General features: G+C 45.9%; 1 protein-coding gene across 2 annotated transcripts; it reads left to right on the top strand.

Annotated features, from left to right (window-relative positions):
- Positions 1–31,921: 31,921 nt before the first annotated feature.
- On the top strand, positions 31,922–59,469 carry SLC1A4 (solute carrier family 1 member 4). Of its 2 annotated transcripts, XM_075707082.1 has the most exons (8): positions 31,922–32,457; positions 42,571–42,613; positions 44,048–44,110; positions 50,517–50,683; positions 53,618–53,851; positions 54,967–55,161; positions 56,628–56,762; positions 59,235–59,469. In XM_075707082.1, the coding sequence occupies exons 1-8, from the start codon at positions 31,922–31,924 to the stop codon at positions 59,467–59,469; spliced, it is 1,608 nt and encodes a 535-aa protein (XP_075563197.1). The 2 variants fall into 2 exon arrangements, with proteins under 2 accessions (XP_075563197.1, XP_009477005.1); XM_009478730.2 differs by lacking the exons at positions 31,922–32,457; positions 42,571–42,613; positions 44,048–44,110; positions 53,618–53,851 and having other exon boundaries at positions 50,544–50,683.
- The last annotated feature ends 11,786 nt before the right edge of the window (positions 59,470–71,255 follow it).

Here is a 71,255-nt window from a genome sequence, read left to right as displayed (position 1 = left end):
TGATTACCATGAAAGCAATGGCAGTATTTGAATTTTACTCAGGTTTTTTTTTTGCCTGTCTTTGTTGCCATGCTTAGCTGAAGAGCTCAATGTGGCAGCCTCTCTAAGGCAGCGTTTTGTACTCGGATCTGCATGGCTGGCCCAATGTCGCTTGTAAATTGCTCTTTTGCTGCTCAACAAAAAGGTTCAGCAGGTACCTTAGGGCAGGTGGATGATCCTACCGCACATCATCCTTGCGGAAAGCCTTTGTGGGCTCCTCCTGTGGTCCCCTTCAGCAGCAGCACCGTACGGCAGTCCTGTGATAGGGGAAGTGATTTTCACCTTCCTTTCAAGCCTGAAGAAGGGAAGCACAAAAGCCTGAAGTCACTTGCCTGCGTTCACACCTGTATGTCTGGAGTCACAAGGAATGACATACCCAGCCGCTCACCCAGGCATCCTTCAAGTGCCTTTAGCAGCATCAATGCCATAAAGCTGCCGTAAAACAGAGTTCAGCTAAGATTTTTGCCGCCACCACCACCTTGAGTATTTACCCTGAGTATTTCTCTGTAGTCATGGGTATGCTTCCCGCAAAACCTGAGCTAGGTTGTTTAAGATGAGCTTGGGTTAAACCATGACATCAGTTTCATGGTGTTTTTGCAGTAGGAAGGTCCTGGAAATCTTGACCAGGGGGATAATTAATGAGGGATGCTTGGGAAGGTACTATATTGTGATGAGCAATTATCCAAAGGGAATCTTCTGCTGAGAGAGGAGAATGTTTTGTAGCCATGGCAAAAGCTGGCACTTAATTCTACTTGATGTGAAGAAAAAAAAGATCATCATCAACATTTCTCTGTGCTACAGGATGAGAGTCCTCGAGTCAGGGATGTTGCTGTAGGGAGTCAACTGGATTAAAAACGTAATTAAAGGAGATGTAGGAATGAAGTATGACAAGGGGGATAACTATGAAACAAGGAGCAGAAGAAGGGCTGATGTTTTCACCTTAACAATCAGGAAACCCAGTCAGGACAGCTATTCAATCACAAACAAAATGTATTTCAATACCTCTCCTTGCCTGGACAGCTGGGGCTTCTGCAATCGTCCCCCCTGCAAAGCACACCCATAGAATCATAGAATCGTTTAGGTTGGAAAAGACCTTTAAGATCATCCAGTCCAACCAGGAACCCAACACTACTAAGTCCACCACTAAACCAATTAAGGGTAGAGTAGCAATTTCATGTTTCCTGGCTTGGTGGCTGGATTATTTTTTAATTAAAGTAAAAACTAGGAATCATTAAGGTTGGAAAGGACCTCTAAGATCATCAGTCCAACCATCAACCCACCACCACCATGCCCACTAAACCATGTCCCCACGTCTACCCGTTTTTTGAACACTTGCAGGGATGGTGACTCCACCACCTCTCTAGGCAGCCTGTTCCAATGCTTGACTACTCTTTCCGGGAATAAATTTTTCCTAATATCCAATCTAAACCTCCCCTGATGCAGCTTGAGGCCATTTCCTCTCGTCCTATCGCTAACTACTTGAAAGAAGAGACCAACACCCACCTCACTACAACCTCCTTTCAGGTAGCTGAAGAGAGTGATAAGGTCTCCCCTCAGCCTCCTCTTCTCCAGACTAAACAATCCCAGTTCCCTCAGCCGCTCCTCATAAGGCCTGTGCTCCAGACCCTTCACCAGCTTCGTTGCCCTTCTCTGAATGCGCTCCAGCACCTCAGTGTCTTTCTTGTATTGAGGGGCCCAAAACTGGACACAGTATTCCAGGTGCGGTCTCACCAGTGCCGAGTACAGGGGGGCAAAAAGCAAGGGAGCAGCACATCTGGGGCATCAGGGTAATGTTTGGACAGCCAGATGTGTCTGTTGGCTTCACGCTGTGCCCTGCCTTGGTCAGAAGGGCTTTGCCAAAACATTGCGGAGCTGGAGGTGCCGTGCTTGCCCGGTTTCATGCAGCTGGAATCTAACCCAAATTAATTATATATGTGCTCCACTTAATAAACATATAGGTGTCTCCTACCTTCTGTCCTGTAGCAATTTACTTGGTAAAACTGCAATTCATGTGGCCTGTCCTTGAGTATCTGGCTCTGCTGCACCCAGTGCTGTTGATGAGGGGCTGCGTCTGAAGGGGGAGCGTATAGATCGGGTTTAGGTGCTTTCCTGATCCCCACTCCCACTGCTTCTTCTCAAAGGAGCCTGAGGGGTTTTTGTGAAGAGCCTGAGGATGGGATTTTTGGACCATGGGAGGGGTTATGGTCACAAAATCATCTGGAAAACATGCCAGGCCCTCTAAAGCATGGGGTCCTGCCAAAAAAAAGCCGGCGTAATGCCCTCAAAGGAGCTGACATGTCCCCTTCCCATGCTGGAGCCTGCTCTGTTTACAGCTGAATCAACCTTTAGTTCACAGTCAGGTTTTCCAAAGCCCAAGAATTCACTGTAAATGAGGCTTTCTGCCTTTTAACCCACCCCTGGAAATGCTGTTTCCCCTCTTCCTGGCATCGCAAAGTTGCCAGCAGCACTATTTCAGAGAGCAGAGAAGAGCCGTTCATCTTCTTCTTTAACACCCTCAGTTTTTGCTTAGGTCAAGACATGCTCATCTACCATTTTCTGGTGATTCACAAGCCAGAAAAAGATCCTGGCTGCTTCAGAGGAGGGGTGCATGAAGCCCTCAGTCACCGTGAGTCACTTCTCTGCCAAATGCTAATTTTGCATCAGAAGCATGTTTTACATGTATTTTGAGAGGACTTTTTTTTTCTTTTTTTTTTTCCTCTCAGTTCTGTCATTTGAGGACACACCCTGCCTGGGAGGTGGGGAGCACCCAAAAATCCTGTGAAACTTGTGGGTGCCAGAGCCTCTTATGTGGGATTTGAGACTAGAGCTTCCTGGGGTGTTAATTGGTGTAGACCTCCTGATTTTGGAGAAGAAACTTAATCAAGTTTGTAACCAGTACAGTGGTCTAAGCAGGATGTTAAAAAATAATCAGAAAGGTGAATCTTCACATAGGCTCCTGCAAGGAGTAAGATTTCTTAGGGGTCATTGAAAGCACATCTTTGGTCTATTTGCTGCCATTGTACTTAAAAACCCTTCTTCCCCAGTGGCAGCAATAACAAGTCTGGTAAGTTTTATGGCATTTTCAGGACTTTTCCTCTCTGGCAATCTGTATACTTGATCTTGATCTTTTGTTATGTCCTTCTCCCTTTCTCTTCCTTAATTTTATCATGCTAAACCATGTGATTATTAGCTGCCATAGTAAATTAATGTCGATGATCCAGAGTTAAGAGGAAAACGAGCAGTTGGTACCATTGCAAGCTTCTCTTCTCCTTGTAGATAAAACTTGGTAGATCTTGTTGGACCCACACATGCTGTCATGTTTAAATGATTAAACATTGGTCCTTGGTGGCTGAAGCCTCAGTATTACATAGTAAAAATGAAGCTTGCAGAGGACATCCCTTCTTAGTAATGAAGTCAGTGCGGATGCCAGAGATTTAAGTCCCTGTTCCCCAGCACACGCAGTACAGGCTGCGCCACAAGCAACCACATGGAAGTTTCTCTTCTTTCTTCCTTTTCCATCTAATTGAAGGTTAGTGGTTTCCACCTAATCGAATGTTAGAGTGGCTACAGATGGATGACAACCCACAGAGCTGTACTGTGAGATGTCCTTGTTTGGCAGGGTAACATAGAGTAGCTCCACTGGGAGACAGAAACTGGGGCCAAGGTGGGAAGAAAAAGAAGAAAGAGAGGAAGCAGAAGCTGGAAAATTCCTCTTTGACCCCTCTCCCACCACGTGCGTGACCACTGAACACTCACATGAACTCTAAGTGCTGGTGAAACAGCCTGAAACACCAAATGAAACACAGGCTGTGCCCAGGGGCAGTAGAAAGAATGAAGAGAGCCAAACGTTATCCCTCCTCTAGGAGATGTGGGACATATCCTGGCACAGGGAAACCTGCTTTGCTTCTTGCGTGAAATATGCCCAAGAAACATCTTCAGCGCTTGATCCCCAAATGAGGGCTTCTAATTATTTATTTACATCTGCAATTGTCTCTGCTTGATGCTCACGTACCTGTGTGTACTGTTGAAGCTCACTAGTGAGGGATGGGAAAGCCCTATTAAATCATTAAGCCTCTCCCCTGAAGTGCAGGCCGCGTGCTCTCAATCTGATAGAAACTGATACTGCAGTTTATCTCTGTCAGAAGTGTTGTGAACACTTAGTGTCTGTCTCTTAATCTCATTGTTTTCTTAAAATATCATGCCCTTGGGCTCTGCTGTTATTTCAGCAGAAATAGGGTAGTACGAAGGGAAGATTGTGCTTAACCAACCTGATCACCTTCTGCAATGAGGTAACTGGGTGGATGCAAGGGGAGCGGTGGATGTTGTTTACCTTGACTTTAGTAAGGCTTTTGACACTCTTCCATAACATCCTCATAAGCAAGCCGACAAAGTATGGGTTAGATGAGTAGACGGTGAGGTGGATTGAAAACCAGCTGAATGGCTGGGTCCAGAGGGTTGCAGTCAGTGGTGGAGGTAAGTGGTGCACCCCAGGGGTTGATACTGGGGCCAATGCTGTTCAACATCTTCATTAATGACCTCAATGATGGGACAGGGTGCATCCGCAGTGAATTTGCAGACAATACAAAACTGGGAGGAATGGCTGATACACCAGATAGTTGTGCTGTCATCCAGAGGGACCTCAACAGCCTGGAGAACTGAGCTATCATGAAGTTCAACAAGGGAAATTGCAAAGTCCTTCCCCTGGGGAGGAGTAACCCCAGGCACCAGTACACACTGGGAGCTCACTGGCTGGAAGGCACCTCTGCAGAGAAGAACCTGGGGGTCCTGGTGGACACCAAGTTGCACGTGAGCCAGCAATGTATCTTTGTGACAGAGGCGGCCAACAGATTGGGCTGGAGGAGGTGATCCTGCCATCAGGAAAGTTGTTGCCAGCAGGTGGAGGGAGGTCATCCTTCCCTTCTGCTCAGCACTGGTGAGGCCACACTTGGAATGCTGGGTCTGGTTCTGGGCTTCTCAGTACAAGGACATATTAGAGAGAGTCCAGCAAAGGGCCAATAAGGTGATGAAGGGACTGGAGCATCTTTCACGTGAGGAAGGGCTGAGAGAGCTGGGACTGTGCAGCCTGGAGAAGAGAACACTCGGGTGGGGTCTCACCAATGTGGATAAATACCTGAAGGGAGGGTGTAAAGAAGGCAGAGCCAGGCTCTTCTCAGTGGTGCCCTGTGACAGGACCACAGGCAATGAGCCTAAACTGAAACACAGGAGGTTGAGGTTCCTCCTGAGCAACAGGAAACGCTTTTTCACTGTGAGGGTGACTGAGCACTGGCACAGGTTGCCCAGGGAGGTTGTGGAGTCTCCATCCTTGGCGATATTCAAAAACTGTCTGGACATGGTCCTGGGCAGCTGGCTCTAGATGGCCCTGCTTGAGCAGGGGGGGCTGGACCAGATGACCTCCAAAGGTCCCGTCCCACCTTAACCATTCTGTGACTCTCCAATTCTCTTTCTGACTTTTTTTTTCCAGCTGAGGAAGCCTTCTCTGCCTCACGTTGCCTATATTTTTGTAGGTATCATCAGCCAAGGTTTCCAGTATGGGGAAACGGAATCCTATTCCTGGGTCTTCAAAGACAGATATTCAGCAACAAGCACTACCTTTCATCAGGTATTTCACTGCTCTTCTCCAAAGGGACAGTATCATAATCATAATCTTCAGTGGGTATCAGCAACTATGGGATTTTTTAATCCAGTAAACCAGGGCTGTGTTGTAACACCGTGATATTAGCAGAGTCTTCCTCTATTACATCCTGCCTGTAAGTTATATTTCAAAGGGGAAACCATTCATACCCTGCCATCTCCTGAGCTGGCCAAACATCCACAAGCCTATTGCTAATCGGCTTTCTCTAATGAAAGCATCAATTCCTAGCAGCAATAGTTGTCATTAAATCAATAAGACACGTAACCCATTCTTCTGGTGCCTCACATGAACACTTGACCAGCTTGTTAACAAGATTTGCTAACACTGAGGTCCCACAGTCCAGAAATTTCCCATTGATGCTGCAAAATATAATGTTATTTGACTTACAGAAGAACTTTCCTGTTTTGCTTTGTTCTCCTAAATATTTTAGCCCTGTTTTCCCTCTGATTTTTCAGTGTTTGAAACCTGTGGAACAACGTTGCTCAGGTGGAGGCAGTTCAGGCTTGAACGAAGCGCTGACAGCAAACGTCAGGCATTGTTTTATGCAGGTGGTCAAACACTGCCACAGAAACAGTCAGTTCTTGGTTTGCCCAGCAATTTATTTTTCCCCCAGGGAATCACTAAACTAACTCCTAGTCATGCCTAAGGAGTTTCCTTCTTTCCCTGGGACCTATTACTGATTTTTTTTTTTAATCACTTGAAAGTAAAACTGTGGCCTCTTATAGTCTCCCAACACTCTTCTGGCTGGTAAAAACCCATTCCTGGAAATCTGGAGGCTGGCTAATGTTTTAAGAATTAGGAGATGACCCTAAGGTTGGCAGCTTTGCCTCCAGAATATTTCCTGACATTGAAGTGCAGCTGACGTGGCTTTTCTCTCGAGCACCAAGAGCAGCCTTGCTGACAAGGGAGTGCTTCTATGGTGTGAACCAGCCTTTTTTACTGTTTTTACAGGTTTTTGGTTGCTGGGTCTGACTGTCTCCCTGAAAGACCTTCATCCTTTCTCCATGCATGTCTGTGTGTGCATTGACATAGTGGGATCGAGGGCTGCAAAAATAAGGATCATACTGCTGACCTACTGGCTTGTAGACTGTAATTAGTTTATGTCTGAAAAGCACAGCAACAGTGAAATGTTTCATGTGTGTCTGTTCAGAGAGACAAGCAGGGAGGCAAGGAGGGTGATGATGCTAGAGGAAGAAGAGGAGAAATATAAAAAAAGCGAACAAGCTGGCAAAGAAAAGGCGTCCAGAGGTGCTCAAGGACGGAGACACAAGAATTCACACTGATTATGGAGAAAAAGAGGCTGTGCTTCAAAACATAAAGGGGAGCAGCATAGAGAGATGCGAAAGAGCAGTAATGACAGGGAGACGGATCAGATGGGCAAGCCGTGGATTGAAGGTGAAGGCACAAAAGGGCAAGGACAGATACATACGGCTTTGCAATTAGCGGCTGTGATTTATGTTTGCTTCTTTGTCTTATCATCCTTCCCTGGCAGATGTCCTGCAAGCAGTAGCAGTCAGGGAGGCATCTGGGGAGGGGAGAGAGGGGATTTTACATAGTTGGACTAACCGTGAGGTATGAAAGGGACTTTCTAGTAGTCTGTACAACCTACCCAGGCAATTCTCATTAGAAATATATTCTAAATTAAGTAGTAGCTGAGCTTTTATTAATAATTTTAAGAGATCCCATTACCCCAATATTTGTGCTTCTCACAGTAGGTTTCTGTTCCCTCAGACAGAGCCTGAGCACTCAAAGCTGGTTTGGCTTTCAGCTGGTGGCTGGCAAGGGGCTGGGAGGAGGGAAGCAGGAACAAATGTGGCACAGAGGAAAAACTTTCTTTGTTGAGACAAATCTGCTTCACTGCTCCCTGATCCTTTCTCCTCATCCTGACCATCCCCTTTCCTCTGTACACACAGAAAAAAGTTTCTATCCCATCCGTTGTGCCAAAGCTCAAAGCAACATGATTGCGTGGCCATCACTTGATTAGCTAGCAAGGCTATGAGGCTAATGGAGAAAGTTGAAACTGGGGAAGTGGCTTAGATATTTGATTTGTTTTCAGTAAGTTTTTTCCACCTCTGTTCACATGGCAAGATTAACACCATAAGTAGGGAGCAATGGGCTAATCTTAATCCAGGGCTGGCCCAGAGGGAGCTCCACCACTACCGGTCCCCTCCACGGAAGAGGGGGCACCCAAAGCAGGAACCGGGGCTGCGCGGGAGGAGAAGCAGAGACAAATGGGGTGAATCTGGGAAAGGAGGGGTGAACTCCCTTGGGAGCAGAGGTTGGAGAGGCCTGGCTGTCCAGAAAGGGCCAGCTGTAGCCACGGCAAAGGCGAGTGGTGGGGTGGGAAGGATGTGTGGGTGACCACGAGCTCCTCTGCTGGGTGTCCCTTGGAGAGTGAGTCAGGACTTGTGGGCTCAGCCTTTCCTATAATAGTTTGGGCCAAGGGTGTTTACCCTGTCTGCTCAGGCAACCCAAGCACAGGCACCCTTTGTAGTCCTCCTGCCCCTGCGGGAACACACCTGCAGCTCCAGGCTGATGGGCTTCATGCCTGGGGCACCTCGGGACTCATGTCCCTCTCAGGAGAATCAAGAAATAAAGCTCCTGGAATTGACTGTATTAGCAACGACACTATAGACCCATGTATAAATGCAACTACATGAATATATTAACTTTGCTTCACTGTTCAATAGCTCCAGGAAAGCTTATGTTTGGAGTGAGCACACCTCAGTAAATCGCTCCTAAACACCTAATCTGTTGGCCTGGCAGGGCTCACACTCTGACAGCCTGGAAATGAGACTGTAAGTGCATTTTTTTTCCCTCCCTTATTCTTCTTTTGGAATTTATTTTGCTGTTTTTCTCTTATCCGCAGGTCCTTTGTGTGAGCGTCTGGTACCTGCTTGCCCAGCTTGGCTGCTTTTTCTTGATATCCCGGCCTCTTCCCTGTCTTCCTTGGAGGCTGTAGCAGCTCCTCTGCCCTTAGAGGAGCTCAGGAGGGGCCTTGCCTGGGAAATGGAGATTTGCTGCCTCTTAGGCTGAACAAGAGCACACACTCACGGTAGTAAAGCATTAAATCTCCTCTGGTATCATGTGTAAGAGATACAAACTCCTGGTTTTCTATCTGGTCTGGGGAACGGGCATCCCTGGCTTTCCTCTAAGAGAGTCTGTGAACAGCAACTGAGAAACACAAGTCAGGTAAAATACAGGGATCCCCATTTCCACTGGCAGCTTTTCAGGGAGTCTGTATACCCTAAAAAGTCTAGAAACAGCTGCAGGGGACAGTGTCCCCAGCTTGCTCCTGGCCAGAGCTCCTCCCTGTGCTTGGAGGTGACTTCTCCTTCCAGCTGTCTCCTGCTTCCCCCTGGAGCCAAGAGCCTGCACCAGGCTCTTGCAAAAGAAGCCTTGTTAAAGGTGGCTCAGCTGAGCATCTGTGAATCCCAAATTAAGAAATAAAAGGAAAAAGTGGAATCCTTTAGGAATTGAATCCATTTTTGTCCTGGGAAGCAAAGGTTACTGGCCCAGCCTAGCTCAGTGGGGTGCTTCAGGTTCTCTGGAGGAGAACTGGGGTTTGCCCCTTCCTTGGTTGGAACAGCTTTGACAAGTTTGGGAGGGAGGGAAGCAGTGGGAAAGGATGGGAATTAATAAAATAAAGCTAGGGGAGAGAGAACTTCCTTATATTAATATTCACTGCCCAGTTGCAGAAAGGGAAAAAAAAATGTTTGGATGTTTGTTGCACTTCCAAAAACACATAGAAGTGAAAGTGCATAAATTGTTTAAAAAACCAACGTGTTAAATATTACTTACCCGCCAAAACTGGAGGCAGGGGCAGAGAAAAGAAGACAACATCAATTGGAGGGAAAGTGGAAAGTATTTTGATTGAAAAATGTCAACAAGCTCTCCTAGAAGCAACAAGCAGCAGTGATTGTGTTTGTACAAAACAAGCCCTTCTTCCCTACATAGAAGATTGGTTTTATTTTTCCGGTTTCAGATCACCTACCTTTCCCACAAGAAAGCCAAATAAACCCCACCCCGACATCCTGACTCCCCCCGTTGAACTCTGCAGAAAACCTTGGGTAACAGAGAGGAGAAAAGAAGAAAAAAGCCTTGGAAACAAAATACAACAGCAAGATCCAGATCCTCAAAGACCTAAAAATAGCTCTGAGGGCTGGGATCTGTGTTGGTGATGACGTTTTGGTGGAGAAGCTCTTCCTGTGCATCCTGGCTCCTAGCTCAAATCCAGGCATGGAAAGGGATTTTCTAGGTGTTTGGGTTGTTGCAGGTTTAGTGGCTCGCCAATGACTTCTAGGGTTTTTATTGCCTAATCCTACATGAGTGCTGTAGGCTGAGAGAGGCATAATCCAGGCTCCTTGAATGAATCTCGCAGAGTTTTGTTCTTAGACAGAAAATGAATTAGGTTAAGCAGGGATTAGAGGAGACACACCACATGCCCACTTGGCCCCATGCTATCGCAATTGTTTATGTGTGATCTGAGGAAAAAAATGGTTTGGGAAAAAACAGTTGTAAAAATTAATGGGTTTTCCAAAGCGAAAAAAGCGATAATAAAAAGGAAGCTCAGAGGACTGGGGAGACTTTCTCAAAATGGCAGTCCCATGGCACTGAACAGCTCTGGAGGTCTGGGGGAAAATATATCTAGGATGGAGCCAGCATCCGTGGAAAGATGGAGGTTCAATGGCTGTGGATGGGTCTGAGAATATCAAGACAAAGCTTTGCTGAGCAAAGAAGGGCTGATAGGGAGAGGATGCCTTTAGACCGCAAAGATCATGAAGATAACAGGTGGTGTCTTAAAAACTGCAGTCGCAGTGGGTGGGTGGTGATGGCCCACGGGTGGTCTTCCCGAGCCCCGGTGTTTCTCTGGCCCCAAGAAGCCAGATCCTGCCCTGCCTGCTGTGCTGGAGCCGAGCTTGCTGAGCATGGAGCGCGAAGCCCACTTTCTAGATTTTCTATTTTAAGCAGCTTCCGTCAGAGGTGAGGAGTTGAAAGTTGCCATGCCGACGGAAATTTCAGACCCTAAAATAGTCAAAACTTGCTCCTGCATCATGCAAGCGTGCGTATGCTTCCTGCGAGGGAGGCAAGGACCAAGCTGGAGGGTGTAAGGATCCTTCTTATGCAGGGGGGAAACGACCCCCTCAAGAAAACATGTATAGGATGCTTTCAGACTCCTTCCCTATAGGTGTCTGGGTAAATTAAGCAGCAGCAGGCAACAGACAGCAGCAGCAATGAGAAGATCCCAATGCTCACGGCATTAAAAAAACCTGATTATTCCTGGTTTTACTATTAAAGTCACTGCTAGAGATCTTAGCCTCTGGACCTGATGAGGAATCCAGTCCTCAGTGTGAGACATGGAGAGCGGAGGAACAGAAACCGTGTGGTTTAGGAGGGAATATACATTTCTCAGGGAGGTTGTGCACGATGCTTGTGGGGCAATAGCGGTCCATCACAATGTAAAAGATTTGCAGCTACCTGCTGGAGATACCTGAGGGCTGTACCAAGCCCCCAGCTGTGTCCTTGTCGATCATGGACCTGAAGCCTTCTGTCATACAGGACTAAATGGGCTTGTTTTGCATTTTCTCCCACTGTTCAATCCAATTTGACCAAAAATCCCAAAATGTGGATTTGGTTTTTTTGTTTTTTTTTTTTTAAACTGGGGTAGCCCCTGCAGAGATGCTCAAACTACTCAAGCCAGTGACACAAATCTGCCGGTGGTTAGGGGATGGTTTTGCCTCTTGTGTGTGCTCAGGCAAGGCTATTCTCCAGCCTCACAGAAGCACAAATGCAAACGCTGTTTAGCCATCCCTGAGCAAGGATAAAATAAACTCACTTCACATGCTCAGGGCCAGCCACACTCCCGACCCTAATGGGTGCTGGAGCATCTCTGCGGCCACCAGAAATGAACCCCAACAGAGCCCAGGAGGCTCCTTGCCACGGTGAGTCTCAACGTGCATTTCGGCAGGGGCAAATCACAGCTCACCTTTCATTTCCCACGTTCTGCCTTTTTTTTCTCTCTCCCTCACTGCTATTGTTTTTCCCTGCTTGCCCCTCCAGCCAGTTGTCGCTCTGCAGTCCACACTTACAAATGTAATTTCTTTTGATTCATGAATATTTCACAAGTGCTCTCTCCCCAGGGATGGTGCCTGCCAAGGAGGAGGCAGCCTCTGGGGGGATGAAAGTGGTAGCAAATGACAATCTTAATGAAAGATCTCTTCTCCAAGGGCATCTCTGCAGAAGAGTACACCATCCTGCAAGAGCTCCCAGCTCATCAGAGTACGCCCTGCTCTCCGGCTGCTTGAGTTGCCTTTGGTGGTGGATGTACAGAGAAATACAACTTGGTCTTTTCCCAGGATACACCATATGTGTTGGGATGCTCTGGTCTGAGCTCCTCATAAGACTGGTGGAAACATCTTCCCTTCTGTAGATGTACAATGGCATAACCCAGAGAGTAGCATGATGCTTTGGGTGGATTTTTTTCTACCTGATGTTGGGACAGAGGAAATTCATCACATAAGTCCCTCCATCCTGATACACATAAGTAGCTGATAATCAAAGTGCATATCAAATCCAATCAACAAACTAAGCACCTTCACCAAGGAAATGTGCACGTGGGCCTGTGTTTCCCCATACCTCCGTATCTCCATCCCTTCCCAATCTCCTTGCCCATCTCTTCTACACCTGCAGGCCACCAAGAGGGGCTGGCCCGCAACTGTTTTCCCAGGCACTTGTGACCCCCAGACCCACCCAAAATTTTTCCAGCAAGGCCTCCTCCCTGCTGGACCTCCCTCGCTGTGCAGGACCTCTCGCTTCACACCGGCTTTCTGCCCCATCCAGACTCAAGATGGTTGTGTGTGCAAATATTTGCCTGACCCCAGCAGTATGTATATAGCTGCGTGTATATATCCCAGTGTATGCATGGAGCTGCCTTATAGATATCCCAGCTGTCTTAGCTATCTGAACGACACATCTTGGATACATCTTAGTTATTTACCCGAGTAGCAAGCGCAGCCAGTGCCTGAGCAGCGGCCACGGTGCTGTCTGTCTCTCCGACAGTGGGTGGCACTATGCAATCAAAATAGCTTTGCTTTTCCCCTTTATTCCACTACCTTCATTTTTCAGCCTGGTGGGGTTTGATCCGTGCAGTTTTGGAGGGGCAGGGAGCATGGGTTTCACACTGGCAGCAACGCAAAGCTGAGGTTGATTGGAGGGGCACTCGTACAGCAAACTGCAGGCTAACTGGAGGATGCTTCCCTAGGAAAATCAGAAATGCAAAGTTACTCTGAAGGCTGAGCCTGGTTTGAGTTGTGGTCTTCATCACTCTTTTTTTTATTTAAGGAGCAAGAAGTGTCTATTAGGAAAAATTGAGTGCGGTTGCTACTTTGTTGCCCTTTTTTCTTGTAAAACACAGAGAATAATTGCTGGTCCACTTTTTCATGGTGGTGTTAATTTGTGACACTCTCCTACAAATAACTTTCCAATATTGGGAGTCGGTGTTGGGGTGCGATTTTGATAACAAGAGATGTAGAACTTGATTTGCATCTGTTGCAATAATTTTTCTTTGTGTTTCTCTTCTGTTAGGGATGCAAGGGAGATACTTGGGTCTGGCTTTTACCTGCCCTAGGACTTTATCATCAGCAGGGTCTCACTAATTAGCACCCATTGCAAAACTTCTGCCAAATTGAACTGACCACAAGTGAACAACAGTGAGATGCTGTGGTCCATGAGTCCATGAGTGATGGTACAGTCAGGTTCATCACTAGGGGAAGGGACACAGAAATGTTTGCCCAGATTGCTAGGCTTGGCAGGAGCGCAGAGCACTCAAGCCTGTATAAAAATGATGTTCTCAAAGAAATTAATAAAGTTTCTATGATATTAGCAAACACTGAGCTGTATGGCAAACTGTATTTAAAAGCTGAATGGTATTTTTTACCTAAACCACATCCTTGACAGGGAAACAATGGGATGCTAAAGAAATAGTGAGAAAACAACCACATGTTCATGATAAAAATGCAGAATCTCCTTCTCAAAGGAAGACCTGATTTCAAGGTGGCCCACACACCAGAGCAAAATCCAGTGTGTTATGTTGGGTGTATCCCAAACCAGAGTTTCTCAGGTGAAGGCTGGTGAATCATTTCCAGGTGATACATTATACCAGGAGGTGTCAGTGTCTCCTGCCTCTGCTCTGCGTGCTTGCAAGGGGTTTAAGGTAGGGGCTGCTCAGAGTTTGCAGCTGAGACTTGTGCTGGAGCTAGGTTCTATTCGATGGAAAGTTGCCCCTGCTTTAAGCAGAGAAATGGGACCAGCTTTCAACAGCAGCATGGTCCATGGACAAAAGCAGCCGTGTTTAAAGAGGTTAGTAGGGGAATTATGACTTCTGTTTGGCTGTTCAAATAGGACAGGCGTATATCCACATTCGTACAAGTCCTGGTTTCACCCTAAATGAAACCAACCCCTAAATAGGATACTAGGAGGAAAACACTGTGCTCACACTTTACTTAGGCAGCCCAAGTAACGTGGTACCCTGCTGAAGTCAGGGTGTTGGAGGGTTTGTAAAACAACAATACATCATCTCCCTGGAGGGCATTTTATCCGAGGGTCCTCCATTCTCTGTCACATCTTGTCCAGTTCAACTTCCCTGAGGCGGATGAAGACCCAAGTGAAGAAACTGGAACACAAACATCTTCAGAGCAAAAAACATTGTGTGACCCTGGTAGCCACTGGTTGTGCCTGCAGCACCTCAGGCTCAGTTTAGAGGACAGGCTGCACCCAGCCTGGCACGCTGACTGCGTGGGCATATCCATCAGCAAGTCATGCCGGGGAAATAAAATGCAAACAAAGCGAGTCTGTGAACTGGAAATGCTCAATGTCACGCAATGGATTCTGCGCTGGTGCTGGCAACCAGGAGGGCTTGGGGCGGCCCTGGGGCGGCCCTGCCTATGGTGATGATATGGGACTAAGCTTCCCTCCACAGAACACCATCCCCAGGACCTCAAAAAGCTACAGTTCACCTTGGAGTTATGCAGAAGCTAATTCTTCATTCTTCTAGAAGATGTTTGGAGGAAGTTTCTGGGAGAATAACCGTGCTTCTTTTGTGGGCCAGGACTAGAGAAAAGGAGACTTTCACAGCACTTGGAGACCTGGGCTCTACACGCAGGGGGAGCAGCAATGGACACCAAATCTCCCTGAAGTGCAGCAAGAGGCTGGGCAAACATAGACAGGGTTCATGCAACCTGGTGGACACTCATTGCAGACCCCAAAAGAGCACTACACCAGCAAAGGACATGACTGTGCCAGGGGGAGTACTGCTTTTTCCGCTTCCAGAGGAGATGTCTTTGGCAATTACAAAGCGCACTCCACTTTTGCAGACCAGTGCAGGTGATTGGTGTCTCCAGGTACCACTACATCAAGCTTAAGGGACGACGGCTCCTACAACACCAGTCCATGACCGATCCCAACCCCCTTGTGCTAACAGTGTGTTTCTGTGTGTTTCTCCTTTCACAGCTGTGTCAAGGTCACACCCTGCTCTTCTTTATTTTAAAGCAAATGATTCCGTGGACTTTATGCCAGTACTTAAGATTCTCTAGTGTCTATACATCAGCCTAGCTTCAGTGACCAGTGGGTTTACATTAGCTCACACTAGCTAGGGGCTGGCTCAGCCTGTTTGCTGACGGCGGTGCCATATGGTTTAGTGTGGCTCCAGCAAGGTTCATCTTACTGGGACCAGATGGGAAAACAAGGGGGTCTTGTCCCAGGGGAGATGTCTGGGTGTGAGAAAACACTGGTTTCCCCAAAGCATGCTGCCTTTGTGCACCTTGGCATCCAAACCAGCAAAGACTTCAATACAACGTCAGCCTCCCTGCTCCTTTTTGCAGAGGCCCTGGGGTTCAGGGGTACAAAAAACATGGGCAAGACCTTCACCTTCTCCTTCACAGCATCTACTCTGCTCAGATGGACAGTGCTTAATAGCAGGGGAGCACCAAGTGACAACATCTGCTGCTGTGGGAGCTGCTGTCGGTGTGGTGTGGTTTTTCTGTTCACTGGTAGAAAAGCCAAACTCTGCCCTCACAGTGAAATCCGTGAGGTTTTATGGAAAATCAGGCAAGGCAACCATGGTCCTGTCACCTATGCCAGAGCATAGGGGGCCAGTTTCTCCTAAGATCAGCCTCACCAGTCCCCCATCTTTCTTCTTCCAACAAGAGCAGAAGCTCATTGTCCAAGAGCTGTCCCCACCATTCCCTCCCCATGCAGTGTGTGCCCCAGTTCCTCATCCTTTTAGTGGCAAAATTAAATTCTGCCTACGCAGCTGGGAAATGTCAAGCTCTGCCCAGACTTGTGCCCATCCAGTGCCCATGCAGGCTGCAACACTCAGAAAGCCCCAAGGCTGAATCCCTTGGCTCAGACTTGTCTACCCAGCTTTGCTCTCCATCACTCCTCTTCATGCCAAGCGTGGACATTATGGCTAATGTGGAGGATTCACAGCCCTGGCCTGAAGCACTTACCATCAACACGATGCCCTTAATGAAATGGTTTCTGCCAGGGTTGTTTAATGAGACGCATTTTGCCATGTTTTATCTCGGTTGGATGCCGCGGTGGGACTGGCAGGAGGTTTGCTCCAGCAAGGCCAGAGTCTCGCCCATGAGCCAGAGGCTTTCAGAAGTGGCTTTGGCTTTTCTCAAATTAGGCTGCTTGTGACTCACAAACTTGTGTCTTGCTTTCAGATGAGAGAGAAAGATAGAGGAAAGATGGATAAATAGGCAGACTGGTGCAGGTTTCATCCCTGCAAATTGCTTTAGCTAAATCAAAGATGTTGCTAGTGGGCTTTTGACATGCAATTCCTGCCTGCTCCTCAGTTAACCCTTCCCTGGGAGCAGAAAATGAGGTGATTTAATTTCCTTGCCAGGACTAAAGCACAGTGTTAGGAAGGTGAAACAACCCCTCCTGCTTGTGCACCGTGGGGGTCTGACAAGCAGCACGACCATGTGCGACATGTATGGGGCTCCATCACAGCTCTCCATGGGGCTGGGGACCCCTGAGTTTGTCCAGAAATGCTTCACCAAAATCTGTAGCATTTCCCACCAACATTCCCTTCTGCCTGAGATCTGGAGGAGGAAACTCTACGTGCGGTAACCAGCCACAGGGAGGGCTAAGGAAGGAGCCAGCAATAAGAAGTTAGGTAAAACTATCTCGTGTCCCCTTCACGCTGGATACCTGCTTCACAAATGGTGGGCTATAAGCTCCCAGGAAATGATTTTTGAATGTGCACAAGGCCAAAGCGGAAGTGCTGCATTCCTGCTGGCTAAAAGAGAGCCAAAATTACAGTAACACACCTGGTTGCAACAGTTTAATTATTAGAAACTTGAATTTCACCAAATGTATTTAGAAATAAAAGCTGTATTTGCCAGTGAGGCTTCTGATACAATCACAAGAAAATCTCCCAAGATATTTGTGGGGTTTTCACTTTTAGAATTGGTTTATCTGGTGTTAAAGAAAATCTAGGCATATATTTAGGAGTTCTCCCATTGCCAGTTGGAATTGCTTTCCATAGAGCCCAGGTCCTGCGGAAGGGCTTGGTGTCCTGGATACGGTATTTCCCTGTTTCAGAGTTGGAGCTGTGTACCCTAAGTATGTGTGTGTACCCTCACACAAACTAACACATCCCTTCTTATTTAACCGGTTCAGCTTCTTGTGAAATATTTCTACCAGATTCTGTGCATTTTCAGCCCAATTGCTCTGAATGTAATTACCCAATTTTATTAAAACTCTGATTAGCCAATGTGATTAAAAATGTGATTAGCCAATGCAATTATCCAATAATAGAGCTGGTCCAAAAATTAAAAGCAGATGAGAAAAAAAGAGGGGAGGGGAAAAAAGAAAATCGAGACATCTGCAACAGATTTTTTTTTATTACTTTTCCTTTTTGACAACGTGAAGGGAACAACCCTCTGAAGCTAGAAAAGGATTGGTTTCAAAGTGGACCCCCCTGCCCCCTGCCTTATCATCAGAATTCATTCCTTGAAAACGGTTTTCTGTCTGAAAATGCTGACCCAGGAAAGATTTTTTGCTGTCTTCCCTGCAGTCCTATTTAGTCGCCTGGAGGCACATGAGAGATGGTGTTGCCTTGTTCCGCATGAGCAGGGTCAACAGTGGTCAATGTCCCACAAAGAAAAACGCATCTGGAACCTGCTGAAGCTGGCTGGTGATGCTCTTCCATGAAAGACACTAAGCCCCAGTGATCTCCTTGTGTTTCTGGGGGAATCATTTGGGGATGAAGTGGGAACCTTGCTCCAGGTCTGCAGGCAAATGCTGTGCCGTGCACAGCAGCATCTCAAAGGCTTGCATATTTCTTTGCTCAAAATAGTCCTTCCAAGAACATCCAGTGGTCACTGCCTCAGCTTTCACTGACAGGCCCTGAGCTCGAGGGCTATTGAGAAACTCAGTCCCTTCCTTTGCGTTCGGTTCTTCGCCATTTTCTGCACCATGTGAACAGGCACATTAAATCTTCAGACACCAAATCAACACAACTCTCCCAGCTCAGTAATGGAGGTTATAAGCCAACTGAACAAGTCAAGGCTTACTTCTATGCATTCACTTTTCATTCTTCATTTGACTAATTAAGCAAGAAACCTGGGTCAAAATTAAAATGATTAAAACAAATGAAGCAGTGTAGAGTACACCCTTAACTGTGCAGATCATAGGTCGCTCCATCTGTACTTGTTTGCTTAGCCCACTCCGGACAAAGTCCTAGCAGATTTTGAGCATTTAATTGTCAACTCTTCATTTTTTACAGTTCACTGCTTGCAAGCCCACAGATTGTGCAGACATTGAGAGACAAAGGGCCAAATCCTGCCCCATCCTGCCCCACTGGGAATGAACTGAATCAACAAGATGGGCAAGCATGCCACTGAGGGTGGGACGTGGCTGTGCCCAGCTGCTCACGCTGCACTTTGGATTGAGCAGAAGTAGGAGGCAGCTTTATTTTATTGCAGAAGAATTTCCTACCTTGCAAGACCCACGGTACTGACCTCCTGTCCCCATCAGCTTCATGTTTTCAGCTCAAGCTGGATCTCACAATTTGCCCTGAACCCTTTCTCTGGCTGTTTCCAGCTGGGGACAAGGTGCGGCCAGTCTCCGGTCACGAGGCTCATGGCCATAGCTCATCCTTGTGCAGGCCCTGGGGTACCCTGTCTGCTCCCCTTTCTTTCTGCTCAGCACCAGATCATTAGGGGATCAAGTACCACCCAGCCACCACTTGCATAAATGTGCTGCAGCACTGGATGTATCTGCGCTCTCCCTGGCAGCACACATGGTCCCCTGGAGGAGAACTGATAAGAACCCAATCATTTAATTTTGGGGAAGGAAACCAGGGAGATGAAAGTGAGCTGCACTCCTGTCTCAGCCCCACATCTCCTGGCCATGCTGGGGTGAAAATGCCATGACACTTTTGCAGGCAGATCACTGACCCCTTCATTAGCCAGGCCCAGCTGAACATCTCCTTTCCTGCCTCGTTAGGAGCTGTGGCCCCTGCACAGGTAAGTCAGGGTTCGGGATGCATGCAGGGAAGGGCAGACTCCAAACACCAGTATTTTTCTATGCCCCAAGGGTGTAGGTGAGAGAGTGCATCTGCTGGCTTGAAGTGGATGTTGTTACTAGAATTTGGGATTCCTTTCGGATTAAGCATCATGCAACACTCACAAGGCTCCACTTAGCCGACATGCCTGAGCTGTGCCTGAAAATCTGATTTCCCTGTCATTACTTCTAAAACAGTGTTTGCCTCTCCTTCTTTCTTTTTTGATTCTTTTCATCCTGGCCAGTTGTAACATGCACGTCCCTGTTATGTTCTTCAGATGTACTGCTCTGTTTTTACTTGAACTAAGTAACTCTCTGTGCTCTTTTCTCCCCCTTTCCCAGTATTGGCCCTTTCCCCAAATTCCTGGTGCAGACAGTTTGTTTTCTATGGTTTTGCTTCAGCTGAACTTGGTTATTGAATGTGCTTTCTTCTTTCCAGAGAGACTCCTGGTTCAACCCCTGGGCTGTTTTTCCAGCACATTAAGTGTTTCCATGTCTTTTCTCTCCTCCACTCCAAGATTTAGTTTTATCCTTTAAAAAAATAGCAGTAACCTTTTACATCTCTACTTCTGGCCCATTTTCTAAGGACACAAGATGTATATAATGGTGCTATGCGTGGGTATGTATATGTCTACCTACCGCATAACTTGAACCCATTGGCCAAATTTAATGCAGGTGGACAGAGAGTTAGGGGTCTCAAAGACTTCAGATTCTGAAAAGTCTCATGAATATGTGCGATTGAGCAGACAAGGAAGATGTTCTGTGTTCCCTAACGAAAGGGCAGAATAGATACTGTGGTTTTTGGGGGAAAAGCTCAAAAATATGACCCAAGGGCTCCAGATCCAAAGGTAAATGAAGAAGATGCACTTATTTTTCTTTTAAACCCCATGCTTTTTAAACCATAAAGTCTTGTGATTTCAGAGGGAACCAGACTCATGACTTTTAAACCCTTGGGTATGAAGGCAGTGATGCTGGAGTCTCCTTGCAGCCAAGAGTAGTCAATAGACCATCGCAACCCCACGACAGTACCACCTCATCTCCTCTTTCATGCTGGTTCCCTGCCAAGCCATTCCTAGAGGCAGGAAAGCAACGGTCCCAGCCTGGAGCTATGCTATTGCCTCCAAATATGTGGTACAGGTCCAGGGAGCAGACAGCATGGGACAAAACAGATCAAAAAGCTGGATGTACTGGGTAGCCTTGGGCAAGTCTCTTCACCTCCCCGTGCCTCTGCTTCTCTTCTCACCCCACAGAAACCCTTGATGGTAGGACTTTTCCCTGCTATGTCTGTACAGTACCTACCACTACAGGGTTCCCACCAGGTTGTGCCTTGCAGGGAGGGACTGCATCAAGTCCTAAAAAGTCATAGTTATGGGCACAGCCATCTCATTCAAGAGCCATGGGCTCGGCATCACCGTAGAGAGCAAAGGGGATAGTCTGGCTTGTAGGAGGCATTTGTCGGGGGCTTTGTTCCTTGGATGGGTGCCCCTTGGCTAGGGTTTGTCTCACAGGCACTCTTCCCAAACAGCTCCAAGGAGATAAAAGGCTGAGGTGGGGAAAAGGAAAGAAATGGAAGAGTAGGAGGGAAAGGAAGACAGAAATTGGGAGACAGAAAGTAGGAGACAGCTCTCTGTCAGAACAGGTAGCTGCTGACTCAGGGCTAAATATTCCCTTTTGAAGACCAAAACGCTTCCCTATCCCCAGCCTCCTGCATCCACAGAACCTGCACAAGCAGCCAGCGTGGAGAAGGTAGGCATTGCTCCCCGTTGAGGAGCACAGCTGAAAACAGCCACATTTGCCTCCTTTAGGAGTTCAAGTCACTCCCCGTAAGGTCTGATATTCAAGGAGAGCTTCTCCAGTCCACACATTCACCTTCCTTCCCAACCAGATTTCACCGCAATATGGGTGTTTTACCTACAGTTCCCACACAAAGAAACCCCATTAGCTGTAACCCAGCTTCTCCCTCCCTGCAGACAGCTATTTACAGGATTTCAATGGGTAGGTCTGAAATGACTCCATGTCCAGAATTGCCACTGCCAAAGGAAGGAGATGGGGGTCTTTGCAAAGGTCTTTAATAATCTTACTGTTGCTCTGGCTGGCAGCTTTCGGCATGTGTCCCACATTCTTCAGTAGCCCTTTCCTTAGCAATGAATAGGCTTTTAGCGCACTCGCATAATGGTTTCTTTTCCTGTGGCACTCAGAAAAAGCTTTCAGCCTGCTCCAGCTGCTGCCTCTGCTGCCTCTCCTTACCCACCAGAAAGACGCAGTGGCTCTGCTCAGCATATCCTCTACCACTAATAGAGCCACTCTTTCACCTCTGAAAAGAGGTGGTGTGTGAGCAAGGGGTGAAGGATGGCTTTGCCTCTGTTTATTTTTCTTAAAGCTCCTTTGCAAGCTGGGGGTTACAAGGCTGAGTTAGGACCTCTTCACCCCCCCCAAGAAGCCCACGTCTCTGGCGGGTCAGCAGCCCCGATGCAGAATCAGGGGGCTTCAGCCTGGGGCTGCCACCCTGCTCTGTGGCTGCACTGTGCCAGAGACTGAACTTGCACTCTCTGCTGCAGGAGGTCTTGGCTCTGACTTAAGGCAGGTGGAAAGTGCATGCTCCTCCTGCTTTGTTTTCCTCATTTTAATTCCCAGCAGGGCTGTTACTCCAAAACCTGCAGTGACAGGACTCCTACACTGCCACAGCAGTGTGTAATCTACTCTGCATGGGTATGTTGTTGTTTGGTTTTTTTCTTCTGGATTTGATAATGATGCTACTTAATTAGGGAGCCAAAATTGCTTTAGTTCAAGCTAATAAAAGGGCCTTTGGAGCTCCCAGCAGTTATCTCAGATACCTACATTAGCAGGTACCCTAGACAGCTTTGAAAATTGTACAATAGATAACCTAAGATCAGACTCTCAAAGGCTTTGAGATCAAAGAGGATTACAACCCCCAGAAAAACATTAGGTACCTGTGTACTTTTCTAGGTCTGGCTAAGAAACTCGTCTGAGACCATGGACTTCAGCAGCAAAAAGCTCATTTTCCATGCTGCAAGCATGATGGGAGGAAAGGGAGAGAATGGCAATGCAACATGCTGCTGTGACTTCTCAAGAATTTGAGGTTATTTTCATACTAACCTGCAGTGTCATTACATGAGTTTCTGTGTTTCCCCTTTCTATTAACTCTGGGTTTTTTTTGTTTTGCTGTCCAGGAAAGCACTGAGTATGTGTTTACCGTTTTCCTTATGTATAAGTGACTCCCCCACATTTCCACATATTTCTATGTATCTTTTCAGGATTAAAGAGAAAATCCACACCCCCCCTCCCTCCCCCACCTTTCTCTGGTATTAGGACAACTACTTTGGGATTCACACAGAGAGTTGGGACGACAGTAGACACAAGGTAAGTTTTAGCCTGGTTCCTAAAAAGTTGTACATTGGCACATGCACTGGGAGATGTGTCTCTATGTGGCTCATTAATAGCTCTTCATTCCAGCATGCAATTTCACTGAAATTTCACTGAAGGGTGGAGAGCTCACAGGAAGTGTATTTCTGTGAGTTTCATAAAAATAGGCAGGTTGGCTGAAGTGAAACCTCCACTGAGGAGCTGTCTGAGATTACCTCTGAGCAGAAATGTGAGGATTCACAGCCTTGGAGACCTACAGCCTCATTAGATGGGTTGGTCTTAGGCATCTCCTGGGCCTGAATGCCAAATTCCCTTCATCACAAAGGAAGGAATTGCACTGATGGCTGAACAGCAGCCTTGGAGGACAGAGGCAAAGAAGCTTTAACACTTTCTTAGATCTGTATTTCACGGATATAGCAAACACAGCAAGTTTTTAGTGGTTTGATACTTTACACCGGTGGTTAATACACCCACTTAGTGAATCAACCAAGTCAGAACACATCGCCGGCCAGATGCCGTCTTCTGCAGTAGGTCAGATGCAGTCCTGGCAGCTACCTGCCTCTCACTGCCCTAAAGGAGATTTATACAGTCCTGAGGTCTTGGCATAAATGACCAAGTATGTATTTTCTTCAACAGTCTCCACTTCTTACACCAATCATGTATAAGCTTAATTTTTCAGGGAGAAGGGGAGGGGTCTACACTGACCACTGACATAAACATTATTTCAGATACCCCCAATGATGAAGTATAGCTGTTAGAGTAACATCGCATCTGACAATATTAGGCAAAGTGGTGCGGTGCTAAAATAGCAGTCTGAAAAATGGAAGTACCTGCTTTCTCCTTGGCACTTTTGCTCCTGTTACAGCATTACAGCAACACGCACACACACACATGGAGGAATTGCTCTTTGCTCCAGGCTGGTTACTTTTCTGCCTAATCCATGCACTGCCGTCAGCAGCCTTGTAACTACTGACTGTGCTTGAATCTGCGGCCACGGACCTTGGCAGTAGTACATGTAGCAGTGTTACTGCTGAAGCGCAGCGTCGAGTAGGGGAACAACTTCTCTGGTCGTAACGGGCTGCCTTCATTAGCTCCTATCTGCTGACTCTGCTGCCTTGGCTGTAGCTGGCAGGGGAGAGAGGAGTTTCCACCTGTCATCAATCTGTGCCACGCTCAAGGGGTGCAGAAGAACCAGGAAAGGTGCAGAGGGTGACAAAAGCATGCAGTGAGCTCTGTACAGGACTCACACCATCTCTGGAAAAGAGGTGATGTGGTTCAAAAAAACAACAGACAAATTTGCAGGCAAAAAACACGGGGAAGGCTTTTAAATCCAAAGGACTGCAGCTGGAAACACCTGAGCTGCAGATTGTTGGATACTTGGAAAGTATTCTCAGAAAATATCACATGGTTTTGCTTTGCTTATTCTTACGTTCTTCTTTTCCAGTATGACTGTTCGTAGGATATTTTGCTGCTCTTTTTGCGTGGCCCTGAGGATCTGTAAAGCTGCAGTTACTTCTCAGAGACCTGTTCGGTCCACACGTTTGCTCCCACAGCCCCTTGGTGTGGCCACTGTCAGACTCCTACAGCAAGCTGGGGCCACGGGAAGACATCCTCACAGGCCAGTGGGCAAAGGGCAGCTGCATGGTCCCTACGTTCCCTGGCAGAAGCTTTACCACTCCTGTTGACTGTCATCCCAGTTTACTGTCACCCATAATCAGGGATACAGTATTCATTGTCATACCGTAATCAGGGATAAAATGTGTAAGGATAGAGATTCCCCTTGCTGCTTCTAGCCACAGAATCACAACCAACGTTCAGAAATTGCTCATGCTTTTTTCTCTCCCTAACATAGCTTTTTATAGCATACTCCATACAGCTGATGTAAAGCAAGGCACGTTCTGCTTGTGTATTAATCCTTGAATGCCAGGCAAATCCTCAGCTGTCTAACTTACCTGCCTCCTGCCCTTGGCAAGGCACTTTATCAACCCACAACCATGGGAGAAATCAGCAGGCACTTCTACTTGAAGCTTTTGCAAGTTCTTCATTCAAGCATGTTTCCCATAGCTGAAATGTTCCAATCGTTTCCCTTGCTTCTTCAGTAGCAAAGCTTCACCGTGAGAGAAGATCACATAGCTTGTTTTCAGATCAGCCCAGCTTGTTTTGCAAAGCCTGACCCTGCGTTTCCCCCACCAGCTAGAGGCAATGTCCCCTGCTAGGACAGGATGTCACACATCCAAGATCCTGAACATCTGTGCTCATTCTTCCCCTTTTTTCTGCTTTTCCCTGCTTTACCCTCAAAGAAAAATCTCAGGGAAATCCTATGGGGAAGAAAATGCCATTATTCTTGGGAGGCAAGTCGAGGCCCTTCTTTCCAGAACATACCGATTTGTTTTTCTTCATGTTTGTACATTATTATGGTTTTGAAAAAGAGGACAACACACCCAGTTTTAAATTTACTCCTGTCTTAATTGAACTTTGTCTCCAGAGCCATTCAAACAAGCCTTAGAGTAAACAAGGTGTGTGGGGGGATATTATTCTATATTTTTCATCTTCTTGCTGGTAAAACTGCATGTGCCTTTGGAGGATAAAGTTAAATATTTACCCTAGGTCAACCATCCCTGTCTGCAGAGTTTATATTTTGTTGGAGTTTCTGCAAGCGTTATTTGCGAAATTCCTTGCCTGCCTCGGCTATTAGAAAATGCACCCATAAAGGCCTTATTTTTGGTCCTCAGAATATTTTCAATCAGGCATGAGAACTTACCTAGCCTGGATAGATGGTGAACCTACGTGTGACACTGTGGTAGGATTGTGTTTGGGACAGGGCTATTTAATTTGCTAGCCAGGAACCTACGTGCAGCAGGACCTGATGAATATTCTGGGGATCTGGCATCACTGAGGGCCAGGGGCATGTCTTTCTGTGGTTTCAGATGTCTTGAAATCAGGCTCATTCCGATAAGTCCAGGTGGTTGCGTGTGGGTGGCTGGTCCTGCATCTGGCTTGCAGTGGGGTGAGCAGGTCGGCGGCACCAGGAAGAGATGAGGAGCACACTTCATGTTCCTCCCAGAGGCAGGCGGAGAGCATTTCTATGATGGGGCTGGAGTCTGTCCAAAATGCTTGGCATCCCAGGCCCAGAACAAAGTCTTTTTGCCAAGCTAAAGTCTGCATACCAAGGAAGTGCTCTAGGCCTTCCTGCCTCAGCCAGCGTGCTGTGGCTCTTCTGAGGGCTTCATTTTTCCTGGTGGAAAACAAGCTCTCTCCCACATGTTTTTCATGTATGCTCCTCAGAAAAAGGCCACTCTGTAATACAGCCCCCTGGGACACTGCAGGCTGTCCAGAACATCTCCTTTGGGATGTTTGGGAGCACCCTTATTCAAGCTTCTCTTGAAAAACACAAATACAAACCCCAACCCCTTCCTGCCCTCTTCCCTTTCATCTTGCTCCCTCCTCTCCCCACCAGGACATCTAGGCATCACTCTTCAAAATACTTCAAATCAAAGCAGTCATGGGAGATGGGCTGACTGACGATATCTTTCTAAGCCTACAGGGATTTCTGTTAGGTCTCCCAAGAACAGAGGGTAAACAGCAGCCAGACCCAAAGGAAGCTCCTGAAAGCCGCAGATGACCTTGCTGGTCTTACGAAGAGGGAGATAGCGGCAAGAAGACAGAGGGAAGCGGTGGTGGCACGATGAGCGTTCACTGCACTCCTGCTGCACACAGCTGGTATGCAGTTTCGTAGGAAATGTGGCCCCAGGGCTACTCTAACCTGTGCCAAGAGGGCATGTATCAGGTGTGAGACTCAAGGAGCTGCAAACAGCTCTTTGAAGCCTTCCTCTCCTCCCCTAGCAAAGAAACTCAAGTCTGATTTCTTTCAGACTCTGTGTTGACCTTCCTCAGGCATGGAAAACTCCTCTGTTTCTTATGGGCTTTTCCACCCTCTGAAACCAATGTCATTGGAGCATTTTTGTGCCAGCAACTTAGTATGTGTTGATGTGACCCTATAAGTGTTGGAGAAAACACCCACCAGGTGGGTTTATTGTCATAAATTATCAAAAGCTAAGGGTATAGCAATTGTACTTTATTTCATGGGCTTTGCTCTTTCAGAAGTATTTGTTCCGTATAGTCTATTATGCTTGTGCCTCGTGGTACTACATAATAATACCTACCATATGCAGTAGATACTGTGTAGTAATGCAGAGTGGATTCCACTTTTTTCCTTCCCCAAAACCAAAAATCACAAGGCAGAAGCTGTCTTTAATACCTCCATTTCTGGCTGAGATGAGCAGCACTGTGCAGTTAATGGTCAAATCTGACTTTCTCCAGAGATCACAGCTGTTGCTATCCAGAGGACTGATTTTATTACAGAAGCCACCATGAAGTCCAGACCTAGCTCCAGATGTGGATGTCCTCAGGGCCAGGGTACCTTTATATTTCTGAGCTCAGGGCAGAAAAAGAGTAGGACACAGTTCAGATGCCAGGTTAAATGTCCTCTGAGGAACAAAAAATCATCTTGAGTTTGTAATTTTGGATGAGTATAATATATACAGAAGTCATAGAGGGAGGAAAATAATTATTTTCTATGATACTGTTGTATAGTCTGTTTTGGGTGACCAGTCTGGTTTTTTTGTGACCTCCTGCCCACACGCACACACACACACTGTAAGTCAGGGTAGGGAGGGAGGTCACACAACAGAAATTACCTGAAAGCTGGGTATCCTAAACCAATTGTCTAGGTCTTCTCCATACTCAGTGGAGCATGGTAGATACCCCCTTAGGAATTTCATCTCATCTGCATCAGACGCATCTTTTAAAAGGGGGTGACCTTCCCTATATCTCTATTGACTATGAAAAAGCAAGAATTAGACATTAAATGTCTAGGTGGCAACAGCTAGATTACATAGATCCCATCCTAAGTGTCAATCCCACTGATATGCAGCAAGATTGCGGCAAAGGTTAACAGTGGGAATGGATGAACAGTAGGAAAAAGGAATTGTAAGTTTTTCCTCAGAGAGGTCTCGATATCAACTTCCTTCAACAAAGCAGGACCTTTTCTGAGGGAAACAGCTCAAAATAAGTCCTGTACTCTGCTTTCTTGGTGCTGAAACATAGAGGGAAAGAACCTGATTCCCTTACAGCTGTTGAGATGTTTTCATTTCCCTTCACTGAGGCTGTAATTTCAAATACCCAACATAAAAAAAAACTGTATCAAGCAGAATTTGACTGGAAAACAGCAGAACTTCTTCCTTTCTGGGCCAGTGGTGAAAACTATGTTGGCTGTCTCCTCACCGAAGGCAAAAGGAATTTTTTTTTTATTTAAAAGGAACTGGACTTTTTTTTCTAGTTTTTTTGCTGCTGTTGTTTTTTAGTTGTTTTTGCCTGTTTATGATCCCTCTGCTGATTTCTGGAGGAAGCACTCCAGCCCTGTGCAGGTGAAAGACATCTCAGACAAAAAAATTCTTCAAGTAGCAACAGGGAAAGTCGAAAACCCTAATTTAGAAGCAACAGCAGGTGGACATTGGAAACATGCAGACTCACTGGAAAGCTCCCAAGATCTACAAGTGCTGAAATGAAAACATGACACGATGGATCAGTCAACAGTTACTACTGAATAAGTCAGCGGGCTTCAGAGTTAATCACTGCAGCCATCCATGAACTTTCACAGGGTGCGGAAAAACAGTTAGCTTTGCCTAGAACGTCTTTGGGATGATGTCTATTGGTATGGTGGGAGGTTCACATGCTCTATTCTTTCTTCTTGGCAAAAGCCTTGCCATCCGAAGATATGTTAAGAGAAGAAGGATAACTGTTTGGATCAGTGTTTAAATCAGAAAATCAAGAGGGAAAAAGAGGGAGGGGAAATTGGGAATCTGAATTCTCATGGTGTCATTGACCAGGAAGCTTGACGCAAGCATCCCTACATCAAGGTGTTCTTCATGAAGGGCTGGCTATCACCAACCAGCCTTAGCATGGGTTAAAAAACATGCAGTGGAATCTATGATCCTGGAGGTGCATGTTCCTGCAGATCACCCGGCTGTTCTTGTGGCACTGCCCTGAGCAAAGTCAACCCCGCAAGGACATGGGGAGATCCTCCAGGAGAGAAGGAGCCTACTGTCGATTCATATGGTGGAAAAGGCTCTATTTTAACTCTTGTGCTGGTCTCGTACATGTGCTGCTACTGATGGGTTTTCTGATTTAATATGTTCTTCTTGGTCATAGCTCCCTGAAGTTCTCCCCTTGCTTTTCAGTTTGCATATGGAAACAGCATTTCTGCTCATCATTTAGTTTTAGAATATTTTCTCAACTGAAACAAGAATTCTATATTTTTGTATTTATTTTATAATTTTCTGTGGTCCTTTCTTTTCCCCTTTTCTCTTCCCCTTTTCATGGGTAAATGGAAAGAAAAAAGGGTGAGACCAGGAGAGAACGGCAGGGAAAAATGCAAGGGAAAACCAAAGCACAACATTTTCATGAGGAATACTTTCAAAATATTAATTAAAAATCCATTTTAGAAATCCTTCTGATGGGGAAAGAAATAATTATTTTGGAGGTTAATTGTTTATTATTCATAAACCTATTTGCCAAAAAATTTCAAAACTGATTTTAAAAGACCCACGTAGCTTTTTGTTCCTTTTGAGGTTGGTGGAATTAAATGTCTCTGAAAGGGTTTGCAGATACTTGCTTTCCTGTTTAGTTTAGTCTCTGTTTCCTCTCTATGCTTATCCTAATTAAGTGGAACATTCATTCCCAGACTTCCACAAACCAAGTGTTTCTCAAAGAGAAAGTTATCAGGAAAAAAAATACAAAATCAATAAGAATATGCCTGGCATCTTGAGTCAAATTTCGGTGCAAGAGCAAGCTGCGAGTCAAGACTTTGCATTGAGCTCTGAGGTGGGTGGTGGTGGACACAGTTGCTCATCTGTGGTGTCGTTACCTATTTAGATGGAGACAATTCCCAGGAGCTCCAGCCACGGTGTCGGGATCTTCAGGTCTATCCACAAGGCTGGAAAGCAGAAAAGAGTCTTATTAAATTGGGATTATTGCCCCATCATGCCCTGTCAGTCTCTTTAATTAGTCTGGTCTACTTGAAAAGCAAATGTGTGGCTGGTTGTTTTCACAGCGCGTTTTCTGCTAGGCTGTGCTTTGCTGATGTCAAGGGAATGAACTGAAATGAAACCCCTCCTAAAATCCAAACATGGGCTGAAGCTCGTGCAACTGGCTCCATGAGCAAACATGACAGTACTGTACCTCCGAGGCCTTTGCAGATTTGACAGCCCCGGCTGTCCTTTATCAGCCCCTCGTACCGTCAAGAGGCATTGTCTGCTCCTCGGACAACATGCTTGTGTGATCAGACGTGGGTTTCAGCCCGGTTCCTCAAGGAAGCGTGCTCAGAGCCCACGTGTCCGTGCCACCCTGCCACTGATAAGCCCACGGACCCGCTGGACAGCTTTGACCGTGGGGCCGGGAGGCACAGCCACAATCTGTCCTGGTGCAGAGGATGGCCTCTGCCTCTCTGAGAGGTTCCTGGAGAGAGGAGGGGGACACTGAGGGGACGTGTGTGAACCATGGGACACTGAGGGGACACGTGTGAACCATGGGACACTGAGGGGACGTCTGTGAGCCGTGGGGACGCTGATGGGGATGTGCAAACCATGGGGACACTGAGGGGTTGTGTATGGACCAACCATAGGGACACCAAGGGTACGTGTGTGAGCAATGGGGAACTGAGGGGGACACTGAGGAGACATGTGTGTACCATGGGACACTGAGGGGACACATGTGAACCATGGGACACTGAGGGGACATGTGTGAGCCATGGGGACACTGATGGGGATGTGCAAACCATGGGGACACTGAGGGGATGTGTATGAACCAACCATAGGGACACCGAGGGTACGTGTGTGAGCAATGGGGAACTGAGGGGGACACTGAGGAGACACGTGTGAACCATGGGACACTGAGGGGACACATGTGAACCATGGGACACTGAGGGGACATGTGTGAGCCATGGGGACACTGATGGGGATGTGCAAACCATGGGGACACTGAGGGGATGTGTATGAACCAACCATAGGGACACCGAGGGTACATGTGTGAGCAATGGGGAACTGAGGGGGACACTGAGGAGACATGTGTGAGCTGCGGGGACACTGAGGGGACACATGTGAACCATGGGACACTGAGGGGACACGTGTGAACCATGGGACACTGAGGGGACATGTGTGAGCCATGGGGACACTGATGGGGATGTGCAAACCATGGGGACACTGAGGGGATGTGTATGAACCAACCATAGGGACACCGAGGGTACGTGTGTGAGCAATGGGGAACTGAGGGGGACACTGAGGAGACATGTGTGAGCTGCGGGGACGCTGGTGGGGACGTGTGTGAACCATGGGGATGCCGAGGGGGCATGTGTGATCCATGGGGGACTGAGGGGGACACTGAGGGACACACTGGGGGGGCCGTGTGTGAGCCACAGGGACACTCAGGGGACATGTGTGATCTGTGGGGAGACTGAGGGGGGCATTGGGGGGCCATGTGTGAGCCACAGGGACACTGAGAGGGACACTCCGGAGACGGGTGAGGGGACATGTGTCAACTATGGGGACACCGAGGAGGACACTGAGGGGATGTGTGTGAACTATGGGGACACTGAGGGGACGTGCGTGATCCGTGGGGAGACTGAGGGGGACACTGGGGGGCCGTGTGTGAGACACGGGGACACTGAGAGGGACACTGAGGAGACCAGTGAGGGGACATGTGTGAGCTCCGGGACACCGAGGGGGACACTGAGGGGATGTGTGTGGACTATGGGGACACGGAGGGGACATGCGTGATCCGTGGGGAGACTGAGGGACACGCTGGGGGGGCGCGCGCGAGCCAGAGGGGCACCGAGAGGGACACTGAGGAGAGCGGCGAGGGGACGCGTGTGAGCGCTGGGACACCGCGGGGACACTGAGGGGATGCGCCTGAACCACGGGGACACGGAGGGCCCGTGGGTAGGGCGCGGGCGGCTCCGTGGGGGCGCGGAGGGGACGTGCGGGGCCCGCGGGCGGCGATGGCGCTGAGGCGACCCGCGCCGGCGGGCGGGCGGGGGGGGGGGGGGGGCGGTGCCGGGGGCGGGGGGACGGGGGGGGCGGTGCCGGGGGGCGGCGCGCGCGGCCGCGGGGCGGGGCGGGGCGGGGCGGGGCGGGGCGGCGGGCGGCCCAGTGGGGCGCGAGGCGCTGCGCAGGCAGCCGGCGAGCGTGGAGCGCGCGGCCGCCTGCCGCGCCGGGCAGCATGGAGGCGGCGGGCGAGGAGGCGGCGGGCAAGGCCCGCAATGGGCGCAACGGCTACGCGGAGGGCCCGGCGGCGGCGGAGCCGGAGCCGGGCGGCCGCGGGGGTCGTCTGCGGGGCTGCCGGGGCTTCCTGCGGCGCAACGGGCTGGTGGTGCTGACGGTGTCGGGGGTGGTGGCCGGCGTGGCGCTGGGCGCCGCCGTGCGCGGCGCGGCGCTGGGCCCGGCGCAGGTGGCCTACCTGGCCTTCCCGGGGGAGCTGCTGCTGCGGATGCTGCGGATGGTGATCCTGCCGCTGGTGGTCTGCAGCCTGGTGTCGGGAGCCGCCAGCCTGGACACCCGCTCGCTCGGCCGCCTGGGAGGCATCGCCCTCGCCTATTTCCTAGGCACCACGCTGCTGGCCTCCGGCCTCGCCGTCGCCCTCGGCTTCATCATCCGCCCCGGCGCCGGCGCCTCCGCCCTCAACGCCCCCGGGCTGGGGGTGCCGGGCGCCGTGCCCACCAGCAAGGAGACGGTGGACTCCTTCCTCGACCTCGTCAGGTGAGGCCGCCCCGCTCTCCCCCATCCCCCTCCCTCCTTCCCGCCCTCCCCGCCGCCGCCGGAGGATGATGACAGACCCGGCGGTGTTGCATGCTGCAGCTGACAGCTCCTTCCCCCTCCTCCTCCTCGTTCTTCTCATCCTCTTCGTTCTTGTTCTTCTCATCCTCCTCCTCCTTCTTCTTCTTGTTCTTCTCATCCTCCTCCTCCTCCTTCTTCTTGTTCTTCTCATCCTCCTCCTCCTTCTTTTTCTTCTTATCCTGGCTCCCCCAGAGGCACTGCTTTCTGCCCAGGTACCCACAGCCCGGTTAAGTGTAGGGCTGCATGGTGCTCTACCTCTCCCCCTTTTAACTTTGGCTGGGTAGCTGCAAGGATGGGTGCAGGCTTGCTCAGAGCTCTGGGTGCCTGGGCCCGTTTTTGGTCCTACCTGGAGGGAGAGCAGCTCCTGGGTGCTCGCTGCAGGGCAGACATGGCCTTGCCTGGCACCTTCCCCTGCCCCGCTGCCTGTTGTTGCCTGTGTCCTGCAGGCAGGGCAGGGCAGGGCAGCTCTCCCCATCCCTCACACGCACCTTTTTCTTTTATTCTCCTACCCTTTACTCAGTCTCCTCACACAAATGCCAACCTGCCTCTTATAGTGCCCTCCTGTAGGTGCAGGGATGGAAATGCAACCCTGTATTTCCATCGAGGACATACCCTAAACATAGTCCGGCGTAAGGACACCCTGTATGTTTGTGAGCTTCCCATCCCACCTCCACACCTTGCAGAGACAAGACTCGCATTCCCCAAAACTACCTGGAAGCAAGACTTCCACTTCTAACCAGATCGTAGTCTTTTTGTTTTATCCTTATTCCTCCTTGCAAAGTTGCAGCCTTCACCTTCTTTTTTTTCTCAGAGCCCATGTCTTGTTGAGATCTGTCCAGCTCTTTAAATAAGAGAGGAACTCTTACAAAAATGAGGCAGAGATCCAGCCAGCTTTTTGAGTATCGGACTGCCAACTGCAGTCTCTTGTGCTTTGATGAATCTTGGTGCAGAACCCCAGATGTGAACAGCTGATGTGTTTTGTTATCCCGTGTCTGGCTCTACCGCTTTTCACACCTGAGTAGTGTTGGACAGTCGTGGAAAAGTGTATTACAGGCGACTGAGAAAAGCGGTGGAATAAGGGAAAACTGGGGAGCGGCAACTGGGTCCCTGCTGGCAAGCGTAGCTGAGGGAGTGATGGGAACTGATAGTGCTTCAGTAGGCAGCGTGGAGGTTTGCTGAAACACTGGAAGGTGAATGGCTTTGGAGGTGGTAGATGTTGCTACCAAGATGCAAACAGAAGAGTAAGGGAGGTGACCTGCATACCAGTGAAATGGCTTGAGAGTTGTGCTTAGCAGATATCTTGGTAATTATAAAGCTGAGTGAGGGATTTTTTAGATCATTTGCTTTGCTTTTATGAGTTCAGTTTTTCAGCTGATAGACTTTTTCGCTGTGTCTGGGTAAATGGTTGTGGCAACAAAGATAAAAAGAGTTTAAAAAAAACAAATAAATCAACCCCAAAACTGTATTTACAAATCCATGTTAATGTCCCTTTCTCCCCCCAGAGAGAATTATGTTCCCTTTGGACAGAAAAGTAAGTCTGGTTCCTCCCATTGGCAACCACATACTTCGTGTCCTCAGCCCACCTCTCTTAAGGACGGATAATTAAGGATCTCTCTTAAGGAGCAGCAATTCCTGACAGAGCACCTTAAGAAGTAATAACAGGACGGTGGGAGTAGGTGGGCTGGCTGTAAGGGTGACATGGAGTTGAATGGAAGTGTAGGCAGGTGAAGGAAATTACAAAAAAAGGAGTCAGCACAACTGGGAGAGTTGGCAAGATGACTGTAGCGGTGGCTGCACTGGGTGCATCCTGGCGTGGCTTCTGTAGCTTGTGTTTCATTCCTGTGTCGCCATGCAGCACGGAGTAGGATGTAGCTGAGAAACAGGGCAGGGATGCTCCAGTGAGCTTCGGGCTGTGGGTAACATCTGTGAAGATGGGAGCAGAAAGCTGTGTCTTGCTCTGCTCTGTAAATGCAGGTGGAGAGTTCATCTCTGAAGGGATTATGATGGTGAGATTGAGTCCTTAACTCCAAAGTAATGCTCATAATGATGAGACTTGGGTAGAGCATGTGGGTTGCAGAAGGGATTCCTTCGGGGAAATAAAGGGCCAGGGGCTTTCCCCCGATGCATGTACAGTGGGCTGTGAATTCAGCTTTTTCTTGGAGCCCCAGGGAAGGGCTGTTGCAGCCACATTGTTGGGCAGTCCCGTTGTCACAGCAGTGACAGCAAAATCCAGTCCAGAAAAGATGGAGTAGACACAGCCATCACTAAAACTCCCAGTCTTAGCACAAATCCCTGACAGACTCGGGTAGAGAGAGTTACGTGATTTTTTGTAAATAATATCTCTCTCCCTCTGCCTTTTAAGTTTTTGGGTTTTTTTTAACTGTTATTGAAAATGTGGGTGTTCTGGTTTGAGCATCGGTCTTGGTCCCTGCTGTGATGGAAGGTACCAGAGCAACCTCATCGTTAGTTAACGAGGTCTTGAGTCTGTAGGGCCTGGAGGGCTGAAACCATTGCCTTCAGTGTGGGTGGGTCTTGCAGCATCCTGGTTTTTTTGCTTTTGCTTTTCCTTTTCCTTCTTTTGGTCATGAAGCTTTCCATTAGACGCAAGAAAACTTTGTTTTCAATTGTGTCACAAGACTGGTTGTGTCCTTCAAGCCTTCCCTGCTCAGTTTCAGATAAAAGGTAAAAATGAGGCGCAAATGGGTAAACTGAGTTCCCCTACACCACTGAAAGCAGATGTAAAACATGGCCCAAGGAAAAAACAGCGAAGAGGAAATCACAGCTGTGAGTCAGTATTTGCCATGGCTTCTGCAGGGATGACACAGGGTGTCCTTTCCCAGGATGCAGATCCCTTCTGCTTTTGGGAATTGTATTAGTTAATGACCAAAGATGTTGCTTTCCATTGTTGCAGCGATGTCTGGAGGCCAGCTTAATTCTTGGTCATGATTTTCAGTTTCCAAGTCTAAAGCTTCCATGCAAACATGCACCTATGCATGCAGGCACAACCTCTGGAAAAGAGATTTGTCTTGAGCTTTGGTGGCAAAAGAATGATGACTCACTGATGAACCAAAAGGCTGTCTCTGTGTTGTTTTGCCCATTGACCATAACCTCCAGGTCTGATTTGTCTGCCTTCCTCTGGCTGGAGGTGCTGGAGCACCCTCCTGGTTTCCCTTCTGGCAAGTGCAAGAGGTAAACCTCGAGTATGCCTGGCCAGGGTTTAGACACGCTGTACTCTGCCGCAGGACATGGGGTGGGGACAGCAGAGCTGTCCTGAAGGTGCCTTTGTGACGCACAGCAGGGATGCTGATATCTCATCATCTCGGGTCGGTCATGTGGGAGCTCCCTAAAAGATGATGGCCAAACGCAGGGAGAGGCTGCAGCTCAGCTATCACAGGAGGGATCTAGCAAGAGTTCAGAGGTGCTTCTACAAGGCTGATGGCTTAAAAAAAAAAACAAACCAACCCAAAAGTGGGGCATGCTCTGAACTCAAGGGGGGACCTTGGATTTGTTTAACTCTGTCCCATGTCAATGAAGAAAGACAGGCTTCTCCAGAGCACCCAGTTCAGGCTCTTATATTAAGCCAGGGTCTGGAGCACTCTTACTCTTCATGGTCTTAGCTGAAGGTGGACCTTGTGAACATCTCCAGAGCATCTGGCATGGAGAGCGGTTCGGTTGTACCAAATAGGCAAGCGCTGAGTGCCAGAAGAAGATGAGGAGAGTGAAGGGAAATTTTAGAATTTCTGGTTTCATCCCTTACTTGTTTGCTTGGTGGAGAAGGCAAAGCAACAGGGAATAAGGAACTCTTGTCAGCCTGGCTATCAAGTGGGTAGTGGCTGGAGGAAGAGGCTAGCTGTGATACGGTGGGCTCTGGGGCTCAGCACCCATCTGCGTAGGTGACATTGCAGAGAGCCAGCTTGGCTCTGATCGCGCCAGGCGTCTAACCAGGGAGAAACAGGTGAGGAGGAGAGGGGTAGTGATAAAGGTGACTCCAGCCACCAGCTAACACAGCTCACCTATAGCTTGTTGGAAAGCGGTTGAAACAGCAGGATCAAGCATTTTGCAATAATCTATTGATTTGTTAACACTTTTGATGGGCAATTGTCAAGACTGCATGTTTTGATAAGGTCAGAGTTTTGGTTTAGCTCTGATTTATATTTCCTGATTCAACAAAATTAAACAGTTTCACAGAAACCTATTGATTCTGTCAAAATTTCCAACAGCGGGTGATCCTGGCATTTCATTTCAGTGAGGTCAATATTTTGTTATAATTTCATACAAAAGACTTCAGTAGAAAATCTCACTCATCAAGAAGGAACATTTCAAAGTATTTTACAACATTTTTTTAGTGGGAAAAAAGGTCTGGAACAGGCTTTCTTTGCCCAATTTTGGGATGAAAACATGTTTTGAAACCATGGAATTGGCTTTGGGAAGGGAGTTCTGTTTTTAATCCAGCTTTAGCCGTAACAGTCTGGGGAGGGATGGAGGTAGTAGCATCATCCACTTTTTATAGGAAGTGTATGCAGGGGTCCAGGTGTCTGCCCGGAGCAGTAAGGTCAGGGTTTCTCAGGCTGCCAGGCAAATCTGCAAAAGCAGTTTAAATTTTATTGCTCCTCACTGCCCTTTTTGTCTCTCTGCCAGAGGTTACCAGCTGTGCTGCCAAAGGGAGTACCCACGGCACTATCAGCAAGCCCGTGCGTTGGCTCTGAGAGCCTTTGGAGCCGGAGGGGAGGCAGGCATGAGCTTGAGTACAGGGAGACACATCGGTCATGTTTTGCTGGCTGGACTGCAGAGCAGATGGCCAGGGTGGACCATGGGGTCCAGAGCATTCGTGTGGTGACCTTCGCTGGGCACCGGTTGCTCCAGTAGCCACTTGCTTCTTGTAGCCTTGGTCTTCCCTGTGAGTCACCCAAAGGCAGCACCTGTGAAGGCCATCTCTGAAATCCCAGTGTGTAAGGAGAGCAAAACTTGCGTGTTAGGAGAGAAGGAGGAGATGCCACATTTGTAGTGATAAATAGAGTAAGAAGTGGCCAGGGAACAGCTGCAGTTACGCCAATGGTGGGTCCCCGAGGTAGGCTAACCACTGGGTTTTGTAGCTGGATGGCTAGCTCTTAACTCCGGGGTACCCTCAGAAAAAAGGGAGGTAGTAATGTTACTGTCCACCTTTGCTGGTGTCATTTTCTGAGCCTGGATCCTCTCTTGAAGTACAGAGGTTGCTGACTGATTTTTGTAGGAAGTATTCAGCGTTTTCATTCATGCGGCTGCAGTGTCTGGTGGTGTTTTTTTAGGAAGCCTCTGAACGTTTCTGCTCCTTTGTTTTGTTCTTTATATTCATTGCCTTTTACTACTGACTCCCCCCAGTTATGTTTTATAACAACAAAGATGCAGACTGGACCATTAAGGCAAGAAAGTATCAAATATCTGCTATAAGTAAACGCATTTTCAAGTTTCTGTGTGTTAAAGCAAATGTACACACTCACGTCCAGGGCATGTATTGTGTGTCCATGTACATATCAAAAAGCAGATGAGAAAAATTGTTGTGTGATATTGAATGAAAATGTTGGGACAGAAAGAAAAATAAAGGTACTGGAGCAATGGAAACTGGGCTCTGGCAGGTTGCCACAGATGGCAATAAAGTTGCCGGCAGTGGACACCGACTGTTGAAAACATTTCATTGAAGAAAACCAGGAGATAACACAACACAGAGTATTTTTTCTAGGCTTCCTCACAAAAATATGTTTTCCAGCGACAAGGTTTTTGGCCTCAGAAGTGGAACCTTTTTGTAAGAAGCAATGCAAGAGGAACGCATAGTATTTTAGGGTTTCATTCTGCTTGCCTGGATTTCCCTTCATGCTTTTGCTGTCAGAGCAAAGTTGTTTGCAGAGCTCTAGCAAAAGAATCATTTAGAAACAGTTGTTGATAATAATCCCTTACACAAGCAATGAAGGAGTTCCTGTGCCATCCTTATCCTGCTGGTGGAAAGATACAGGGTAAGGAAGAGAGGAATTTGCCCATAATATCAAAATTGAGAAAGATGAGAACTACAGCCCCTTTTTGCTCCCTTTGCAGCTCCAGGTTTCCTTAGTCACCTGGGAGTCCCAGCAGCAGGTGCTGCAGCTGAACTAAGATTTCTATTGCAGAAAAAAAAAAAATACAGTGAGACCTTCCTGCTGAATTTGGTTAGAGGAGTAATGGTCCCTTCCTCTCTGATGGGAGCAGCTCTTCCCTGGGGAAAAGGAAAAAGCTACATTTATCTGGCTGTGCGTGGGGAGCTGGTGTGATGAGTGCAGTATTCAGGCAGAAAGTACTCGGACCCTGAAACTCCCTCCCTTGGTGCTGCCACTTTTTGGTTTCTATTTTAAGAGGATCTGAGATGAGTGCTTTCACACACTGTGTGTTGTGCAGGTACATGGAGGTTTCCTGGCTCAGCCCAGCTGTCACTCCAGCCCCAGGACGCAGCTGTCACCCTTGACAGCTGTCAGACGGATTTCTGATAATTGTTTTTTTGGGGGCTGTCTGCATGACTTGCAACAGGCAGAGAGAGACTTTCCTGCCTGGTCCTTGGCGAGGGGAGTAAAGTCTCTCTGTACCACCTACTTTGCCTTTACACCGCAAAGGCAGTTGGGTCCATGTGTGGGTAATCCATCCCTCTCTGTGGAGCAAGGTCCCGGCAGCAGTGGAGCACCTGGGCTGCATGCCGCGCATCTGCCCCTATGCCATAATGTCATGCATCACTGGCTCGGCCATTCTTGCCACACAGCAAGTTTTGTCTCGCTGTATCTTGGGGCCAAGGCTGCCCAACCCCAGAACCCTGTGCTGGGCTCCTTATCACCCAGACTCAGGGCTTGCTCAGTGGCGTGCTCTTGCAATAACCCACATATGCTTCGAAAAGGGATCTATGTTCTCTAGCACAGGGCATAGCAGTGTGGGGGGGGTGGGGGCCATTAGAAACAGCAGCGATAGTCAGCAATCCAGGGTTTCTTTAAATTCCACATTCACATCTGGTATGGGCTTTCAAAGCAAAAAAACCACACTCAACTTCTCAAGACTTGGTCCACGCGGAAAAACCGACTGGCAGACACCCACATTTAATTTACATGCCTAATTACCCAGCTCATCAGCTTTCTTGTTTGCTGGCTCACCCAGGCAGGAGCGGGTATTTGTGCTTCCCCATGCGACTCCTTCGCTTGGGCTTGGGGACATGGCGAATGCTGGCTTGCAGGGACAGAGCTGGGTCTGGATTTCTGTGGTGAGTGAACTTTGCCTCGCCATGCATGATGAGCAAAGCCTGCAGGCACAAGTACATGATGAGCCCAGGCAGGTCAGCAGCCAGCTTTTGGCTCTCCCTGGAACACGCAGCTTCCTTACCCCTTTTTTTTAGGCACTGGTGTGGTGTTCTTGCACAAATCCATCCTACAGTAAAACCGTGTGGTCTGACCCACCCATAATTAAAGCTTAATTTAATTTGCAGGCTGACTGATCTTAGGTGAGCGGTGAGTGTAGTCTTTGCAGAACTCGTGCCTCTAAGATAAGCCATTTATTTCTTGATTGCCTTTTATGACCCAACATGTTTTGTTCTTAAACTTCAGGATTTGAAACAGAGGGGCAAAACTTTTTTTTTACATGTTGTTGTGACTTTGCAGCCAGGTGTACTTCTAAGTTGGATTGAACAAAACACACAGCTCCTTCTGTGCTGCTGAATTGAGATCCGAATTTTTTACTTGGTAGATTGTGAAAAATGCTCTTTGCTGTTCTTGGAGTCGAGTCCTGCAGCTGGTGCTATGCTCATATTTTAATAGCTTTAGAGCTATTCACACTTGAAGCAAGAACTTGACCCTTGCCTTGCTGTAGCAGGGTTGCTGGCTTGACTCAAATATGTGCTTTAAGTATATGCTTGGAGTTAAGTTAGTGTTTAATTACTGAGGCCCATGCCTCACATACTGTGTAAATTATGGAGGGTTTGGTTTCTCAACCACATTTAAACATTGGAGAACCATATTGTTTAGGCTTTAGGATTGCTTCCTGTGGCTTTGTTTCCTCAGGATGGAAGAGCTGATTTTAAAAAAAGTAGTAATTTGATTTCTGGTTGGTTTTCAGTCTTTTTTCATCTCTTTGCCTCTTCAAAATCCAGTCAATTCTTTTTTTTAAAAAAGTAATCATCCTGCTATGACAAGCTGAAAAGAAATATCCTTAATTTCCCAACAGCATGTTTTCTTTTCTTTGGTTAAAACTGTGCACTGAGCTGGGCCCATTTGTGTACGTGATGTTTTACTCGTGGTAAAAGTAAGTCTGCTCTTACTTTACATGAGGCTTTTATCCACCAGAGAGTTCCTGCTGTGCAAGAATTGATGCACGTTAGCTCTTCCATTGATCTTACTTGACCAATTCTTAAGCATCTCTGCAGTGTTAGAGCTCGCTCTCCTACTTTCAGACAGACAGCTGTATTGTCAAATTTTAAGGAGAAAAAGTTGCTGTTTCTTTCATGCTCAGTGGAACATAGACTCCAGAAGCCAAATTATTCTTACAGCAATTTGGCTTTTGCAGCTGCCTCCTAGTACACTTGTAATGCACCAGAGAGGCTGAGGTAGTTCACAGCAGCCACTTGTTTGATGAAGGTCCATGTACTTTACACTGCTGTCAAGGCTGTGGGAAAACCCTCACTGTGTGGCAGGATAACAGAACCATGCAGTGGAAAAGACTAAAGTCCTTATCTGTGCCATATCTTAATCTCCCTCTTGCTTTCAAAGATTTGACTCTGCTGCTCTGTTTCTTGCTGTGGTTCGGATTTTTGCTTTCCATGTCACTTGTGGAATCATCACAACTGAAAGCCTGGTTTAAAATCAGGTTTAAAACCCTGGTTTGCCAGGGTAACTACAGCAAAACAGGGGGGAGGTTAGCAGTGCATAGCCTGGAGGTAGCTGCAGCTTCTTCAGAGCGGCAAAAGGAGCAAAGGATGGGGAGCAGCTAACCAAATGTGTTTTGCCACAGTTAACTGGCTTTGGGTAAGGTCTTTTGTTTCCTTGCCATAAGGGTTGCCACGCCTCCTTGATGCATTTGGCTGGCAGTGTTTTCAGTTCATACCCCTAGCCTTCCTGCCCTCACCAGCTAGGGTCCCATTGTGACCCCAGAGAACAGCTATTTTGCTTTCTGACGCAGCAAAAAAAGCTACCACTTGGCTAGGGGAACAGGTGCTCTTTGCTCACCATAAGCGGAGAAAGGAAGTGTAGCATTAAAACCAACTATAAAATACAACAAGAAGCAACTTTTTCCTTACATGGTCCAGTTAACCATTTTTCCTATCTTTGTTGCTTCATAGGTGCACATATACACTGGATGCCCAGTAGAAGCGTACGTTGCTTTGCATGCTATCCTCTCTGCGCAAACCCGATGCTCGATTTGCATTTCTGTATGAGGGCGCTACCGAATTCAGATGTTGCAACTTCCCATATGAGTTGCACCTACTTTCATCTCTGCTGTTTAACGACCTAAGCCCTTGCAGACAACTCTGGCCCATGATATTGTTCTGCTTTACCTCTGTGTTCAGGGAAGCTGACCTTGTTATGTTGAAGGGTTAAGCCATTCTTTTAAGTGGATTTTGCTGATTGTATTGTCCTTAGTGTTGATGCTGTGAGCAAAGTGTAATCACATGAGTAATGTTAAAAAATCTGCCTGACCCTGGAGGCCATAAGCTGTTGCTGCAGCTGGTGTGACTAAGCCAGTTTCTATAGCCACTGGCTGATGGGTGTGTATAACTAGCATCGTGTCTGATTGCCTCTGGTGTCCCTACCCCAATGGTTAGGTGTGGCAGACAAGCAGGGACCTTTTTATGTGAGCAAAAGAAGATGGCATTCACACCTCTGGAGACATACCAAGACATCTGCCCCATGCTGCCAGAGTATCTTCTGTAGTATGCACCTCACTAATGCCAATATGCTTGCCTTTGCAAAAGGATTTCAGTTTCTGAGAGTAAAATACCTTGGTGTGTTCATTTTAGAAGTTCTACAGGAAATATTTCATTTTCTTGTTTGTGTTTTACAGAAACCTGTTTCCTGCAAATCTTGTTGCTGCAGCTTTCCGAACGGTAAGATATATGTGAACTTTGGACATGAGCTACAGTGCACGGACAGAAAAAGTGACTGCTCTTTTTTGAAAAAGGACTAGAAAGATGGTGTAGAAAATACCAAAAGTTAATTTACTTATAGTAGGTGGGATTTTTAAAAGCACCTGATATAATCAGACATACAACTTCCATGGCAAATGGTTTGATTTTGAAAAATACTCCTCAAACAAAAGCATATTCATAGCCTATGTTTTGTACCTCCACCAAAAATGTTCTTTAAACTTTTATACTTTGGGTGCCATGTTGGGCAGCAATGACAGCTCTGCTTTGTGCGAGGCTGCTTATCGCTTTGCAGGAGCTAGCTGGGAAACCCTTGGGTACGTAGTTTGGAGCTGGGCTCAGAACAGACAAGGCTAAAGACTTTTAGGCTCCCATGTGTGTAAGCATTATCTGTTGCCTGATGCTTTTATTCAGTATTTTCCATTGTGTCCCTTGCTGGATTATTTGCTCCACCTGGCTTCTCTTCCGACAGAGGACTAAGTGTGGTAGGACGATAACTGGCACCAGAACGTAGTGTGGTTTAAACTGATGGGCAGGAGCTGTGGGGCTCCAAGAAGATTTTGAGATAGTTCTTATTGCTAATTTTAGATGCCAGGATAGACACCGTTGAGAATACTGCTGTGGGGCAGAGTGATTCTTTATGATACAGAAGCAGAACAATAGTTTTGCCTTCATGGTATTCTGTGGGTTTGCTTTTGGATCAAAACCAAGGTCAGACTCTTAAAATCACGTTCTGTTTTGAGTGTATATATAATACAATACAAGTCAATATGCCATAAATAAAAATAGGAGCAGTACAAAAATGTCATTAAGAAAAGGATATTCAATGATACCTTAAGTGTCAGGGTTCTGTATGTTCACGGATGAAATACAGAAGTCCTCCTTTCCTCTATGCTGCTGTTGTCGTAGGTAGTTGGCAAGTATGTAAGATTTTCTTTCCCTTACTTTATATCTAAAGAAAACAAGCCCAAAGAAGTGCCCTGCTTTTGCAAGGTATCTAGCTTATCTATCAAAGTAAACTGTTGCCCAAGGTTTTAGATATTTTACTGACAATTTTAATGCCTGCCTCACCATTTCTAACAGTGGAACAGTGCAAGCACCTGCTTCTGCAGGAGCCATGCGACAGCGTGGTGTGTGAGCAACAGCATTCCTCAGCTGCTGCCCAAACCTGGGAGCTCAGGGGGTCACAGAGCACTTCTCTGTTGGCACATGGGGAAGGAGCTGCATATGCTGTCACTCCCTTTTCTTGCATAGGACAGGCTTGTTAGCCTCCATAGTATAGTCTCCAGAAAAAGTCCTCCTAACAATAATCTCCTCCTTGTGAAATGCTAGATGATATTGATGATCTGATCAGCAAACATTGTGGTTTTGTTTGGTTTTTTTCGTTACCTGCAGTATGCGACAGAATATAAGATGCTGCTCAGAAACACTACCTCTGGAAATGTCACGTGGGAAAAGGTAAGGTCACTTCTTAGGTTTTTATACAAACCCTTGTCAACTGTAATATTTGACTACTTCGCAGTCTGTAATCTTTTCCAGCAGTCACTGGAAAGAAACAAGTACTTTTCTTTGCCTGGAGCTGAGACACATACAGGCCAGATGAGTTACCCACATCCTCACAAGAAATCTACGATGGACAGGAGAGTTGGGTTCAACTGATCTGACCCTTGAGACCTTATTTTTAGGCCATGCTTTCTTACACCTGGTCTCAGTTGATCTAAATTTTGATTAATCACTCTACCTAATGTTTCCAAATAACTTTCTGTAGACTTGGAATTAAAATAGGAATCAGGCTGGCTGAATATGTCCCTTAAACCTTACTCTTCATTAACAGTTTGGAGAGAATGAGCTTTTTTCCACTACCCAAGGCTCTTTAAAAACCAACCAACCAAACAAACAAAAAAACCCCACAACAGGTTAGTTGAGAATTTTTTCTTGTTGCTATGCTGCTGAAATTTTGTTTGAAGCAGTAACAAGAGGTCTGAAGGAGTAAAAATTATAGACAGAACATTACAAATAGGCTGCTATTGCAGTGGTGTAAAAAAGGAAACTAATTTGCAGGTGTACCTGAGGTAGAGGGTGTTACCTTCCATATGTAGCTCGTAGGACTTAGAGATGCTCTATATCCTGTTGAGTGGCGCCTCTCCTGTGGCACGGGGCTGTCAAACATCTTTAGCCAACATATGGTCCAGCAATAATTACTGTTGTCTTACAGGCAGCATGCTATGAAACAGGCCCAGTATCCCAGCCTGTGACGTGTCACCTCGCTCCAAATAAAGTATCTCATGTGCTTTCATGGCATTTTGGGGAGACAGGTCTGAGACTGGAAATTACTTTCAGGGTTATTTTCTATTTCTCAGGCTCATTCTGATTATCCGAGATCAGTATTAGATGTTGGGTTACTATATTTTTATTATGACTTGAATGCCCCTAGGGCAAGAAACTTGTAATATTTGTATTTGTCATGGAAGGGCTCAGCTGGGACTTGCCCACCAGTTTGTAAAACCACTGAGGAAAAAAGCAGTTTATGCTCATCCAGAGGGACTCTGAAGCATACCCCTGAGTGCAGGAAGTACTGGCCTTATTACTTTCTCCTCGCCATGCATGGTGTCTGAGCAGGCGATGCAGAACAGTGTGTTTCCAAACTCTGCTTTCGGCTGACAGGCTGAACTTTCACCAGCCCTGGAGGCACGGTGACAGGTGACTTGGATGGCACAAGAAGAGCAGGGCAAAAGTCAGCCCTTGCCTAGAAGCCTGCTATCACACCGTGAGCGGTTTCACTGGGGAAGAAGGCAACCCCATCTGCTTGGGCTTTGCCCCTGCTTGTAGGATTGCATTAGCCCAGATCTGCACTCACCCCATCTGACATGGGTGCACAGCAATGACTGCAGAAGGGCCATGTGATCCCAAAAGACCACTTTCTCTTCTTACACCATTATATCCTTGGGCAGTACATGCCCCATGCAGCCTCGTGCTGCTAAAAACCAAGTTCAATATGAAAGACTGTAACGATGTGCTCTTAGCCATGTGTGTTTGCTTACAGAGTGTAGAGTTGTTCTTCATTTAAGCAGGGGTGAATGAAAGGTGAGTAAGACTCTTCTTATTCATCTTCAGTGTCAAGTTTGATAGGGGCTCCTTGGCAACCAGGCACGGATCAGGGCCAACCATATCCAATGGACATAGGCCTGGCTGTCAAGTACTTTTTTAATGCTTGTTCAAAGCCATCAGACTTCCTCAAGAGAAAAGAATGCATCTTTTGGCAATTTAAAACATGAGGTTCTTTTTCAGTTTTCTTCTTTCCTTTTCCCATTTATCAGACTCCTGTTTGATGCAATATCAGAGAAAATATTCTGAATTTGTCACTGGTGCCTGTTTTTGCCAGCAGTTATGATGTAAATGTTATTTCCACTATTACTTTTCCCAAACTTTTCTTCAGTTGTTGGAGTGAAACCAGAGTTGAGCTTCTTTAATTCCAGAAGACGCCCTACTGTCTCTAGGGAAGAGCGGACCAAATAAAAAGAAAGCATTGTCTCAGTTTTGTTAGTTCAGTTTCAGTACTGGTCTGACCATATTATTTATGGATAGATGAGTTTGGTTAAGTTTGGAAAGGAAGAGTATGTTTTTTGGATAATACGTAGTATGAATATCATAGCGATAGAAGTTGGGTTCCAGAGAAACAAGATGATATTCCTATCTAATGTTTTCTTTCATCAGCAGAATATTTGATTGAAGAGGAGAAATGATTTCCTTCTACTTTCCATATGAATAGTGTAGAGCAAAATTTTTCCATTGATTATAATTCCCCCCCCCCCCCACTGGTTAATAGGCCTTGTCTTCTCTCACTGATACGAATAGCGGGTCACGTAGGTGTCTGCTCAGCCACGTCTTTTTTGTTGTTTCACATGCTCCCCCTGTGTTTACCTAGCTTTTATGGCTACATCCTCTCTGTCCCTTTGGCAGCAAGGCTTCCTGGGGCATGGACTATCTCAGTTCCCCATCTGCAGCTGTGGGGAGAGGCTGTGGGGGACTCTGAGTTCCTCTTGTAGCAGCAGTAAAAATACACAAACCTGTGATTGCTCTTCTTCCTCACATCACACGGCTGCATTTTCTTTTCAGCCACCAACTACTGAGACAGCTCAATGTCAGCAGTTGTTTCCTTGATAAGCATTTTGTTTCAAGAGCTAAAAAACAATAGGATCTTCAGAGAGGTTCAAGGACCAGAAGAGCTCCATGAATCTTCCTACCAGAACACATCATTTCAAGCAAACAATAATGCATCCCATAGTTTAGCCAGGAACAAAGCTCTCGTTAAAGCTGTTTTTGTTTGGTGTCCACAATGCTGCTTGGTTTGGCAGCTCCTTTGGAGTGATGCTCTCTTCTGTTAGAGTACAAAAAGGCTGTTCAGCATCTGCCAGTTTTAGAGGCTGGGATTGAGAGGATCTTCCGCTGAGGATTTACTGCTGGACTCTTTCCGTGTTGTACTGCAAGGAGGTGAAGTTCCCTGAACGTTACAGATTGTTCCCTTGATTTCCAGGGAGTAATTTCCTGCACTAAGTTACTACTCTGTGCAAATAATGCACCTTCTGCCTACATCTGCAGTGATGGGAGGCGATGGTGAATGTTGTGTGTTGTAAAGGAATTGGCTCAAGAGGGAGAAAGGGAGAGCAAGACCCGAAAGGGGTGGCAGGATGACAGTGAATAGAGGGAAACAGCTAAGAAGGTTTTGGTGGCTGTGCACACAGTCCTCCCTCTGGTCACCAATAATTCAGGGGTCCCCATATCAGATGAGCTATGCTTGAAGGATTAGTAGGTGTCAGCACTTGGAGAACAGCGGCAGCAGTGATCGCAATGCTGGGAGCAAGGTGGAGAGAAATATCTCTGAGGGTGAAAGAAGACTAAACTCCATGTATTGTCGTTCTGGAGAGGTGTAGGGGAGTTTGAGGAGAATTGGCCAATTTATGCACAGTAGGCCAGTGTGAAGGTTAAGACGAAAGGTGAGAAGCCACCTGTGTCCTGGCTGTAGTTAACTGGAGATGCTACTACCTCTTGCCCTCCTCTAGCTTCCCAAGAACAAAATTTGGCAAGCCTTTGGCACCCATGGCTCTGAAGAAGGTAGAGCAGCTGATGCTTGTGGGGACTGAATGACCTAGAAGAGCCCTGGACTTCTCTAGTCAGGGAAGTGACCTTCCAAATTAAGCACTAGGAGCTCTGGCCCTGCTTCTCCTGTGTGCATCCCAAGCTCTGTCCTGCTCTGTGACCCTGTGTGCCCTACACGGGTGGTGGAAAGCTGAGCAATCCTCTTGCAGATTCAGTACACTTCTGCCTCATTCCTGAGACTGGATGTTTGAGAAGCCCAAATGGTAGCAGGTTGCTGGGCTTCAGGCTCGCACTGCTGCATTCAATGAGTTGAGAAGCAAATCTCCAATAGAAGGAGTTTAAAGGGCAGAGATGCTTTGCAAACATCAGTATAAAGTAGTATAATGAAATTCCCTCCCAGTAACATCCATGTTAAGATGCTGGGCACTTGCAGCAGCCTGAATTTCTGTTCCATAGCAAAGTTTGATATCTATTTTTTTTCTGAATGAGAACCGAAACAAAAGAGCATTCAATGTTTTTAGGATATTTTTTTTTTGTGGAAAAAGTTTGGGCCCATTATGGTAGAATTCTGTTCCGAGCTGAACTTTTCATATTAGCCTTGTATCAAATGAACCCAATATAAGATGTTATAGTATAAAATAATGAGTTGGGGGGAAAAAAAAAAACCCCAAACTAGAAGGTGAAAAGTTGTGTCAAAATGAAAAAGTGTTGCATTCACTCTATGTGAATGAAGTTAGTGTTTCTTTTCTGGTGTAAAAATGTTCACATTTTGCCCAAGTTGACACTTCCCAGAGAAAGCTTTGGTTTTGATGGGATGACATGGCTGTGCTATTTTACTACACATTTAACTTCTTCCTGCTAATAAATTAGTCATAAAATTGAGAGTCATACATTGATTTGTACATTGTTACTGATAAATTGTCACTGAAATTTTGTTAGATTCTCTTCAGCCTTATGGTAAACCCTATCTCCTACCCTAGAGTTATGTTTTACCAACAAAAGTGAAAAATAGAAAAACATGTGCATGCCGTGTACACAGACAGTTTGTTCAATTAATAGGAGGGTGTCATTTTTTTGTCTAACTTTTCTAACCACAGAAGAGTTTAGGGCTTTCAGGCACACAAAACAGAATACAGACAAAACTATCCAGACAGAAAAAGTGTTACCGTGTGTGGAGAAAACAGCACGTTTCTTCACACATCTCTGGAGATACACTGTGCCCCGTTCTTAATATCTTGTCCATGTTTTCAATTCTTTCAATCAGAAATCAAATAAATATTGACTACTTAGCCCTGAACAAGCAGCTACCATAAAAAATTGTAGATCCTATATATAATTATTTTCTAGCTAGCAAATAAAAAAAAAAAGCCATAACCTGTTTGTAAACACTTCTGTTAACAGCAATTTAGCCTTCATGCTTTTGTGTGTAATTTATGTTTTATCCCCTTCCCTGCAGTACTTTGTTTCCACCTGCCACTAAGAGACAGTCCAGTTCAGCAGTATACTTCCAGGAAAAATATCATCTCAAGCAGCCTGGTTTTATCAGATTTAGCAGATCAGTATCCCAAGTTCTTTAGTCAATATTCGTTTCAAGCTTTCAGCTCAGAATATGTTTTTCTTTCTTAGTGTTGAGCTAGTGTCTACTTAAACTAGCCAGAAGGCCAAAACGTGTACACAAACCTAATCTGTTTTAGAAGCCCTTCCAAATAAAACAACAATTTGACATGTTGAGCTTGTACAGCCAAGTTGAGGGGGGGGAAAAAACAGTTTGTCAAAACAATTGTATTTTTATGTAGCCACAGGAACACTCATTCAGTTTGTACGATGCTACATTGCCAAACAAGCTCTAGCTCTATTTGAGAAATAAACCACGAAGGGCCAGCAGAGCAGACTTGTGAGTAGACTGGTTTCTGGCAATAGGTGGGTCCTGGTTTTATCCTCTTACTTTTACTGTGCAGCTACATGATTTCTGAGAAGGGGAACAGGTATTTCTTCTGTTCTCTCTGCATCTCCCACAGCTGACGTGGACAGATGAATGAGCAGGTTTCCAGGGTTTGCTACCTTTCTCTGCCCCTCTCCCCCCTTTCTGCTTCATAACATTAATTGTTTTCTTGTGGTTTTCACCTTGGTGTAAATATTGTACTAAAGTGATGGAGCTGGCAGTTTCTGAGAGCAGATTCCCATCAGAGGCGCCAGGAAATAAGAGCATGTTTGGGGCCAGACCGCTGCAAGCCTCTTGGAGGTATGATTTGTTTGGGCAGTAGAATATCACAGTACTGACAGTGAATGATGCTTGGTGGAATAAGCAGAGCTAGGAAGTCAGTATCACCAGTATCTGCCACTTGTACCTGTGGTCCCTCCCACACCCATCGTCCCTCACAGGGAAACAGGGAGGAAGGTTTCAGTCTTTTGACTGCACATGTGTGATTGGTGCCTGTACTGTTTCACATCTGCAGTGGAGCTTGTCCTGAGTAAACTGGGGAGGTTTCCTGCTCAGGTCACTGAGAGCACACGTATCATATTGAAGAGCATGAAGGAAGGTAGTGGCAGGCCCTTTCCTTCTCCAGTGAATCCATGCCAGCTCATAATTAGGGAGGTTTGTACCTGGACTGCATCCAGATCTTGTTTCGTTTCCTTCAACAGAATAGGTTCTTCCTTCCCAAAATTGGTTCTGCTTGTTGATTTCAGCAGCAAAATGAGGTGACCCTTTTTTGGTGTGTTTTGTGCCGGCCTCGCATCTAACAAGCCTTCTTTTTTGCCTCTACAGATCCCTGTTGGTACTGAGATTGAAGGGATGAATATCCTGGGGCTGGTGCTGTTCGCTCTGGTTTTAGGAGTGGCGCTGAAAAAGCTCGGCGAGGAAGGGGAAGATCTGATTCGCTTCTTTAATTCATTCAATGAGGCAACTATGGTCTTGGTTTCCTGGATTATGTGGTAAGTGTGTGACTACAGATACATCTGCAGTACACTATTATGCTCAGTTCAGGAATCTCACCATTTATCCATCTCTCCAGCTTTTTCGTACCAGATCCCTCATCATAGAAAAAGTGAATGTCATGGTGTCACATGATGGGGTCTTTTCTTCTTGCTTGTGCCCTGTAATTAGACAGTCATGTACAGCTTAAGGTATCAGTCTGGAACACTTCAGAGGGTTGCTTAAAAATCCTCTCCAGGACTCCTTCTTGATTAATTAGTGGAAATAAGGCTTTCTATTTCAAAGCAGCATAAGCCGATAGCTAGCTGCCATCATGTGCCTACAGGCACTGGCCTTGAATGAATAAAGGAGATGTGAGCAAGTGAGGAATATGATCATGTGAAGGCCAGGGATGTTTGTGCTTGGAGTGCACTTGCAAAAGCAGTGTGCAACTAAAATCATACTTGTAGATTCATGCCTTGATTTTTCTGTTGGTCTAAAGGTTACTTATACTGACCTGAAAGATATCTCAGGAGAACAGAAGGTAGCCCGCTCACTGGTATTGGTTTGAGAGAAACCCTGTTGAGTGCATGAATACAGAGCCCCACCTGTCCACTTGCATCAAAGGATGATGGAGAACCTACCTCCCTTTGTACAGAAGGGAGGAACAGTCTCCAGGGCTATGTTCTCCATCCTACTGAAACTAGTGCTGGCTATTGAGTGTTTTGCCATTGTTATCAGTAGAGCCTGAGTTATATGGTGGATCTTTAAATCTCTATTCCTCTTCTAAGATCTCTTTCATTTTCTTGGGTGAAGCAGGGACTAGTGTTACTAGCAGAGTGATCAATTGTTTCTTATTTGTGCTTGCTTCTCCAGAAGCTATAAGGAAAAGCTAAGCTTACCTTAGCGGAAGTATTTTTTCTCCCTTCGTTCTGCATTTTTCATTCCTACTGTTTTCCTCCCTCTAAGAAGTAGAAAGGTTTTAACGAAACACCTGATTTTACACAGGCAGATCTCTGTGTTGCTGTCATAAGGAATTGAAAAATTCAAAGTCTCAAAGCAGCTTAAGTCTTTTACTCCTGAGTGTAATTCCTTGGACACTGAATACTGATAAGAGGCAGTTCTTGTATTCAGCTGATTACAGTGCTAACACTTCAAGTTGATATATAATCCTTTACTTTGTGGATTATCAGGACCACAGCTGACTCTTAAACACTGCAGTGCATCGTAGCCCTTAACTTGTTCTCTCCTTCCTTAAGGGTCTTGTGTCATCCTGGTATTTATTCAAAATCTGTGAAGCTACATGTACTTCCCAAAGGATACTTTGGAATGGGTGAAATCCCATTCAACAGCTGCTCTCGTGTTTAGCAGCACTTTGGTCTCAACTTTCAGCTCCTTCCTCTCCAGCCTCCCTCTTCAAGGGCAGGGATCCAGTCTCAGCTCTGAATCTGGTGTTCATGTTTGCAGAGCTTGTGCAGGAACGGGGCTCAGCTAGGTCTGGTTAACCGGGGCACTCAGAAATGTAGTTCAAAGGCAGTATGTTGCAGAATTGCTGGAGGCTAAGTGGGAAAGGTTCAACAGGCCCCCCTAGAGATTTGGCCAAGGGAGGACAGAGAGAGGATGCTCACATTGATCTGGGACATAGAGAGGTGCTCGCTACACAGAACAGAGATGCTGCAGAACCACTGAGGGAGAGGCAGGCTAGGAAGGAGTGAGTGATCTGGGGAACCTTAAGGCTTGTCCACCTTTCCAAACCTTTGCATGCTTAACCAAACCTTCTGAAGTTTCTCCTTACTCCATAGATCAGCTTGTCTGAACATGGTCATTGGATTGGAGGGGAGAGTAGGAGAAAAAACATTCTTTGTTGCTGAGATGTACAGACAGATCTTTTGTAGTCACATGTGTGCTTGGAGCAGGGTTTTGGAGAGCTGGGTGATCTTTTAGTATTTCTTAATCTTAGAAGCAGAAATGGGTGGAGCATGGACAGTATCATCAGAGTTACTCAGACACAGACATCCCAAGTAGAGCTTTGGAGGAACTGCCCCTGGGCCTGAAGTGATTCCTGCGGTTCATTTAGGAGCTGTTTTGCTGTAGGTGCAAGGGCAATTCTGTCTTCCCAGCTGCACTACTGGGACCAGAGGTGTGGCTGTGGCCCGCAGGTGGCCCTTGCCCTAGAGCAGCTCCAAGTGTTCCCAACAAAGGAAACGTCAAACAAATGCTGATGTCCTAAGACGTGGCACGTTTCTAGATAGGAAGCACAGGAATGTACATGTACATGGCTGTTGGCTTGAGGGAAGCTCTGGAAGCCTGATCATTTAACTTAGTCTTTTGTAGGTAAATAGCAGAGTTAATCGCTATCTTTGGCACGTGCGTCAGCAGCCTTTAGCTGAGCTCTCTGGTATGAGCATAGCTTTTTCTTTCCTATGCTGAATATGTTGGCACCCAGTATGTCTACCTTTTTAATGACCTAACTTCATACTTCTGCTGGTAGTCACCACATGTGATCCTCTTCTTCCACCTGTTTCTCTGTTCTAATGACATGATACTGCTCCTTTTTCTTTCCTACCATCTGCCATTCCTTCAGCAGTGACTTTAGCTTTAGGTCTTTGCCTGCTTTCCTCCCAGATGGATGAAAACTCCACACCGGTGTCTTGTCCTGATAGCTTCTGCCAGCATTTCTGCTTCCCGCTTGGCTTCCCTTTGGCACTCTTCTGGCTGTGTCTTTGAGGCCTAGGTGAACAGAGCTTTTTCAGTTTGACTGCTTGCCTTCCACCAAGCAAGAGTGTTAGAGAGGCCTTCCAAATTTATTTAACCTGAGTGTGTGGTGAATAAGGTGCTACCCTCCAGTAGGAGCAGCATATTGTTTAGAAGAATGTTATCTCCAGGATGGAAAATGGCATATTTTTCAAGGCTTTTTGTTTGTACTTAATGACAGGCAATATTTCTTTACACAGGTATGTACCTATTGGCATTATGTTCCTTGTTGGGAGCAAGATTGTGGAAATGGAAGATATTGTGCTTCTGGTGACCAGTCTGGGAAAATACATCTTCGCCTCTATTCTGGGCCACTTCATCCATGGAGCCATCATTCTGCCGCTTATTTATTTTGCATCCACACGTCAAAATCCATATCGTTTTCTCTTAGGACTTATCACACCACTTGCCACTGCTTTTGCCACTTGCTCCAGGTGGGTTTCTGTGCTTCTTCTGGGATTATAGCCTGGTTATATTTGTCATTGTAAACTGGTTATATCCCAACACCAAACTGTTTTGAGTTTTAGGTGTGAATATTGTTCCTGAGATTGCAAAAAGAGACTTCTGAGTGTAGAGAGTCTCACTGCTGTCAGCAGCCTGCCACACAGCACATACTGATAATTAGCTGTTGAAAACAATTCCTCAAAATATTGGGACTGTAGCATGATGCTGAGTTTGAATTTTTGGGGGGAAAATGTGAAAGTGTTTGCTTTAAAAAGATCTTGCCAGCTGTTGTTTCAATTTTAAGTAAAGTGAGGGTCAGTAGTGAGGGACTTTGTCCTGAGAAGTTTAGTTCTCCGAGTTCAGAAGGATCTGGAACAAGTTTAGACTAATTTTGCAGGAGCAAAGCAGACTTACTAGCTAGTGTAAAGGGACTTAACATTATTGATTTCAAAGATCTGGTCTGATCAGCTTTTATTTGTCATAACCAAACTATCAAGCATGTCATTTACACTTTTCTCAAGGGACAAACACCTGATCAAATATCATAACTATATAAAATCATTTCAGGTCATCTCCAAAAGTAGATGCATGTCTGTCACAGAAGCTGAAGTACATGAAGTAGGAAAGGGTTTATGAGTAAAACTATGTAATTTATAATGGAAGAAATAAATCCAACAGTGATTTTTGTTTTTTAAATTATTTGCTGTTCATTTGAGGTGGTACTAGTACAACATTAACAGAGATTGCTGTTGCATCTGTTGTGTTTATATTGGCATCTATTGGTGTATTTTTGTGGTTTGAGATTTGATCATTCCACAGCCCTGTTAGGCTGCATACTGTGTTAAGTCATGCGTTCTTGCTTCTAGGAGATTAGAGTCCTTATCAGCTATTTCTGGGTGGAAGCAGATTATTAAATACCACTGCTCAAGACCAACAAGGAGGGTCCCTCATTGCTGTCGTGACAGAGAGAGACTATAAAATGGCATCGTTGTCTTGACAGTCCTGTCTGCAGCATGCTAGAAACATGAAAGCCATGAGGCAGTGACTTTGCATTCAGTGCATCCTGACGCTTTGTGTTTGATTTTTCCCTATTCTCTCTTTCTAGCTCAGCCACTCTCCCATCGATGATGAAGTGTATTGAGGAGAACAATGGAGTCGACAAGAGGATCAGTAGGTTTATCCTGCCTATCGGGGCAACTGTAAACATGGATGGAGCTGCTATTTTTCAGTGCATGGCAGCTGTGTTTATTGCTCAGCTGAACAATGTCGACCTCAACCCTGGGCAAATCTTCACAATTCTGTAAGTTGCTTGCTATTGCAACCACATCCTTCTGGCCCCCGGACAAATTCAAGCCTGTGGTCTCTCTGTTCATAGCTAGCAGTTTGCATTCCACATCTCTGACCTAAAGCTTGCAAACTGCTATGAAACATAATTATAGGGTGATTAAAGGATGGAGGCTTTCAAGCTTTATAAGATTTGCCAGAATCTCGATTTAATAAAAGGTGGAACCTGGGAGGGGTAATTGAATTCTGAAACAGACTTTGAGCTCTTTAAAGCTGTTTCTCACGTGAAATTCCTCTCCCTGCTTAAGCATCTCACTCCCCCACCCTCCACTCACCATTAAGCTGGGTAACTGAGGCATGCTGCTCTACCCAGAAAGCTACTCCTGATTCCCCCTCTGGATGTCTTAGAAAATCGTCCTGCCAGCTCCTCAGTTCCTTATGTATCAAATTCATACTAAAGACTCTGCTCCTGCTTACCTCTGCCCTTCCTACCATTGCATTGCTGGCTTCCCAGGTCAGACCCATTATCATTCCCCTCCTGACTGCTTTGTACCACTATCCCCCCCACCACCTCAGTCCTGCCTCCTTCTCTAGAACTCTTTCCCCTCCATGCCTGGAATATCTTCCCATGTCCCATATCCCATGAAATGTCATTCTCTTCATTTTCCTCCTCAAAATCCCTTAAGTGAGGATCCTACAAGGAGTTCTAGCCCTTCACTGTGCCAAGAAGCCATAGCTGTATCCGCCACGTGCCTCCTAGGGCCGGTTCCTGGCATTTTTTTACCCTCCCTGGCCAGGTTTTATTTCCTTCCTTATTGCATTTCCCAGTATATCGTTTGTCTATTTAAGGCAGGGCTGGGGCATTATTTTCTTTGCGGATGGCCAGATTAGCCTTACAGGTAGTCTTAGTGAATCAGGTGTTAACACAGGCCTGAGGATTATGCAGTGATAGCCCAAGGAAAACTCAGCTGTAGACATCTGCACACAAAAAGGTGTGTGTTCTGTGTCTAGAGCACATGCACCACATGTTTCCAGCTCTTGATTTAGGGTCTGTGTTTGAATGCAAATGAGACACAGAGAAGGGACAGTACCCTGCATGGCAGGGTTTAGTTTTATACATTTGGGGCCAGGAGATGTAATGTACTGAATGTATTTGAACTGATACATGACTCGGAGATGGATATATTAGTAAGGCAGCAGGATATAGTTGTGTTGGTTGGGTTTTTTCTGAAAAGGCAATCATGGTATTAAACACAGAGCCATTGCCTTAGTAGCTGCTGTGGATGCCTGCTGAGGAACTGTGCTCTGTACCCATTACTTTGCATCAGGAGGCAGGAAAGGGTTTGCCTGGGAAGCAAATGATCTATGTGTCCCATGCTGTAGGTTTGTTTACAATTCCCACAGCGGGGAAATGTGTGACGTAAGTGTAGAAGAGGACTGCTGTGGAGCGCCTGCTAACTGGGTATGCAAATTGATTTGCAGTGTGACAGCTACTGCATCCAGCGTAGGTGCAGCCGGGGTCCCAGCCGGAGGAGTCCTCACCATCGCTATCATCTTGGAGGCCATTGGACTTCCGACCAACGATCTCTCCTTGATATTAGCAGTGGACTGGATTGTGTAAGTACTTTAGGCCACACGTATCTGCTGTTGCATGACATGTAGCATGTTCAGCTGGAAACATGGGGTAGGGTAGTCAAAGTAGCACAGTATGAAATAAAACCCTACAAGATGTGGCTGCCTACAGGACAGGTAACTCTTGACAGATAATGGAAAAGGTGGTCTCTTCTCAATTAAAGCAGTTAGTATGCTAAAATCCCTCTTCAGCTTTTTTACTCAGCCTTTATTGAAACATAATTTCTTCCTGGTTTCAATTCCCTTTAGAAGGGTTGTTAAAAGTTTGTTCAGAAGGTGTTGATATTGCTGGAAAACAGTTGGACACTAGGAGGGAAGGGGGAAAAAGGAAATTGAGTCTGAGTAGTGGTGAAAAGCTTTCTTGGTCACTGTGGGAAGCAGTCTCCATCAGAAGCTGTTGTCAGCTATTGTTTGAACTATTTTTGTAGTTCAAGACTGGTCAAAGCACCAACACAAGCGTCACAGAGAGGTGCTGTCCATTGGCAGGGCAGGGACACAGAGGGTTTGCGGCACCCATCACAGCTGTGGGCAGCGTCACGGCTGAAACATGCTGCTGGGAGTCACCAGTTTAGTACACAGCATTACCACCTTTTCTTTCCATCATCTGGGAAAGAGATAAGAGGTCAGACCTTTGCTCAGCTCCTTCTCTTCTTTCCAAGAGCCATTCCCCTCCTTGAAACATGAGAAATTATCTCCTTGCCTAGCTCTGTTCGGAAGAGCTTATCTCACCACTTAGTGTAGTTATGTCCTTGTTAAGGCCTAAATTTACCTTCTGTACCACCTAAATTAGATTAAGGAAAGCCTAGAAAATTTGTTTTGCTTTAAGTATTGGGGACCCAGCCACAAGTACATGATAAGTGTAAATGCCACAGGCAGGTGACTTCTTACAGCTTAGATAAGCCCCATGGAAAAGAGTGTCTCCACTTTCCCTCAAACAAGCCTGGCTGGCTGCTGTTTTTCAAATACTAGAAAATCAGACTGGAAGGGCTTCTCTGAGCACTCATGAATTACAGCATGCTTAGAGTTTAAATGCTAGTGAAGTAAGCGTGACCTGATAATTTAAAAGCATAATCTGCTTTCAGGCCATCTGGTTGAAGTTGGGTAGTGGGCTGAAATGACTGGTCAGTATGGGTCAAGCGATCTGAAACCTTTAGGGTTTTTTTCTAGTTGGTGGGTTTCTGGGCAGTTCCTGGTTTAGACAGTACATAATCCCTCTGCATTGCTTTTTGGGAACACCAGCCTCTCTGTATAGATGGTGTACTTCCACAGCAGATGTGGAAATTAGGATGCCTGAGGATACTCTGGAATTCCAGAGGCTGGGGAAGGCGGCAGCTGTATTACCTCCTTCCCTTCCCACATCACACGTGTCTGTGGAGCATAATCATATTCCTACAGCTTCATTAGGGCCATCGAACTCTTTCTTGATGTCAACTCTTGGGGATCAGCCACATCCAAAGGATAGGAGAGACAGGCAAAGCAGTGGCTAGCTCTTTGTATCCTGTCTTCCTCAGGGATTACATAGTAGCTGTGCTTTTCACAATCTGTGCTCACAAGTGCCTGGAGGCAAGAGTGAAAAACTTGCCCTTCCTTTCACTCCGGGCTGCCCTCAGCCTGTGTTGTGCTGGCTGCCTTCGTTTCAAAATAAGTAGCATCACTCTGTGGTCAACACTTTTGTTCTAGTCAAGGAACTCAGTCAGGGAACAACAATCAAGGGTAACAAAAGGGGGAAGGAGGGAGGGAAGAGTCCTGTGTCTTGTTTTAATGCCAGCCATTTAATTACCGGAGAGGACCACAGTTACAAGTTGACCACATGTTGAAGTTAGTCTGCAGAATGACTAACAGAAGTCTCGAAAGGCACGTGAAGAAACTGTTCTTCTTTATGACTCATAAACCTCCTCTGTTAGATCCTGGGACACAGTAGTTTTGTGTTGTAGGACCAAAGATTAGGACAGGTGCTACTAGCAAGAAGTCCAGAGAACGCAGTCGTTCTGCCTGCTTTTGGAAGGACCCCTTTAGGTGTTTGGGTTAAGGTACAAGTCTCTCTAGTTAAAAAAGAGAGCCAGGTGCTCTGATTCACCTTCTGGATAAGCCCAAATTAAGTTCCTGCTCTGAACTCACATTTGAAAAATGCTGGCCAGGGGAAGAAGAAGAGGAAGGAGGTGAGCTGGGAAAAGAAGGATGCCTGAGAAAGAGTAGTACCATTGCTGCAACCCACTGAGAGACCAGAACCAGTTGATGGTAACAGTTGGGCTGACCTTAAACCAGCTCCGGTGCACATTTTTAGTTCTGAAATGGTGATGATACTTGTGTGGAAAATACCTATGGTAACAACATCTCCCTTGTCTAGCTCCACTGATGTTAGTGGATCAGCAGGGGTAAATCAGCTCCCCTTATTGCATTGTAACTCTCTTAAGCTGAAAGCCTGCTGCTTTGTTTTTTGTTTCTGATCTTAACCAGGGACCGAACCACCACGGTTGTGAATGTGGAAGGGGATGCCCTAGGAGCAGGCATCCTTAATTACCTGAATGAAAAAGAAAAGAAAGACAAAGAGCAGGAGCTAAAGGAAGTCAACGTAGAAGCGGTCGCTAACAACAAGTCTGAAGGGGAAACATCGCCTTTGGTAACCCACAAAAACCAAGTCTCCAACGCAACCAGTACACCAGACCCTGAATCCAAGGAATCAGTATTGTGAACTAGAGGCCATTCATCAACACGCGTCCTAGAGGTGGACCGGGGACTTGTTAACACACTTAGACATTTGCAGTGCTAACAAGGGCTGGATGGCTCTTGAAAGTTTTCAGTTCCAGTCTGTTTTGAAATACGCTGGCCTGGGGAAGGGGAGGGAGGTGGGGTGGGCAAAGAAGGGGTGTTGAGAAAGAACACTCGCTTTATAAGAGTATTTTGATAATTTGTATGTATACATGTATATGTGTTGCACATGCACACACATATACATGTATGTGAAAACAATGCCATTGAGACTTCCGATTTAACAAGACTTCTGTTAGTAAAGGCTTATATGGGTTTGAGATGGGGAAGTAGACAAACCCAGTACGTGCTTACTGCACGGAAAAATTAGTAAGCTGCTTGTGCTGCTGTTCAAATGGAAATGCAGTCTAGAAACTCCAGAGTGGGTGAAAACGTTGCTTAAATTTAGTTTCTGGCCTTACTGACCGTTACAGACACGACATGAAGCAATATTTTTCTCCCACTCCCCTTCCTCTCCCATTCTCTGATCCCTTAAAAACGGCAAAGATATCCTGAAAACTAGCTTTTTCTTTTTTTAAAATTTTTTGTTTCATATCTGAATTAATAGCTTATAGGGGTCCGACCCTTGTTCCATTCCCTCACTGCGTTGCAGCTCATAGCAGCTTTCCTGCCTTTTGGTGAGTAACTCCCAAACTTTGGGACCAAACATAGGAGATCTTCGTGCAGATCAAGGACTGGTTTTCTCCTTTCCTCTAACCAAGCTGTTAAGGAAAAAATCCAGAGGAAACACAAATTTTGTTAAAGTAATCCCTCTGGGGCTGTAAAATTGTAGATTCTGTTCCAGCATAAATATGTCTGAAAGAGGCTTGCCTGTGACAACATCAAGAAATCAAGAAGTCAGTTCACTTCATGAAAACACGTATGCTCCTTTGCTAGCACGCCATGTCCTGCTCATGTTTATTTAATGGGTCAGTCCAAATGAGTTAAGTCATATCCCTCTTACGGCAAAACTGAACAGGGGAGGAAAAAATCTGAACACACATCATGTGGGAACTGACGACAGGCAAATCTGAGTGTTGGCTTGAAAGGGGAAGAACAGAGGCGAGTTCATAACCGTGGGTAGTTCAGTAATCTCTGTGTGTTGGGACAGCTGCATACCTGTTCCTGCTAGGAGTTTGGTCCTGCTACAAATGCCCTTCTGGCAGCAGCTTACATTTAGTAATTCTGGGTGGTGCTGGGCCGGGGTAATGCTTAGTGGCAGATGGTAACCTTTGCTTGAGGCTGAGCCAAATGCTTCTGGATTCTGACTCCACCTTTTTTCCTTTGCAACATACTGCCTGAATTTGTATGCCAACCTGAACAAAGTCCATCAAGCTCATTGCAAAGATCCTGTTGATTTATCTTGGCTTTTTGGACAGCAAATAGTTACAAAATTAAGGCTCTGTGTGTGCCAAGATTTTCCTGGACTTGTGACACTTTCCCTTGGCTACTTTAGCAAGATGATTGCATATTGTCAGTCTCCACACTGTTAATTCAGCAATATATATTTACACTTAGCTTTGATGTAAAGTAATGCTAAGTCTCCCTTTTTCTTTCTCCTCTCTTTCTTCAGAGGAAGCTATCTTGGAAAGATATCCAGTTGCTGACGTTTATGTTCATGGCACTAGGAAGAGGCAGCTCCGATTTTATAGCAGCAGCAGCCTTCATTTGCAAAGCATCCTTGCTGGTAAAGGGACATAGTGAGTTTTGCAAAAAAGATGCTCAGAATGAGATGTGGCTACCTCTCTGAGGGAAAACACAGTGAGTGCGTCATTACTAGCTGTTTAATCGTGTACAGCAGGACTATGCAAACAATTAAAGTAGGAAAGCATTAGTCAGCCCACTGAGAAACTGCAGGTGGAGTTTCTTTTTAACCAGTTTGTATAACCATGTCCACAAAATTTGGTCATTCCTTGGCTTATTTTCAAAACGGAAGGAGACAAACACTGTTCTCTAGGGACATCCTTTGCCCAGTATTTATTATTTCATTTTTAGCAGATCAAGACCCACTGAAACTTTGCATTTCCTCCCATTAGAATCATCCCAACTACTTTCAAGTCAGGAAACCAAGAGTGCACTTTGTAGCTGACAATGAAAGTCAACAAATAAGAGGTGTTTTGAAAAATGTTGGAGGTTTGAAAAAATGGTTCTCAACATAACCTTTTTTCTTTTTTTTCTTTTTTTTTCTTTTTTTTTTTTTTAAACAGCCTAAATATTTCTTTGAAAAATCTGAAGGCACTAGAAGCCCTTTGATTTAAAACAGTATGTGGATGTCTCAAGGAAGCTGAAAATCATGACTGTTCCCTGTGGGCTGGGTTCTGTAGTTGCATTTTATCCCCCATCAGACATTTAGCCCCTCTGATACTCTCCTTGACCATGACACATGCAGCTGGGATCAGGACATGAGAGCAGGCAGTACTCAAATGACAATTCCCATGAAGCATCACAGTACCATTTTGGACTAGAATATTTCTCAATTTTTATTTTTTTTCACCCCAAAGCTGTTGTTGCCCATAGGTAAAAGCACTTGCCTGGGCAAGTCCAAAGGCTGGGCTTCCTTGCAGGCAGCACCTTGCCATTGCTGTACTGATCTTTCTTCCCTGTGGTGCTGCAGCAGGAATGTTCCTCGTCCTTGTAGCAGCATGCCATCAGCTGTGTCACATTATTTCTGACAGTAGATCCCAAGAAATGGTAAATTAAAGCAAGTAACTCAAGAGTCATCTTAGTATTTTCCAATAGCAATGCAGAAGTTCAACGTCTTTGCTGAAGAATGCCTCTCCCAGTCCCCACTAGTGGATTGCCACATTTTGCATCGATGTGAATATCTAGTCCCATGTAAAGCTTGTTAGAGCGGTTACATTTAAGGAGGTCAAATCATTCTCATAGCAGGAATTTAACCAAGGAAATCTAACACTCCTCCACCTGGAAGCAAGTGCCATGGGGTTTATATGAACCAAGAGTATTTGGGTCTTAATCTGCCAGAAATCTGTAATCTTACAGAAGCCCTAGTTTAGACTTATAAAGGTGCCAGTTCTTTTGTTGTTCATGCATGGCAAGAAGGATCCCAGAGTTTCCCATGGCAGCAGGAATGCTGGGTAACTACTGCTTGTCAGAACACCTTCTTGGTCTTTTCTCTATCATGTGTCAGAAATTACATTTCTTGTTTTTCTGTGATGTTCCCATTCCTCATGATGGCTATGCCACATCTTCTAGGGCTCTCCACCTGGCTTCAGGGTTTTTTTTTTTTCTTAAGCTACCAATGTAAAAGATCCAATATTACACTCTCCCGGACTGTAAAAAATTTGGCACACTCCAACAACTGCCCTTGTAACAACATGAATCCTGATTGAAAGCCTGATGAGATAGAAGACTTGCCATTTGCTTCAAGTGGTCAAGGTCTTCAGGTAAGGCCACCGGGAGAAAAATGAAAGGGCTGTTGAAGGATGTGCATTTTAGATTCTGTCTTTGACCTGCAATGCAATGTGTTACATTGGGAACTTCCTATTTCAGGTCCCTGTGCAGCCTCACTCCAAGAGGCTATGAGCTGAGAAGGTGCTCAGCAGCAGTGGAGGTGCAGCTGGTAGTACCTGCTCTGCTCTCACCCAGGCACTCCACGAATCTCATACCAGTGTGGTACTTAACTCCAGTGTCTCTTGACCGGACATATGTTTATGTTCTCCCAACATGACTGTAAATTGGAAACCTTTAGTCAGTTGCTTTTTCTTTCAAGAGGAAATAAATTCCATCTAGAAAACACTATTTTTCTTTTTTGTTTTAGTCTTTTTTTTGAAAGGTACAAATTCTCTCCTTAGGAAAGCAGGCTCATGTCCTACCCTCTAGTACAGTGATTGCTTTTTGGGAGAAAGATATGGGAATACGGAAGAGAAAAGTCTGCAAGCCTTTGGCATATGCAATCCCATTTTGTCCCTGATGCCATTTACTCTTCTACTTTTACCTTCTCCAGTGAAGTTTCTTTGTCTGTTTTGGACCATCTTTTATTTCTTCTTCTCCAGGACTGGCTTTCCACTCCATGCTTTATGCATCACTGCCTGATCTCACCCCATTTCCTGGAATGCCCTATGCTGTTTTTATGTATCGGTGGCTCAGGTATAAATGGGAGAGTGGACAAAGTTTCGAGGGCTCCCAGATCGTCCTTGGGAAAGTAGTTTGCATTCTGCCTTACTCCTGTCCTTAACTCATGAGAGGTTTGTGAGTAATTTAAAAAGTTGCTCTGAGAGTGCAGAGCAGTATCTGTCTCTCATCCTGAGAAAGGTGCTTGTTCTGTGCTGTGGGATGTGGCTATGGACGCCTGAAAAGCTGTAGTGAACGATGGAGGGTGCCAGCACTTGGCTGCTGTTAGGATATTTTCAGTAAAGACCCATTATTCCCAAGAACTGAGCTTTAGCTGAGCCTCGGCTGATGTGTTGGTAATTGCACTACAAGATTCAGTAATTGTGAAGGACTGTAAACCCTTCTGGGGATGGCTCTTGCAATCAGGATGGCTTTTGTGTTGAAAACAGACTAGGGCCAAACCCAGGGCTTCCCCTGCAGAGATGTGACAAACAGGACTGTGTCCTTTGAACATAACAGAAACGTGGAGCCAGCCAAAGTACCAAATCAGTTGGTGAAACAATCTCTGCTTTGTCTTTTCTGAGCAGCCCTGTTACTGCCTGAAAAGGCAATGCTCTGAGCTGGAGGTGGCGAGAGGTTGGGGGAGACAGTATGAGGGGCAGGAAGGTTTCATATGTGCTTGCTCTGTTCCTATACTCTTCCCTGGGTATTTGCTGTGGCCAGTGCCAGAGATGGACGTGACCCAGTGTCACCATTCTTAGACTAATTCTCCTGTGGTTCCTCCATATTTTACAGCAGCAATAATGAAAACTGAGGCATTTAGGCAGTCCCACTTTCAGTCAAGTCAAAGGCCCTGGTATCTTTGTGACTGACCACCCTGCCGTATGTTGTAGGTTATGTTCACGAGAGCTTGCAAGAGGTACAAAACCACCACCTCTTTCTGCAAAGGTTTGCAGTGTTGGTCAACAGTCCGGGCTGAATCTTCAATCTGGTCCTCTGCTAGCACAGCACGTTCCTGCAGCCACTGCAGAAGGATGAAAAAGCATCTTCCTGTTGGAAATCATCTTTTTTCCCCCTGACCCTCCCACAGGCAGTGAGCAATGGGCTTCAGGTAGAAAGTCAAAGGACCAAAAGACAAACTCTCACTAAAGGAAAAATGTCACATCTTCATTGATTTTAACTGGCTCATGGCAGTTCATAATCACTCACAGACCTGCCTGTAATGACTGATCCTGTGACTAATGAACAGCACAGAATTAGGCAGGCCACATAAATCCTCTGCCTCTGCTTCCTTTTCTGTAAATTAAGTTTACAGATACTTATCTGTCTCTCACAGGCAATAGTGTGGAGGATAGTGAGTTGCAGTGTTGGAAAAGTACTCTTAAGACACAGTCCACTAAATCTTAAAAAATAATGAACTTTTCAAAAATCTGAAAGGAATCAAATAAAGTATGCATCATGAAATTAGAGTTGCATTGAGCTAGAGTATGAATGACTGATGGAAAGGAGATCCAACATATGGATTTGCGGAACTAACTCAGGGAAAAGGGGGGAGCTAGTGTCAGTGAGTTGCATTTTAAAAAGCAGATGAGATTCAGTCAAGGGGGGTACAGTGCTCTTACATCTGCCTCCGTCCACCTCCACCTAGGATGCCACGAAAGCTTAGATTCAGGTAAAATCACAGACATCACCATGGATTCAACATCTAAATTAGGAGCCTTGACAGCTTCATTTCTGTCTAGTTTCAATGGAAGAAAGAGCTTTTCAACTAAAAAAACAAGTTGTCTTGGCAGTTTGGGCAAAAAGGTGGAGAAAAAGAAGGAAGAGCTGGAGGGTTGCAGGGGAGCATCACAGAGGACAGGGTAAGCAAGTGGATGAAGAAGTTAAAACACTAAAGGAAGCGCCTTTTCCTTGGCATTTTGATACAGATAGCATCAAAAAGACTGCAGGCATTTTTCTAGCATGTAGCAGAGACAATGCAAATCCCTGCCCGCTGACTGGCCAGGATTTGCAAGGAGAGGCAGATGCCAAGTGCTGATGTTTCTGAAGCACACCATCACTGAGCAACAATGAAGCATGCAGCGCGCCAGCGTTGGGCTCTGATAAGCTGCTGCTAGCCACGACCACAGAGAAATAACGGTACAGTTCTGACCCACATTCCTCCTTGCAGGACAGCTAGGACAAATGCTCCTCAGATAAATGCATGGTAGCTGTTATTCTCCAAGGACAAAGACGACCTTGTTATCTGTGTAAGCATATTGATGAAAGCCATGTTCACTTGCTGCTTCAGTTTGAGGGAGGAATGACAAGGGTATGACAAATGATCTGAAACTTTTTCCAGATATTGGGCAACACATTTGAGACAGTTGCCACTGAATATTTTAAGTGTGACGAGGAGTGATCAAGAGCCTTATTTGGCTCCTGTAGCTCTCTGTCCTCACATCTGAGCAGCGGCTTGAGAAATTAATGTTAACACTATTCATTCTCCACATGGGGTCTTTACAGACATTTGCAACCAGCAGGCACCATTTCACAGCTGCGGAAGTGAATGCACGCAGAAGGTGAAAGAACGCTTTCTTGAATCATGCAAAGAATCATCAAGGAGGTTAGGAGCAGACCTCGAATCCTGAAACCAATTTCATTGTTAGCTAACAACTATCACCTACCTAAAAAAAATAACAGCTGGGGGTTTATAAATACATTTGAATATTGATACCAGAGTATTAATAGCATGTTAGTGCAGGATGATCCCTTCTCTTTTTGGAGGAATGGGAGAAGTGTAGGAGAGTTATCTTCTCTCTAGGATGGATTTTTTAATAGAAAAAGAAAATCTCTTTTTCATTGAAGAGTTCATGGTGTGGTTACTTACCTAATTCTATCTCAGTGTCAGCAGATATATTATCCTCAGCAGCTATGACATCTCATTTGGATTTAACCACTGATCTCGGTGCCAGCAGGTGAGGACTGCGGACATTTCAGCAGGCCAACTGCTCTTACTTGAAGTCCTGCTCAAGAAACATTTATACTTGTCTTTCCCAAGGCCACAGATGCTGTTTGCAAGGCAAGCAGGCCTACTGACAGGAACCAGTACGAGGAAATGAATTTTGAGTCAACCCTGTTGTAATGCAAAACTAATGGTGTGGTTTTAAGCCACAGAGACCAAGAAATTCGGTATTAGATGTTCCTTAGGAGAGCTTTCGCTTGCACCTTCTGATAACAATGCTGAGAAAGTAACATGCCTCTTTTGCAAGCATGTATTTAGGAACTGAAGCTAAACTGCATATGACATGTTGGTGCAACTTAAGTTAATTGCAGTTACGTGTTGCAGAGAGACATTACCAAGGGAAATCTTCTCTGAAGGAAACTGTTTACACATGCCTGAATCCCCCTGGATTACATTCCCACAGAAAAAATTGTGCTTAACCATAAAAAATACTCCAAATATTAACTGGTTTGGATTGTAGCTTTTTTTAGAACCAGAAGGAATGCCACAAAATGGATGGGCCAGGGCCTTTGCTGGTGTGCATTAATGTAATTTCCTGAGCTTTCAGTGGCTTGTGGACTTCTGATAGAGATGACGCCTCCTTAGCAGCATAGGTGTTTGGTCTGGTCCTCTTAAGATGATCATGTTCAGTAAAGCAGCAGTAAAGCAACTTTTTTAAAACTTGCTGGCTATAACTAGAGGCATTTTATGTGCTCACAGTATTCTTATGACATGGTGCCTCCCACAAGAACAATGCATTTTCTAGGTGGTCAGTGTGGATGCAGAAGCAAAGATTCCGAATTTTTTCATCGTTTTTCTTTCTCTGTATCCCTCTTGCAGAGTCTGCTGTGGTCCTTGGGATCTGCCCAGACCCCAGCAGGACCAGGATGCTATAGTACACAGATTAAACTTAAAGATATTCTAGTCTCACGTGAGGACACAGACTGTCTCACATCCTGTTATGAGGGGACGAAGACGTAGCTTCAACTTTGGAGGAGGGTCTGGGCTGAAGAAAACATTACTTCATTAAGGCAATACCTTAACGACGTTTTACACGTAATAAGTCAAATAACTGTGACCAAGCTAGCACAGCCCAGGCTGCCTCCATGCTCTGCCCCACAGTAGATGCTCTGTTGACATTACTTCCCTGAGGACCAGTGTAGAGGTAATGTGTTTGACATCCCTGAATATTGCAGTCTTTTAAGAATATAGCCTTATTTAGACTTCCTCTGACACTATCCTGGCTACACTTTTGTAAGGTCATCCACAAAGCACGTGCTCTACAAGATGGAGACCACACGTAGCACTACAAATAGCTGAGCATACCTCTGCTAATGGGAGATGAGCCTCTTTTTCCAAATTGCTTCTTGTTTATGGCAAACTGAGGCTGACTCACCGCTTTGTGAGGGTGAAGATTTTGATTAGATTTTGATTAATCCTTCTAGATTCAGGGACAGCAGGACCACCCCTAAGGTACGAGGAGTCTCTGCAGCAGAGGTACACAATCTGCCTTATTATCCTTAAAGGTGCCTTGTCCTGGCTCCCTTCAGGACAAATTCCAAGTTGCTGTTTGGCTTTCAAATATAACTATGCACCAAAGGTGAGAGACTCCGTTATCCCTGGAGACAGGAGGGAGAATGTGATGTCCTGGTGTGGGACAGGGAAAGTGAGTTTCTTTTCTTTATCCTGTAAGCTCATTTGTCAGCAGTCCTGCCTCTGATGTGTGTATGCGTGTGTGTGCTTTTATTTCTACATGAACACAAATTGCTCTAATTAGGAGGGAGGATTCTTGTATTTTTATATGCTAAGCCATTTGATTAATTACTTTAATAAAATGACAGACGGATGAACTCTGAAACTCACTGCCATCTGCTCCAGTACAATCCAGTATCACTGATACAAAGGTATCTGCCTTCAGATAAAACCTAGTGCTTAGAGTAACCACTCCATTAAGTACTTGTTCCATGTGGGTGTGTTGATCCTTGTGAACATCTGTAACTCTTCCTCTTTTAAAGCTATTGGTTTGATCCATGTGACTCTGTATCAGCCTTTTTATTATCTACCAAGAACAGATGTACGTGCACATGTGCAAAAAAAGACCATATTGTTGTATCTGGGGGTGTGTGACCCTCAAGTAGATATTACAGATGTTTACTGTGCAGTGCACTCTTCAGTGTAAAAACTCTCCCTGCCTGGGGAGAAAACAGTCCTGTGGCTCAGGTTGAGATGGTTTGTTGTATAAGGAGGGTGACACAATAGGATGCTCTCTCTCTTTTTCCTTTCCCTCATGGAAATGTATATTTGTTCTCTCTTTGTGTAGCTTCTCAGCCTGAAATAAAAATCATGCTGAATAGAATTCACGTTTCCATCTTTGTTTGGAGAAGACCCAGCCTTTTAGCTGAATTAACCTTGCCTAGGCAGCTGGCAAATTCTCTGCAACTCCTTTTGAAATGCTCCTGAATGAGAATTGTGTAACTTGGTATTCGGGTCCACTTTCCCAGATCATGCCCTTTGCTGGAATGCTGGTGTCCCTGATTATCGGTGTATCACTCCGTTTAGCCCCTTCCCCTGGAGCCCAGGGCAAGCCTACACAGGGTAGTATTTCTCCAAGCCCTCTGCACAGGTACTCAGCTCTATGGGGGCCTTGGGGGAGTTCAGAATAGTAGGTATTTTTTGTCAACGTGTGCCATAGTGGAGTACAAGAGCTGACGGACAGACCTGCTGCCTATTCTGCCAAGCAAACAGACTTTGTTCCCTGGAGGAGGACTGGGGAGTGGGATAAACCATTTAGCAAATTCTTTGTAGTAGGCAACCGGACTGGTAAGTTCAGGGTAATTTTGTATTGGATACATGCAGTCAGTCTGAGCAGTGTGCTGGTTCCAGAATTGAGGGCCTGGGCTTGCTATCAAGGTAGTTTTGACACCACTTTTCCATTAAAAGCTCATATGTCTCTGTAGGATAGATTTTATCCTGAGATGCACAATGCAGAATATCATAAATCCTAAAAAAACAAATCTACTATATAAATGTAGTTTGGTTAGTTTCAAGCATTAAATTCTGGTCCCAGAACTAATAAACAAGGGTGCAAAATTTGCAAGAATTGCAAGCACCAGAAGTATAATTTGCAGGACTTGCCCAGGTACAACTTACAAATTGTGATGGGTATTGTGTCTTGGTATATGAATTTTATGAAACCATCAATGTGGTGGTTTCCAAAAAGCCTCTCTGACCCCATGGTTGTGTCTTTGCCTTCTCACTTCCTAGCTGAAATGCTGAAGAGATACTGGGAGGAATGCTAGACCAGCAAGCTAGCAGAGAAGCCTTGTTGAACCTTAGCTCTTAGCCATTCAAACGTCAGCCTTGGATACAGAGATGGGCTGCTGCCTAGAACAAGCAGGTTTTCTGAAATCTTCTGAGGTAAGTGGTGGTTGTCAGACCTGTAGTGCCTCGCCATTTGAAACGCATGAAGCTTTATGAGACCCGTGGAAAAAATGTGAAATGATTGCTTGTCTTTAATGAGAACCGAGTCAGGCCTTAGACTGAGTCCCAGCTGACTCAAGCAAGACATTATTAGAGCTTGCTAGGCATTCTTATTAATGCCAACCAAAACAGATAAAGTTTCTTATGATATTTCAACAAATAGATAAAAGTTAGAAGACGTTCTAATTAAAGTTCAATGACTGTCTTTTGTTTTTCTACCACCACCTGCCAGTCTGGCCACGTGCTTTCCAATTTCTTAATAATTTCATCTTTTTTTAAGAGGAGGAGAGTTTTGGGGAAAATGCTTCCCACTTCTTCCTTCAAAAAAGCTCTAGGAAGGTGACACACATTTGTCTAGTTCAGATGAAGAAAAGCATTTAAAAATAAATTTATAACAAAACCCGCTGCTATTGTTGTAACTTAATATTTGCAGAGGAAATCCAATTATGGCCAAGGAGTAGATTAGTCCTTTTTTTTTTTTTAATCCCTGGTTTGTCTGATTAAGATAGATATAATTATAGGGAAGTGCTCTGTGAGTTAGTTAAATGGAAGACAACACCATTTTGTTATGCCGTGAAATGAATGGTTGGGGTCAAACGGGTTGTGTGGCACATCTGTGCTAACAGGTCATCTTCCAAATATGTAGATTGATGTTAGCCTGTTGAAAATCAAACCTCTGCTATCTTCCCATTATGAGCATTCAAGCCAATATACAAGTATGTTGTACCTCCCGAGTCTCATGAGCTGTGATGTGCATGAAAATAGCCTGGCGAGCTTACAGCTAACTTGCTGTTCTTGCAAGTTCTTGCATCTTGGATGTCAGAGTCGAGCCATCATGCTACAGAAGATACCTGTGGTTTTAGACTGGGCAAGTAGGGTAGCAGCTGGAATTTATTTCCACGTTTTGAAAGTTATCCTCATGATCGTAAGGGTTGGGTTTGTCAAAATATATAGCAGGGACCAGGCAAATTACAAACTGGCTCTGAAACCTAGGACCAGAGATGCAACGCAAAGCCACTCCACAGGCTTAGGTAACAGGACTTCACCCTCTCCACGGGGACAGTGATCAACAATACAACGTAAATTACTGTAATTACTGTGTCACCAAAACATGTACACCATCAGGCAGACCTGGATTCTCCTCATCATGGTGTGCTAGAGTATAATTAAATGGCAATGCCCACAGCTACTAGAGT

This window comes from Pelecanus crispus, chromosome 3, assembly GCF_030463565.1.
Source record: "Pelecanus crispus isolate bPelCri1 chromosome 3, bPelCri1.pri, whole genome shotgun sequence".
Taxonomy (NCBI): domain Eukaryota; kingdom Metazoa; phylum Chordata; class Aves; order Pelecaniformes; family Pelecanidae; genus Pelecanus; species Pelecanus crispus.
Note: the sequence above shows the minus strand (reverse complement) of the source record. Positions and strands in the feature narration are given on the sequence as shown.

Coding starts and splice junctions, on each gene's coding strand:
- SLC1A4 (XM_075707082.1), top strand. CDS start 31,922: ATGGAGGCGGCGGGCGAGGAGGCGGCGGGCAAGGCCCGCAATGGGCGC. Junction 44,111..50,516: donor GAAATGTCACGTGGGAAAAG/GTAAGGTCACTT, acceptor TTGCCTCTACAG/ATCCCTGTTGGTACTGAGAT. Junction 55,162..56,627: donor GGGCAAATCTTCACAATTCT/GTAAGTTGCTTG, acceptor ATTGATTTGCAG/TGTGACAGCTACTGCATCCA.